This window comes from Trifolium pratense, linkage group LG6 (genome assembly GCF_020283565.1).
Source record: "Trifolium pratense cultivar HEN17-A07 linkage group LG6, ARS_RC_1.1, whole genome shotgun sequence".
Taxonomy (NCBI): Eukaryota; Viridiplantae; Streptophyta; class Magnoliopsida; order Fabales; family Fabaceae; genus Trifolium; species Trifolium pratense.
Genome location: NC_060064.1, coordinates 13,259,419 through 13,315,139, shown reverse-complemented (window position 1 = coordinate 13,315,139; position 55,721 = coordinate 13,259,419). Strand labels below are relative to the sequence as shown.

The 55,721-nt window shown below is 34.5% G+C and overlaps 3 protein-coding genes and 1 pseudogene across 4 annotated transcripts; 1 reads left to right on the top strand and 3 right to left on the bottom strand.

Annotated features, from left to right (window-relative positions):
* Window positions 1-17,341: 17,341 nt before the first annotated feature.
* LOC123891768 (alpha-L-arabinofuranosidase 2-like) lies at window positions 17,342-21,953 on the bottom strand. The gene is made up of 17 exons (XM_045941664.1): window positions 21,801-21,953; window positions 21,625-21,679; window positions 20,657-20,859; window positions 20,442-20,563; window positions 20,170-20,323; window positions 20,000-20,069; window positions 19,516-19,661; window positions 19,387-19,432; window positions 19,224-19,276; window positions 18,993-19,137; window positions 18,727-18,845; window positions 18,530-18,583; window positions 18,342-18,445; window positions 18,171-18,227; window positions 17,860-18,055; window positions 17,600-17,743; window positions 17,342-17,437 (listed from the first exon to the last, which is right to left on the bottom strand). Exons 1-17 carry the CDS (start codon window positions 21,951-21,953, stop codon window positions 17,342-17,344), a joined length of 1,917 nt encoding a protein of 638 aa, XP_045797620.1.
* Window positions 21,954-23,135: 1,182 nt separating this feature from the next.
* On the bottom strand, window positions 23,136-25,864 carry LOC123891767 (annotated as a pseudogene).
* A 953-nt stretch (window positions 25,865-26,817) lies between these two features.
* LOC123889023 (calmodulin-like) lies at window positions 26,818-28,542 on the top strand. Its single transcript, XM_045938198.1, has 2 exons — window positions 26,818-27,024; window positions 28,050-28,542. Exons 1-2 carry the CDS (start codon window positions 26,949-26,951, stop codon window positions 28,421-28,423), a joined length of 450 nt encoding a protein of 149 aa, XP_045794154.1. The 5' UTR covers window positions 26,818-26,948; the 3' UTR covers window positions 28,424-28,542.
* A 21,772-nt stretch (window positions 28,543-50,314) lies between these two features.
* On the bottom strand, window positions 50,315-53,051 carry LOC123889021 (ubiquitin-conjugating enzyme E2 22). Of its 2 annotated transcripts, none has more exons than XM_045938195.1 (7): window positions 52,920-53,051; window positions 52,055-52,136; window positions 51,753-51,897; window positions 51,588-51,665; window positions 51,284-51,396; window positions 51,054-51,157; window positions 50,315-50,877 (listed from the first exon to the last, which is right to left on the bottom strand). In XM_045938195.1, the coding sequence occupies exons 2-7, from the start codon at window positions 52,055-52,057 to the stop codon at window positions 50,520-50,522; spliced, it is 801 nt and encodes a 266-aa protein (XP_045794151.1). In that variant the 5' UTR covers window positions 52,058-52,136; window positions 52,920-53,051; the 3' UTR covers window positions 50,315-50,519. The 2 variants fall into 2 exon arrangements, with proteins under 2 accessions (XP_045794151.1, XP_045794152.1); XM_045938196.1 differs by having other exon boundaries at window positions 52,710-52,931.
* Window positions 53,052-55,721: the final 2,670 nt, after the last annotated feature.

Sequence of the window (55,721 nt, the reverse complement as noted above, 5' to 3'; positions counted from 1 at the left end):
ATTTTGAACATAACATGCTGTGTTTACAGCTTCTGCCCATAAAAACTTAGCTACATTAGTTTCATGCATCATGGTTCTGGCCATTTCTTGCAGAGTTCTATTCTTCCTTTCAACAACCCCATTTTGTTGAGGTGTTCTAGGAGAAGAGAATTCATGCAGAATACCATATTTTTCACAAAAGTTTTCAAAAGGTTCATTTTCAAATTCTCCACCATGATCACTTCTAACTTTTAAGATAGTGTAGCCTTTTTCATTTTGAATTTGTTTGCAGAAGATGCTGAACTCATCATAAGCTTCATCTTTTGTTCTTAGGAATTTTACCCAAGTCCATCTACTGTAATCATCAACAATCACTAATCCATACTTCTTCCCATTGATTGAAGCAGTGTTAACTGGTCCAAAAAGATCAATGTGAAGTAGTTCCAATGGTCTTGAGGTAGAGACAATGCTCTTAGGTTTAAAAGAAGATTTTGTAATCTTTCCTTTTTGACATGAACCACAAAGTGTGTTTGAGTGATATTTGATTTTAGGTAAACCTCTGACAAGGTCAAGCTTACTAAGCTTAGAGATTAACCTCCAGTTAGCATGGCCTAACCTCTTATGCCAGATCCATTTTTCTTCACTCAAGGTCAAAAGACACATCACTTTTTGTTCATTCAAATCAGAAAGATTAATTTTATAAACATTGTTCTTTCTCAGACCTTTGAATATCATGGAGTTATCAGATTGTTTAGACACAGTACATGATTCCTTATTAAAGACAACTACATAACCATTGTCGCAAAATTGACTTATGCTCAATAGGTTATGTTTGAGTCCATCTACTAACCAAACATCATTAATAGATAGGGAAGAATTACCTACTGTACCTGTACCTATTATCTTTCCTTTTTGATTGCCTCCAAAGCCAACAGATCCTCCTTCTTTCATAGTCAGTTTAGAAAATAGTTGTTTGTCACCAGTCATATGCCTTGAACATCCACTATCCAGATACCATGAGTGTTTCATGATATTTCTTTGAGTGGCAGGCTGTGTAACGACCCATTTTTCGTATTCGTATATTTTATTAAATGTATTTCATTTATTAATTGGCTTTTATTATTTTAGTGAGCGACGAATAATTATTTAGCCGAACGTAAGTTATTAGACGCGAGAACCTTTGTTTTGGGCTTGAAGGGGGCGTGAGAGGCCATATGGGCCTAAGCCAAATGGGCTTGGTCCATGACTTTAGAGAAGTAGTATAAGTAGCAAGTCCAACTTATGAATAGTTTCACAATTCATTTTTCTTGAGTTTGAGTGAGTAGAAGATAGAGCAAGAGCTAGGGTTTTGGCTAAGAGAAAGCTTGAGCAAGAGAAGGCTTGGATCATCATCTTTGCTTAAGGTAAGAGATTAGAATTCATGATTCTTGAGTGACAAGGAGGGGGGAGATTGTCTATGTCTCCGTTCCCGAACTCTCCCACTCAATTTCTTTTAGACTTTGATTAAGCTTTTGTATGTGAGTATGATGTTTTTCATCATCACTTTGTATGTGTTAATCACTAGCTTGATTCCATGATGAATATGTATGTGTTTGGATCATTTTTGGAAAGTTTGAGAAAGTTACTTAAAACTCAAGTAATTGCCATGATTTTGATTATTAGAGGTATTTGGATGTTTGGAAGGGATGATTAATGTTCCTTGATACCATATATGTTTGGAATGGCTGTTTATATGAATTTATAACATGTTTGGATGAATTTTTGAGTTGATTTAGTGTTAAACCGCCTTAGATAACTCAAGAACAGATTTTCTTTCTGGTGTAGTTCGCTTAGCGAACAGGAGTTCGCTACAGCGAATAAGTTCGCTACGAGTTCGCTACCTGTTCGCCATGTACCTGTAATCCTCTGATGTAGTTCGCTACAGCGAATTGAGATTCGCTTAGCGAATGAGTTCGCTACCTATTCGCTTTGGATTCGCTCAGCGAACAGTACTGAACCTGCAACTTTTGTTATGGGTTGTAAGTGTATTTTAGGCACTTGTAACATGGTTTAAGGGTATCCTTACATGATTGTTGATACATGTTGATACTGTTAATGCTTATTGTTAATCGTTATATGATTGATAACGTGTATGCAATAAGTTGTAGCTTAAAGTGAGCAATGTGATGTTTTGGCATTAATTTGCAATGTTAAGTGAATGTGTTAGGATTGTGTTCCCGCATTCATAATGAGTAGCTTCGAGCTAGAAATATCATATTGATGATATGTGTAAACATACATGCATTCATGTATATATATATGTTGAAATTGGAAACTTGGGTTCCAATAGATTTAAATGGATTTTTGAGTCCATAAGGAAGCCGAGGATCGGATTAGATGAATCCATAAGATCTAGAGCTGCTATCCAGCAGGATATAAAACTGTTTAACTTATCCATGAGGGATATGAAGGTTTGGTAAGTTCCGAACAATCCGGCAAGATGTAAAACTGTTTAACTTATCCATGAGGGGTAAAAGGCAATTGGTACCACATGCATTAGTTGTGTCTAGGGATGGCATGACATAGAATGATTGGCATTAGATACATTAGGGTAAATGCGCATATATTTGATAAATGGTATGTGACATTATCTGGTTGAACTGTGCTAAACTTTATTAATTGATAACTGTTTAATACAACGTTTTGACGTGAGTTAAAATATGTATGATGTAGTTCGAAAGTGCAAGACCTTTCTTATGCTCGTATGATATGCGATTATGTTTTCTAACTCTCTGCTTTGTGTTAATTGCTGGACCTTTGGGGGTTCAGATATTCAGGCTGAGGATCGTGCCGACGTTTAGACTGCTGTTCTAGCGTGGTGTTGGAGTACTTTTTGGTGAGGAGACTTAGAATAGATTACTCCTCTTAGTACTAGCTTTTGACTAGAGTTTGTAATTAGTGAATGCTCTGGTAATGTAACATCGAGTCGGGGTTTACGCTTGGATTTCATCGTATATCGGTGTTACCTTTTTGTTATGCTAGTTCTTGTATAAGTGACATCCTTAGGGATGAATATGGCTTATGTATATATATATGTATATATATATGCATGCTTGATATGATTGGAATCCGCTGTTGCTTCTCATGTTAAATTTCATGATGCTCTGTGTGTATGCTTGTGTTTTAATTACCGCGTGGCACTCTGCCTTTACACTTGTTGAAAAGTTTTTAAAATTACGTTTTTAAGGGTAGTATGGGTTAGGGTGTTACAATAGTGGTATCAGAGCAGGTCGGTTCGTGTGAACCAATTAGGACTTTTCTTTTCCCCGTATGAGCATGTGTAGGGAACACTGTTAGTACTTTCTAACGTCTAGTTGTGATTCGTTCAGGAATCATGGCTGCTGCGAGAACGAATGCTCAGATTGCGGAGGCTTTGGCCGCACTCACCAACATTGTGGTTAGAGATCATCAACCTGGAAGAGAGGTAGAGATGAGGTTGGAAAGGTTCATGAAGCAGAAACCGCCAACATTTACCGGAGGTTACAACCCGGATGGAGCTCACAAGTGGCTGGAGGAACTTGAAATAATTTTTGAAGCAATGGATTGTTCCGAGGAAGGAAAGACAACCCTTGGAACATATGTGTTGCGCGAGGAAGCGAATGTGTGGTGGAAGAATGCCAAGTTGAGGCTAGGACCCGGTGGTATGGCTATACCCTGGGCAATGTTTAAAAGGGAATTTTTGGTTAAGTATTTTCCTGTGGATGTGAAGAACAAGAAAGTTGTGGAATTCATGGAACTGAAACAGGGAAATATGACGGTAGCTGACTATGCCGTCAAGTTTGAGACCTTGTGTGCGTTTAGTCCGCATTACAACACTATGGAAGCGGAGAACGACAAGTGTGTGAAGTTTGAAAGTGGTCTACGTCCAGACATTAAGCATATGATTGGATTTTCACAGATAAGGGATTTTGCGACCCTTGTGAACAAGAGTAGGATCTGTGATGAAGATGGTATGGCTAAGGTGAACTACTACAAGGCTGTGAACGACCGAAAAGGGAAAGGGCAAGAGCGCGGAAAACCTTATGATAACCGCAGTAGGGGTAATACCAGTGGTGGTAAGAGGCCGGTGAATGGGAATTGTTACAAATGTGGAGAGAGGGGTCATATGTCGTATGATTGCCTGAAGAAATTGGACAAGTGTTTGAATTGTGGGAAGTTAGGCCACAAGACTGAAGTGTGTAGGACAAGAGTCTTTTGTTTCAACTGTGGTGAAGAGGGCCACAAGAGTATAATCTGCAAGAAGCCCAAGAAGGTGATGGGCAAGGTGTTTGCTTTAAGTGGAGAGGATGCTAGCCTTGAGGACAATCTCATTAGAGGTACGTGTTTCATCTATGACACTCCTTTAATTGCGATTATAGATACGGGAGCGACACATTCTTTTATTTCTTTGGATTGTGCGAAGCGTCTTAGTATTCCTTTAACGGATATGATGGGTAGGATGGAAATAGAAACTCCTGCTAATGGTTCAGTGATTACCCGACAAGTATGTCGTAACTGCCCCGTTACCATTTTTGGTAGGCACTTTGGTATGGATTTAGTGTGTATTCCACTTAGTGGTATGGATGTGATTTTTGGTATGAATTGGTTAATCTTTAATCGGATTCATATCAACTGTCGTGAGAAGGCCGTTGTTTTTCCGAAGCCGGAGGAGAACTTGCATTTGATGAGCGGGAAGGAAGTATCGGAAGCGTTGAAAGAACATGCCGAGATGTTCATGATGTTTGCATCATTGAAACCCGAAGGAGGAGTTAAGATAGAAGAGTTACCGATCGTTTGTGAATTCCCAGATGTGTTTCCGGATGATATATCTGACGTGCCTCCAAAGCGAGAGGTAGAGTTTTCTATCGACCTAGTACCTGGAACTAGTCCGATATCGATGGCGCCGTATCGAATGTCAGCGTCAGAGTTGAATGAGTTGAAGAAGCAACTTGAAGAGCTGCTTGAGAAGAGGTTTGTTCGACCGAGTGTTTCGCCATGGGGAGCGCCGGTGTTGCTTGTGAAGAAGAAAGATGGGAGCATGAGATTATGTATAGACTATCGTCAGTTGAACAAAGTGACGATCAAGAATAAATATCCACTTCCGAGGATAGATGATTTGATGGATCAACTAGTTGGAGCTTACGTGTTTAGTAAGATCGATTTGAGATCTGGATACCATCAGATTAGAGTGAAGACGGAAGACATACCTAAGACTGCATTTAGGACGAGGTATGGACACTACGAGTATTCAGTTATGCCGTTTGGTGTGACCAATGCACCTGGAGTTTTCATGGAGTATATGAACCGAATTTTCCATTCATTTTTGGATAGATTCGTGGTGGTGTTCATCGACGACATTTTGATTTACTCAAAATCCGAGGAAGAGCACGAAGAGCACTTGAGGATTGTTTTGCAAGTCTTGAAGGAGAAGAAGTTGTATGCCAAGTTGTCGAAGTGTGAATTTTGGATGAAAGAGGTGAGTTTCCTAGGGCATATAATTTCAAGTGGAGGAATCGCGGTAGATCCTGCGAAGGTTGACGCTGTGTCACAGTGGGGAACGCCGGAATCTGTTTCAGAGATTAGAAGTTTCCTTGGTTTGGCCGGTTATTATAGAAGATTCATCGAAGGTTTTTCGAAGTTGGCTTTACCGTTAACCAAGTTGACGAGGAAAGATCAAGCGTTTGTTTGGGATGGTAATTGTGAGGAGAGCTTCCAAGAGCTCAAGAGAAGATTGACTACTGCACCTGTGTTGATTTTACCTGATGCCAAAGAGTCGTTCGTCGTGTATTGCGATGCTTCGAAGTTAGGACTTGGCGGAGTGCTTATGCAAGGGGGTAATGTGGTAGCATATGTTTCAAGGCAACTGAAGGTTCACGAGAGGAACTATCCAACGCATGATTTGGAGTTAGCCGCCGTGGTGTTTGCTTTGAAAGTGTGGAGACACTACTTGTATGGATCGAGGTTTGAAGTGTTCAGTGATCACAAGAGTCTGAGATACTTATTCGACCAGAAGGAGTTGAATATGAGGCAACGAAGATGGCTCGAATTCTTAAAGGACTACGATTTTGAATTGAGTTATCACCCCGGAAAAGCCAATGTGGTGGCCGATGCATTAAGTAGGAAAACTTTGCATATGTCATCATTGATGGTGAAAGAGTTGGAGTTGATTGAAGAATTCCGAGACTTGAGTCTTGTGTGTGAGGTTACTTCTTCAAGTGTGAAGCTTGGAATGTTAAGATTGACGAATCCTTTTCTTGAAGATATTAAAGAACGTCAGAAATCGGATAAGAGATTGATGGAGAAGATGGTACTCATCAATGAAGGCAAGGAGACCAATATCAAGATTGACGAGAGTGGAGTCATGAGATTTCACGGAAGAGTTTGTGTACCGGATGTACCCGAATTGAAGAGAATGATCATGGAAGAAGGTCACAGAAGTGGTTTGAGTATTCATCCTGGAGTAACCAAGATGTATCAGGATTTGAGGAAGTTGTTTTGGTGGCCGGGAATGAAGAGACAAATTTCTGAATTTGTTTATTCATGCTTAACTTGTCAGAAATCGAAGATTGAACATCAGAAGCCGTTTGGTTTGTTGCAACCAATGTTTATACCCGAATGGAAGTGGGATAGCATTGCAATGGATTTTGTGGGAGGTTTACCGAAGACCAAGAAAAGTAACGAGGTGATTTGGGTAGTGGTAGATCGTTTGACGAAGTGTGCTCACTTCATTGCTATCAGGAAAGGTACTTTGGTGCCTAAGTTGGCCGAGATTTATGTGGAGCAGATTGTGAAGCTACATGGTATTCCAACAAGTATTATTTCGGATAGAGATCCGAGATTTACTTCTAGATTTTGGGAAAGCTTGCAAGAAGCTTTAGGAACGAAGTTGAGGTTGAGTTCAGCTTATCATCCTCAGACAGATGGTCAGTCGGAGAGAACGATACAATCCTTAGAGGATTTGTTGAGGGCTTGTGTTTTGGAGCAAAACGTGAATTGGGATTCTTGTTTGCCGTTGGTAGAGTTTACATACAACAACAGTTACCATTCTAGTATCGGAATGGCACCGTTTGAGGCTTTGTATGGGAGAAGGTGTAGGACACCTCTGTGTTGGTATGAAACTGGAGAAGGTGCAATTCTTGGACCAGAGATTGTACAAGAGACAACAGAGAAGATTCGGATGATTCGTGAGAAGATGAAAGCGTCTCAGGATCGACAGAAGAGTTATCATGATAAGAGGAGGAAGGACATTGAATTCCAAGAAGGGGATCATGTATTCCTACGAGTTAAATCGACTACTGGAGTAGGACGTGCGTTGAAGTCGAGGAAGTTGACGTCGAGGTTTATTGGGCCGTTTGAGATTTTGAAGCGAGTTGGGAAGGTTGCGTATAGGATTGCATTACCGCCATCATTGGCGAATTTGCACGATGTTTTCCATGTATCACAATTACGCAAGTATGTGTCTGATCCGACACACGTGATTGAATCGGACGATGTTCAAGTGAGGGATGACTTGACCATCGAGACTGTGCCTTTGAGAATCGAAGGAAGAGAAGTGAAGAGGTTGAGAAACAAAGAGATTGCATCCGTGAAAGTCGTGTGGGGAGGACCGGCTGGTGAGAATGCAACGTGGGAGTTGGAAAGCAAGATGAGAGATTCTTATCCCGATCTGTTTCTAGGTAATTTCGAGGGCGAAATTCTTTTAAGGGGGGTAGGATTGTAACGACCCATTTTTCGTATTCGTATATTTTATTAAATGTATTTCATTTATTAATTGGCTTTTATTATTTTAGTGAGCGACGAATAATTATTTAGCCGAACGTAAGTTATTAGACGCGAGAACCTTTGTTTTGGGCTTGAAGGGGGCGTGAGAGGCCATATGGGCCTAAGCCAAATGGGCTTGGTCCATGACTTTAGAGAAGTAGTATAAGTAGCAAGTCCAACTTATGAATAGTTTCACAATTCATTTTTCTTGAGTTTGAGTGAGTAGAAGATAGAGCAAGAGCTAGGGTTTTGGCTAAGAGAAAGCTTGAGCAAGAGAAGGCTTGGATCATCATCTTTGCTTAAGGTAAGAGATTAGAATTCATGATTCTTGAGTGACAAGGAGGGGGGAGATTGTCTATGTCTCCGTTCCCGAACTCTCCCACTCAATTTCTTTTAGACTTTGATTAAGCTTTTGTATGTGAGTATGATGTTTTTCATCATCACTTTGTATGTGTTAATCACTAGCTTGATTCCATGATGAATATGTATGTGTTTGGATCATTTTTGGAAAGTTTGAGAAAGTTACTTAAAACTCAAGTAATTGCCATGATTTTGATTATTAGAGGTATTTGGATGTTTGGAAGGGATGATTAATGTTCCTTGATACCATATATGTTTGGAATGGCTGTTTATATGAATTTATAACATGTTTGGATGAATTTTTGAGTTGATTTAGTGTTAAACCGCCTTAGATAACTCAAGAACAGATTTTCTTTCTGGTGTAGTTCGCTTAGCGAACAGGAGTTCGCTACAGCGAATAAGTTCGCTACGAGTTCGCTACCTGTTCGCCATGTACCTGTAATCCTCTGATGTAGTTCGCTACAGCGAATTGAGATTCGCTTAGCGAATGAGTTCGCTACCTATTCGCTTTGGATTCGCTCAGCGAACAGTACTGAACCTGCAACTTTTGTTATGGGTTGTAAGTGTATTTTAGGCACTTGTAACATGGTTTAAGGGTATCCTTACATGATTGTTGATACATGTTGATACTGTTAATGCTTATTGTTAATCGTTATATGATTGATAACGTGTATGCAATAAGTTGTAGCTTAAAGTGAGCAATGTGATGTTTTGGCATTAATTTGCAATGTTAAGTGAATGTGTTAGGATTGTGTTCCCGCATTCATAATGAGTAGCTTCGAGCTAGAAATATCATATTGATGATATGTGTAAACATACATGCATTCATGTATATATATATGTTGAAATTGGAAACTTGGGTTCCAATAGATTTAAATGGATTTTTGAGTCCATAAGGAAGCCGAGGATCGGATTAGATGAATCCATAAGATCTAGAGCTGCTATCCAGCAGGATATAAAACTGTTTAACTTATCCATGAGGGATATGAAGGTTTGGTAAGTTCCGAACAATCCGGCAAGATGTAAAACTGTTTAACTTATCCATGAGGGGTAAAAGGCAATTGGTACCACATGCATTAGTTGTGTCTAGGGATGGCATGACATAGAATGATTGGCATTAGATACATTAGGGTAAATGCGCATATATTTGATAAATGGTATGTGACATTATCTGGTTGAACTGTGCTAAACTTTATTAATTGATAACTGTTTAATACAACGTTTTGACGTGAGTTAAAATATGTATGATGTAGTTCGAAAGTGCAAGACCTTTCTTATGCTCGTATGATATGCGATTATGTTTTCTAACTCTCTGCTTTGTGTTAATTGCTGGACCTTTGGGGGTTCAGATATTCAGGCTGAGGATCGTGCCGACGTTTAGACTGCTGTTCTAGCGTGGTGTTGGAGTACTTTTTGGTGAGGAGACTTAGAATAGATTACTCCTCTTAGTACTAGCTTTTGACTAGAGTTTGTAATTAGTGAATGCTCTGGTAATGTAACATCGAGTCGGGGTTTACGCTTGGATTTCATCGTATATCGGTGTTACCTTTTTGTTATGCTAGTTCTTGTATAAGTGACATCCTTAGGGATGAATATGGCTTATGTATATATATATGTATATATATATGCATGCTTGATATGATTGGAATCCGCTGTTGCTTCTCATGTTAAATTTCATGATGCTCTGTGTGTATGCTTGTGTTTTAATTACCGCGTGGCACTCTGCCTTTACACTTGTTGAAAAGTTTTTAAAATTACGTTTTTAAGGGTAGTATGGGTTAGGGTGTTACAGGCTGTATGAGAAACAACTTTAATCATTGCGATAGAACTCTTCATCAAGGTTAATGATAAAGTCATCCCAATATTCTTCCTCTTCATTTATCAAGTTCTGATTGTTAACTTGAGAACTTGTCAGCCATTGGTCTAGGACATAAGCCCTTCTTCCTTTGCATAGGACTTGTTTCCATACTCTAGGTAGGACATATCCTTTCCTAGTTGGTAAATCTGAATGATACATAATTTCAGCTTTTGGTACCCATCTTCTGGGTCCACGCTTGTTAGTCCACAAATGCTTACTGTGTTGTTGAGTGTGAGAGAAAGATTTTGGTTTGGAATAATAACTCTTTTGAAAATATTTCTTAGTATGAGTTTTATTATTCCAGGACTTGGATTGTTTATGATTCCAGACTTTGTATTTATCACCAGTCCAATGATTTGACTGGTTATGTTTACTGACTCTAGAATCATAAATAACCTTAGTCCTATGTTGCCTCTGAGGTTTGAGGTTTGACTTTCTTTTAAAAACTTCTGAGCCTTTAGGTTGACTTTTCTCATGAACTAGAATTCCTCTGGTTCCAGAAGTTGAAGCCTCAGATTTTGAAACTTTCAGAACATCTGAACTAATGTTGTCAAGTTCTGAATAGCTTTTATCTTCTGAGCTTTTCTTCCCAGATCCTGAGGAACTTGGTTCCTCTGAGTTGTCATTTCCCAAATCTCTCAGATTATTATCCTCATCTTCCAGAGTACCAAATTTCTTTCCTTCTTCACTCTGAGGTACAACATAGTAAACCCAAGATTTTCCAACCTTTTTGGCAAAGGTCTTTAGCTTTGAATATGTTCTACCATATTCATAGCCAAGTCCTTCTCCTCTATGTCTCAAAACATTGTAAATTCTATTAGCAGCTTTACTCTTCCCAAGGTTGAGATGCACAAACTGTTGAAGAGCTATTTCCTGCTCATCAATAGGTTTGTGACAGACAGCACAACCCTTTTCAAAGTCATTTACTCTATTCAGAGTTTCTTGATATAGACCTTGAAAATGTTCTGCTTGTTCAGTCAGAGTGTTAAGCTTTTCTTGTAAAACTTTTTGTTTACTTAACACTCTGAGATGTTTCTCAATGACCTTGTTAAGTGCAGTTATAAGTTGAGATTTAGAGCAGTCAGAAAATACCTCATCAGTTACTTCAGAATCTGATTCTGATTCTGATTCATCCTCTGAGTCTGCATCTGAGTCAGTTGAAGCCATCAGGGCTAGATTTGCCTCTTCTTCTTCATCAACTTCTTCCTCAGATGATAGTTCTTCAAAAGTAGCCATCAGACTCTTTTTCAATTTGCTCTTGAATTGTTGCTTCTTTGAGCTGTATCTTTTGCTTTTGTCTTTAGCAGACATTTCTGGACAATCAGCAATAAAGTGTCCTGACTTCTTACAGTTGAAGCAGTTCTTCTGATCATCCTTTTTGCTGACAAAATTTCTGGAGCTGTTACCTCTGAAATTTCTTTTGTTAAATCTGTTCCATTGCTGAAACTTGGTGAATAAAGCAAACTCATCCTCATTCATCTCATCCTCTTGACCATCAGCAGAAGATTCTTCTTCAATATCAAGAAGCTGAGTCTTAAGAGCCTTAGAAGTAGTCCTAGTTGACTGTAAAGCCACTGACTTGGACTTCTTCTTAGTTTCTGAGTCAGCATCCAGAACCATCTCATGGCTTCTGAGATTGCTTATCAGAGCTTCAAGACTCAGAGTCTTGAGATTTTGAGCTTCCTCTATTGCAGTGACCTTGGGTCTCCAAGCAATAGGAAGACTTCTCAGAATCTTCTGAACATGGTCATAGGTGGAATAACTTCTCTTAAGAGCTTTAAGACCAGATACAAGGATTTGAAACCTTGTAAACATAGTCTCAATGTTTTCATCTTGTTGCATAGTGAAAAGTTCATATTGCCTTATCAAAAGACTAGCTTTAGCCTCTTGAACCTTTTCATTTCCATCATAGGTAGCACACATAGAATCAAAGATAGATTTAGCAGTAGACTTGTTCTCTATTCTGACATAATCCTCATGTCTAATAGCACCAACAACAATGTCCTTTACTCTATGATGCTTAGTGTAGGTTTTTAAGTTAGCTGGTGTGAGTAACTTTCTATGCTCAATGGACAACCTTCCATGTTCATTTAAGTTTTCAAAAGTTACTCCCAACTCAACCAAATCCCACAACTCATGATCAATAGCAGTAATATTGCTATACAATCTCTCTTTCCACCATTCAAATAATGAAGCATCACCATTGAATATAGGGGCTTTTCTGTTGCCACTATGTTCATGTGATTCATTACTTAAGTAGTCAAAACCAAAAGCATTTCTAGGACCACCACCAGCACCACTGGCCTCACCGGCTTCACCGGTTGTTCTAGTACTACTATCATCTCCTCCAGACATAGTGTTCTCACAAGATCTTTACTGTCTCACTGTTAAGTGAAAGTAACAGACCAGGTGCTCTGATGCCAATTGAAGGTGTGAAAACACAAGAAGGGGGGGGTTGAATTGTGTTTTAGCTAAGTTAAAACTTTTTCAAGTTCTTAACTCAACTACGTTAGCAGCGGATAAATAACACAAATAATAACAAGATAGAGAGAGAGAGATCACACAAGCAATTTTATACTGGTTCCTCTCACAAAACGAGAGTAGTCCAGTCCCCTTGCACTTCCAAGGGATTTCACTAGAATCACACAAGATTACACCTGCTCAAGCACACAAGCAAGAGACTTCTCAACAATGCTCAAGCACACAAGCTTAAGACTTCACACTTAAGCACACAAGCTTAAGACTTCACAAGTAATAGTAATGTATATGAAAATATACAAAAGCTCTTAGATGAACCTAAAGAGAGCAAATACAAATAGTACAGAGTATTTGGCTAAAGTGCAAAAACACTTGATAAGAGGTTCAGAGCTTGTATATCACAGAGTTCAGAGTTTGTTCAGCGCACGTTCAAATCTTGATAATTGTATATCTGTTGTAGCTGAATCTTCTAGTATATATACCACTTGAAAAGAGTCGTTGCAAAAGGACCGTTGGAGTTGATAATCTTTTGTCTTCAAGCAGTCTGTCTTGATGCAGTTTGGTTGTATCCAAAACTAAGAAAGAGTTTCAGGTACTTTGACTACTGCAGAGTAGACTTTCCTTATTCAGCTAACAAAACTGAAGACTCACGTTCTCAAGTTAGGACAGACAAAACGAGAGGTAGCTGAACTGATCAGGCTTGAAAGGTCCTTTTCTTCATTGGTAGAAGAGTTGACTGGTGAAGGGAATCTTCACAGCTTTCAAAGAGATCTTCAGAGGTTGATGAAGCTTTAGTCACTTATGAAGTTCTGAAGACTTCATCATCTGAAGGTTGTAACTTCTGAAGTCCAACATCTTCTGAGCACTTGTGAACTTCTGAATTCACATCCTCTGAACTTCACTCAGAGCTTATATGATGCTTATATCTGCGCACTTAAAATAAATTTTTAGTCCTTCCAATTTGTTAATTAATACTTTGTTATCATCAAAACCTTTATATATTTAGGGGCAAACATTTTTAAATCAATTTTGTTCCAACATCCCTCATTTCCTCCCACAGGATACCCACCCATGGATCCCCTTACTTTCCACAATATGGTTTCTTATAATTGGGATTTGCATGATGCAGGTTACAGGGCTATGCAGGCTGTGCATCAGTCCATCTATAATACTCAGGTTGTGCAGCCAGTCATGACTCCAGACCAGTTTGCCACTTATGTTCAGTGGCCTGGGGACAGGCCTTTTATTCCAGGAGGGGGTAGCACCTCAGGTACAAATGCTAATATGGGAGATACAGGTGCAGGTGTAGGAAGTGGAGCAAACACATTTGATGATCCTGGTGATTTTGACATTGATGATCAGACGACTTTAAGGCAGATGATGGATTCTTTGAACAGGGGTGGAAGCGATGACGAGATGGCTGAAGAGGACCAGACTTCAGTCTCAGATGAGTTTTGAGAGGAGATCAGATAACGACTGAAACTCGCCAAAAAAGAGTGATATTTTAAAATCTTTCAGTCGTTTATTTCTTATTTGTGATATATGTAGTATACTTTTTGAAACAAAACTCTTGATGCATGCACTCTAAAAGAATGTTTTGGTGAACCTATGATGCATGAACTTTGAAAAATGTTTTGGTTTAAGACAAGCATGTATGGTTTTGTGAACTTTAATATCTTTGTAAAATAGTTTGGAAGCATGTGTTTAAATTTCTAAGTAAAAATAGTTTTAATTTATGCATGTATGTTAGAAACAAGCTTTAAAATTTTAAGTGAATCAAGAGGATGGGTTGTAAAATCAAATGATCAAGCATGATAATTTTGATTTGTAGAACTTTATGTCAACTTTTGATTAATGTTTGAAATATGCTTAGGAACTTAACATGTTCTTGAAGTGTGTTGTTTGTCCTAAGATGATTCTCATTATTTTTGTTAAACATGATTGAAGCTTGTGTTATCCAATCTAGCCGGGTGAGAATGTGTGAACTTTCCATTGTTTACATAAATATTTGAGAGCCGACAATTGTGTATGCTCATTTGATTTTAACTTAATCTTGCTGTCATTGATGTGTTTGATGTTGTGGATATGATCAAGGCCCTGTTTCTTTTTGAGTGATAACTACTTGGCCAAATTTAACCTACCTTGTGAGATAGTGATCTTTTTGTGTCCCCTGTTGAGCCTTAAATTTTGAAAATTGTTTGTTAAACCCTGAAACCGAAAGAATGGAAAAACAACTACTCTACCCTTGTCTTAGGATAGGAGAGCAATTGTACTTCAACTAGGGTTATGATAAGGTTTAAGTTGGGGAAAAGTAGGTTACAAAAGTTACAAAAATAAAATGGTTTGAAGAGTAGTTGATTTGGTGATTTGCAAAAAAAAAAATAAAAAAAATAAAAAAAAATAAAAAAATAAAAAATAATAATCTCATTGTGAAGAAAGAAAAGGATCACCAATGAAATAGGGGAGAAAAGAAAAAGAAAGGGAGTAAATGAATGAAAATTTTTATAAGTTCTTTAAGTTTTATTTTTGCTCTCTTATCCTTGAGGCCTTTTGAAATCCAAAGAAAAACAATGATTTTTTTTTAAGCCCAGCCCCGTTACAAGCTTTATGAAGTCCTTAGTGATCCACGACTGATAGCATGTTTTGTGATATTGCTTGGATAAATGTTTGAATTAAACTGTTGCATGCACATTGCTTGGATGGAGTGAAACACTTACCCTTGAGTGATATATTTGTGAGAAATTTGTGATAACACTTGAATCTTAATTGTTTGATAAGAATGTTGAGAATTTTGCTTAGGCATAGCAATCACTTCATGATCATGCTTTGTTTCTTTGAATATTTTGAGGATTAGTCTTTAGTAGGCATTGTTTTACTTATGCTAGAAGAAGAAGATTTTCAAACTTTGATTGATTACAAACCCACTCTTGAGATTGCAAATTTTAAATTTGTCTATATTGTGATATTACCTTTTGTTTGAGGACAAACAAAGTCCTAAGTTGGGGAGAGTTGATAAGTGCCAAAAAGTAGTTAAAATTCTTATTCAATTAAGGCAATTATCGACTTATTTTAAAAGATATTTATAGTTAAAACCCCAAAACGTTGTACATTTTAAGTAAAGATGTTTTATGTCCTAATCCTAGCTTTTTAAGCTTTCATGATTAAAAGAGGAGCAAAATTTAATTCTTTTTCCAAAAGGCTGGTGGCTGAGCTACCAGGTGATGGCTGAGCGACCAATTCAAAAGAAATCTTGGGAAACAAGCAAAGAATTCCACACGTGTCAAATAACCTCTTCACCAAGCCAAGTTGGTGGCTGAGCGACCAGGTGGTGGCTGAGCGACCAAATTGAAGGAAATCTTGGGCATCAAGCTTCAACTTTTGTACGTGTCAAGAAAGCCCCTTCACCAAGGCAAGTTGATGGCTGAGCGACCAGGTGGTGGCTGAGCGACCACTTGATGCCTATAAATAGCAATTCACTCTCATTACAAAAGGAACGGAGGGAGAGAGTTAAAAAAAAAAACAGAGCAATTAAATTAGAATTAAGCTTAGGTCATAGGCAAGAGAAGGTGGATCCATCCAACTTGAGAGATCAAGGGATTGATGTGCACTCTTTGTTCCTCTTTCCACATTTGTAAGTTTACCACCATGACAATGAGTGGCTAAATCTTTTGTTGTTGGGATTAGGTGTAGCTCATTCATAAATATGTACAACTCTTAATCATGTTATATATGTTTTAATTTATCATCAACTTAGTGTTATCTTTGATTTGCATGTTTATCTTTAAGATTTGAATTGTTATAGACATATTTCACTTTGAATCAAATGGAAAAGATAATCACTTATTAAAAATCCTAAAACTCTAGACATAGATTTAGGTTTTTAATATTCACTTTTGTATTGAAACTTAATGCTGTTGTGTTATTCAAATGTTTCGAGACATCGGAGTTTAAATAATACAATTTAGCCGTTATATTAATTATTCAATCGAGACATCGAGGATTAATAAGTATAACGTGATTCTTGTCGTTATCTGGACACAGAAACGTCCGTGAGCAATACGTGATATGTTGATGATTAGTTAAAATATATATGAATGTTTTAGAAACGTACATATAAGTGAAAGAGTGAAGTCTAATCCCGACAACCTTTTCTCTCTGAATCTTTAATCACATTTTTATTTACATTTATATGCTTTTGCAAGTTTTTACAACAAAACAAACTTTAAATACTTCACTTAAAATTATGGTAATTGTTGAACGGTTTTTAATATCACACTAGTCCCTGTGGAGACGATAATTCTAAAACTTACTTTTGTACTTTCAACAATTAACAAACTTCTCAAATGTAAATTAATTAATAATTAATTATCGATCTTCAAAATATAATCAACTAATTTTACATTGCGTTTCCTTCATATTCAAATTCACAAATAGATAATGAATAGAGTATGCATATAAATGGTAATAAAGATCTGTTAGTGTTTGATGTTATTAGGAAGACTTCTCTATAAATAGGTTTAGTCTTCCCTATTTTAGATTCACTTAATTTTGTATAGGGTTTTTGTCTCCCTTCTTTTTAATGTATTGCCCTTAAAAAAATGTAATAAAAGGTACTTCGTTAAATAATGAATATCAACATTAATATGTCAAAAAAAAATGAATATCAACATTAAGATAAAGGAGAAATAATAGTATTTATTTAATAGCAATATATACATACATTTCTTGAACCGAGAAGTATATACATTTGACCATTACATAGAACTGACCCGGAACCAAATTAAACTGGTGGTGAAAGCAAAAAAAAAAAAAAAAATAAATTATTAAGGATGCATAGCGAAAAAAAAAATTCCACCATTCTTACAAGAAACATTCTACCATAGTATTTTAAATCAATAGATCAAATGATGTAACTGAATAAGGAGGAAGTCCAACATTAATGTCATTACTTGCATTTTGAAGTGAAGTTCGTTGGAGAACAATCTGTACATATACAAAATGAAACAAAATCATATGTTTATAGATTAAATAGATTTTTTGTTACAATTTTTTTTAATTCAATTTTGAAAAATTCCATTTTGAAAAAGTTGAATTAAATTTAAAAGTAAACTTTAAAAATATTTTGTGTTGAAAAACAAATTATACCTTATTCGGTTCTGAGAAGGAATTTTCATCCATTACATTGGCAGATGTAAGCAACACCATTGATGAACCAAACGGTTGAACACTTGAATTTAAGCAGTTTATAGAGATTTCAAAGTTCTCAGTAGCATTTCCAAAGTTTACTACCTGCAAAAGTAAATAATTTCAAAGAAAATTAATTAACTAAATACCCTAAGAACACATGTTAACATTTCTTTAAATTTAAGTCAACATTCATTATTCACAAAAAATTGTGTTATTACCTTTACATTAAGATAATTCTTTCCATGTTGAGAATCTTTATACTCAATTGCAGATGCAACAATTGAGCTAGAAGAACTTTGGAGAGTTGAATTAAGCAAGGTTGCTCCACTAGAGTTGGTAAAGAGTTGTTGGAGCCAATAACTTGGAGTTCCATAATTCTGATAAGAGTTAAAAACAATTGCATCTGGTATCCACCTATTTTGACAGAAAATAAATTAAATAAATTAAATAAATTATTTTTATTTTAAAATAAAAAAAAATATAAGTGATATATAGAATTTAATTTTTTGGTAAAGAATAAGAAATTTACTTCCTATCATTTGTGTTTAAAAACAAGGGTGCATAGGCGACCATGCTGACAATATCACTGTAGGAAAAAAAAAATTGAAAGATGGTTAAAACTTAGCTCAAAATAATATAGACTAGTTCATATAATTATATCCTAATCCTAGAAATTAAAAATTAAATTACATAACCCAACCTGTTTTTTTCAAGCCCCATAAGGAATGCAGCTTCGCCCAATGCAGCCAAAAGACTTCCAGCACCAGCATCTTCCCTCCAAACAGCATACTCACTAACAAATGCCTATATAGTACCAATTAATAGATTTTTTAGTCACTATGGTACTTTGACAATATATATAAATTCAAAAAATAATTAATATCAAACCTTTGGACCGGATCGTGGGGCGTTATCGAACTTGGTGTACTTGGAAAACATGTCCTTAGAATTTGCATAAATCTAATAGTTCAAAAGATAAATTAACAAGGATAGCATGTAATTAAGTTTCTTAAACCAAAATTTAAAAGTAATAGTTCAAAATTAATAAGTTTTAAAATTGGAAACAACATAAATAATATCATTACATGGAATTCATAGAGATCTGCTGGATGATTAAGTGGTTGATCGGAACCGTCACAATTTGAAATAATTTGAATATCAGGATAAGTGCGTTTTATTGCTTCGTAGAACTTCAAGTAATTTCCTAGTCAATAAAAAAAAAATACAAATAAAATAACATAAAGTGGGATTGCTCAATCAATCAAGTTATCAAATTTTTGTGAATTGTATTTACATACAAGTAAAAAAAATAAAATTCAATGTCTTCATAATTAATAAAAAGAATGTATACCTAAATAGTTATCTTTACCACAATCTTCATTTCCAACACTAACAAATCTTAAATCAAATGGCTCAGGATGTCCCATGGAAGCTCTAAGAGAACCCCATTGTGATGTGGGAGAACCTCTAGCAAACTCAATACCATCTAGGGCTTCCTATCAATAAAAAGATGTAAAATATATAATATATAATTTAAAAATAAAGTTCAAGAGTAAAAGAAACAATATGAAGAAAGTTATACTTGCACAAATGGTGAAATCGTAGTCGTATTAACTTGATCATGGTGGCTAATACCTATATAATTAAGAGACATTTGATAAATTAACAGATAGAAAATAAAATAAAATAAAACTTCAAAGGTGACTAGACTTTAAAATTAGTATTTTAGACAGAACAAAATATACCATTGTTAAACACCCAAACTGGAAATGCACCAAGATCCTCTGATAGCTGTTCAATAAACAAAAAGATTAATATTTTCATTTTGATAAGGAAAATATTTTATATATTTTAGAAAGGGAAAAAGAACTTACTTGGAGTCCCTCAAAAAAACCAAATCCATCATCAGTCCAATATCCCCACATGTCGTTAAAGTGGCCAGGTCTCTCTTCATATGCTCCAATTGTATCTTTCCACCTAAAAGCATTTCTTAGATAATCTCCTTCTACAAAACAACCACCTATAATGGAAAAATAGTGTAACGTAACTTGGTAAATTTTCAAAAAATAATATATACAGGAAGTGAAAGGAAAAAAATGAAACAAATGCAAAACTTTTTATTTGTGGTTGAAAAACAAATAATTACCACAATTATCTAAATGTTAAATAATCATTTACTCGTTAAAGATTTATCATCCAAATCAAACGAAACGGAGAAGATCCCAAAATGACGTTAATATTTTAATTTTTTTTAGCCGTAGTGTATGTTTTATCATCCAAATTAAATATAATTTTTTTGAGTACAAAGGAGCCTAAGTCCAATTTAAAATTAATTTTTTGAACTCCTATTTTTCATACCTGGGAACCTAAAAAATTTTGGCTTCAAATCTGCCACCATTTGAAAAAGGTCACTTCGAAAACCATGACCCTATGTTAAAAGATGATAATTAATTAATACTGAATTAGACCATTTAAAGAATATAAAATAAAATAATTGAATTGTCAATGATGATGGAAATGTAGAATACCTTATATGTATCCAAAGGCATAGCTGAGACTTGGTCTAACCATACTACTCCTCTATTGCTTGTTGTTATTTGTAGATTTGAATTATGATTTGTAGCATTAGCTTCAATAATTGTCTCCATTCTAGTCCAGTTTGCAATTTTAAGTCCAAAAGACCTGAAATTGCATAATTAATAACTTAATTAGTTTAGTTACATTAACTCAATTATTTTGATGATTAAATACTCCTATATACAATGTAGATTAAAAAAAAAATTAAATAATAAATTATCACCTTATGTTTGTTGAAGCCAATTTGACGGTATCATTAGACCCAACAAATGAAACTTGTAAATCAATTGGACCAAGTGATCTAACATAGAATACTATTTTATACTTCTTCCCTTGCTCAATGTTCTGTATGTAAAAACATTAGAAAAAAATTGTTAACTATAAATGACATTAAATTTCCATAAATTATACTAAACAAAATGTAAGATTAAAACTCACCATGCCCCAAAAACCGGGATTGGATATACCAACACCACCGGGTTGACATGATTGTCTATGACAAAGAATATCCATACGTAAAGCAACTTTATTACGTTCAAAACAAGAGGAACTGTCGGTTGATACAATAATGGATGAATCGTCTCCAATAATTGTCCATGGATAAATATTTGAAGGAACACTAGAACCACCTGCTTCGAAACCTGAAACATTTATTTATAATTAAAATAATTTATCTATACCAATAAATAAAGTGAAAACTTACTTTTGGTGTAACCTTTTTTTAAAATACCATAAATACCCTTAGCAGATTTTTTTTTACCCTCTTCTTAACTGCTATTATAACTTCTCTATACTTTCTTAACTTTTATAACTTTTTTGTTAAAAAAAAAAAAAAAGATCGTAGATTTATTTGAAAAATTTAGAATATAATTTTTTACAGACTCAAAACAAACAATACTTAAAAAAGAGGTCGTAAAGAATTACTAAAACAAAATTAAACTAATAAATTATATTTATATAGGAAATAAATAATGTCTATAATCCATCACAAAATTTAGTGATGAATTTTTTCAATAGTGATAATATATACGGCTATTATTCACAAGTACTGCTAATGTGATGAGGAAAACACGACGGTTATACACAACACAAGATTAGACAATGCATCATAGGAGACAATAGTTGCCAAAGACCAAAAGATCGGAACAATTATGGTGTAAATCGGGTATCTCCTACGCGCAACTGTAGAGACTAATCCATCGAACCTTGTGAGATCCAAATGGGTGGCAAACTCTCCCTAAAAGTTTTAAGACAAATATTGATTTACTTTTTTTTTTTAATGCAGCAAATTTTATTATTAAATTGAATTACTAGTAACGTAAATTCATAATGGAAATATGTGAAATCTATCTATAATTCGGTCACTAAATTTAGCGATGAATTTTTTAGATTATAATCATCTATACCTGTGTTATTCACAAGTTGTGCCCATAATCCTCCAGCTCCAGCATGATTAATCTCCTAAAAATATTGAATTAATATATAATAAGTTGACATTTCACTAATAGTAATACAATAACTAATTATTAGTAATTTTTACCATCATCATATCATATCAAAACAAATGAAAGATGTAATTTACCTCAAAAAATGCTCCAAAAAAAGTGTCTGGAATAGGCCTTCTAGAACTAGCATCAATCACTAGTTTTGATATACTAACATTAGCAGTAGCTTGACATTTAGAAATGACCAAACAAACAATCAAAGAGAAAAGAAAGGAATGTGAGAAAGCCATTGTAAATTTTTAGTATATTTTGAGTGATCATTTTCACTTATATTTATAAAGGAATTAACAAAGAGACAATGGAAGATGGTGATAAGGATGATGAGTTGTTAATAACCGTAATTATAGGTTAGATGTTTTATATTTTCGATTAGATTATTAAGAACATTCCTTAAGTTAATTTGTATTCTAATTAATTAATAACCCTTATTAGCTTATTTCTTATTATGAATTTATTTGGATAATCCCAAATGATGTATAGCAACTACATTTCTTATTATGATCATATTCATAAAGGAACAAAGAGATATATAGTTAGTGGTCGGTGATAAGTTGATGAATTGTTAACAACATAATCTATGATTTAGCTGTTTTCTAGCTATTTTCAAATCAAATTGTTAAGAACATTCCTTAATTTAATTCAGATTTTATATCATGACCCTTATAACGTTATTAATTACCTTATTTATTTATGAAAACCATTTTGATAATCGCAATTAATGTATAGCAATTAATGAACTAGTATCTCACTTAATGTGTTTCAAAAACAGTAATAATCAACTTTATTAATTATATGATCCACAATATTTATTAATTATTTAAATCAATTTAAAAGGCAAATTGTGATACTTGCCAACCATCATCATATGATTACACTCGCCGGCTAAATTGTTTTGGTACAAAGCAGGTTTTTTTTTGTCAATTTTTTTTTTAAGTTGAAAAAAAAATTATAAGTATTATAAAATTCCAAAACATATTAGCAATTTAAAACCCAAAACAGCACTAACAACCGTTACCATCACAACATAATACTATAATACTCGGTCCTTCTATTAACCGAAACAAAAAAAAAACACTTAAATGATTAATTAAATCCAAAAAGATATGTATATAATTTATAACACTTAAAAATAAAAAGATATGAATATAATTTTTGGCTATATTTGGATGCATAAAAATATGCTGATTTTTTTTTTTTTTTGCAGTAGGATATGCTGATTGTTAAAAAACGAAAAAATATCAATCGTTAGATGATTCAGTGGTGATTGATGCTGAATTTGGTATAGAGGACCACAGTTCGATCCCCTGCAACTGCGATCGGGAGGGGGATGGAACCACTTGATGCTAGAACTGACCCCGAACCAGATTAAACTGGTGGTGAAAGTCAAAAAAATAAAATAAAAAAATAGATTATTAAGGATGCATAGCGAAAAAAAATTCCACCATTCTTCCAAGAAACATCCTACCATAGTATTTTAAAATCAATAAATCAAATGATGTAACTGAATAAGGAGGAAGTCCAACATTAATGTCATTACTTGCATTTTGAAACGAAGTTCGTTGGAGAACAATCTGTACATATACAAAATGAAACAAAATCATATGTTTATAGATTAAATAGATTTTTTGTTACTATTTTTTTTAATTCAATTTTGAAAATTGTCATTTTGAAAAAGTTGAATTAAATTTAAAAGTGAACTTTAAAAATATTTTGTGTTGAAAAACAAATTATACCTTATTCGGTTTTGAGAAGGAATTTTCATCCATTACATTGGCAGATGTAAGGACCACCATTGATGAACCAAACGGTTGAACATTTGAATTTAAGCCCTTTATTGAGATTTGAAAGTTCTCATTAGCATTTCCAAAGTTTACTACCTGCAAAAGTAAATAATTTCAAAGAAAATTAATTAACTAAATATCCTAAGGACACATGTTAACATTTATCTAAATTTAAGTCAATGATGATAGTCAATTATATGTTGGTTTTAGTAGTAATTTAGAGTAGTTTTAATAGCAATTGAAGCTCAAAAGCAAGAAAATACCTGGAAAAGTGAAGTTACTTGGCCCAAAAACAAGAAAAGTGGAAAAAACAGCAAAAAATGGCAAAAACGTAATAAAACAGCGCAGCCATCGTACTCACGATGAATCCAGGCATGACGCGATGAGAAGGCGGTTAAATTGAAGAAAATCTGCAACAAATCTTTTCCATCGTACCACGATGACTTGTCATCGTGGCACGATGATGACTTGAAAAGCACGCAGAAAATCCTGAAAAAAATCTTCCATCATACCATGATATGATCCATCGTGGCCACGATGAGGCGAAAATACATGCCATCGTGGCCACGATGGATGCGATGGACACGTAGAAAAGCCCAAAACCCAGCAAAAAAATGTGTTATCACCTTTACATTAAGATAATTCTTTCCATGTTGAGAATTTTTATACTCAATTGCATATGCAACAATTGAGCTAGAAGAATTTTGGAGAGTTGAATTAAGCAAGGTTGCTCTACTAGAATTGGTAAAGAGTTGTTGGAGCCAATAATTTGGAGTTCCATAATTCTTATAAGAGTTAAAAACAATTGCATATTGCATCCACCTATTTTGACAGAAAATAAATTATTTTTATTTTAAAATAAAAAAAATACAAATATAAGTGATATATAGAATTTAATTTTTTGGTAAAGCATAAGAAATTTATATCCTAGAAATTAAAAATTAAATTACATAACCCAACCTGTTTTTTTCAAGCCCCATATAAGGAATGCAGCTTCGCTCAATGCAGCCAAAAGGCTTCCAGCACCAGCATCTTCCCTCCGAATAGCATACTTAGGCATGACAATAAAACCCATACCCGCGGGTACCTACCCAAACCATACCCGTTTTGACGGGGAAAATCCGAGCTGACTGGGTTTGGGTTTGGGTTTGGGTTTTCCCCGATTTCAAAAGATGGATTTTGGGCGGGTAATGGGTACATTGATATCCACCCCGAACCCGTTCCCGAACCCGCCCCACTTATACTAAAAATTAAATTTCACCTCTTTTAATTTAGAAACGCTTAAACAATCTCTTAAATTACGTTCATATATTTATTTTTTATTTTAATTTGAGTATTAAGCAAACCATTTTCTCAATATAAATTTATGTGGAAAGAGGCGTAATGGGGATATCCGAAACCCGATGGGGATACCCGATCCCCGTTGGGTATGAGTTTGGGGTTATTATTTTTATCCCCACTCAAATTTGAGATGGGTTTGGAGAAACCCGAACTTTATGAGTTTGGGTTTGGGGAGGGCAAAACCCGTCCCCGCCCCGCCCCATTGCCATGCCTAAGCATACTCACTAACAACTGCCTATATAGTACCAATTAATAAAACTTGAAAAAATTCATTTATTAATTAATCATTATTATAAATAATAAATCATTAGTTTTGTGCCCGTGAACTTAACTCAATAGGGATATCACATATATTATGCAGAGCCGAAGTTTGAACCCCGGACCCTCCGCTTAATTATTCACCTTTAAAGTGGATTTTTTAGTCACTAGACTACTTGACAAAAAAAAAATTAATTTTATAAATAAATGTATAATCTAACCTTTGGGCCGGTTCGTGGTGCATTATCGAACTTGGTATACTTGGAAAACATGTCCTTAGCATTTGTATAAATCTAATAATATTAATAAAAAAGTATTAATAAATAAGTGGCTTAAACCAAAATACAAAATAAATAATTTTATAATTGGGAAAAAAATAAATAAATAAACAATATTATTACATGAAAATCATAGAGATCAGCAGAATGATTTAATGGTTTTACAGAACCATCACAATTTGAGATAATTTGAATATTAGGATAGGTATGCTTTATAGCTTCATAGAACTTCAGATAATTTCCTAACCAAACAAAAATCATAAATTAAGAAACATTAAAATGTGATTCCTCAGTAAATCCACTTATAAATATTTTTTTGAATTGTGTATATATATGGATGAAAAAAAATCAATGTACACGTGATTAGTAACCTATATAGTTAGATTTATCACATTCTTCATTTCCAACACCAACAAATCTCAAATCAAATGGTTCAAGATGTCCCATAGAAGCTCTAATATATTTGAGATTTGAGAAAGCCATTGTCAATTTGGAAAAGAAATTATACAAGGTTCAAACAAAGCATAAAAGACTAGACCACCAGTTATAGTAGTTTAAAGCTAAAGTACTACTTGCTGCCTTCAACCACCTATAAGAAAAAATCTTGATGTCCAACATGTGATGTAATGAGTTTACTGAGCCTCTGAATAATCTGTGGTTTCTTTCAATCCACACAACCCACACACAAGCAAGTCATATGAGTTGCATAAAAGAACAACGCGCTCGAAGACCACATGCTAAAATAGTAAATTGAACGAAGTGATTAGGAAGCGTCTGAGCAGTCACCAATGAAGAGCCGATCCAAAGAACTGACAAGAGACCAAAGGAAACCAAAAGTGCCGCATGAAAGGAACAAGTATTGAGCTGATTCGACCGCTCCGCAACCAGAAACACAATAGTGAGCCTCCGGTGATACAATGCCTTGAGTGACCAGATTTGCTTTTGTGGGTAACCTGTCACGCAATAGTTACCACGTGAAAATGGACACCTTCAAGGAGACCTGAGAGTGCCAAATGAGAAAGAAAACTATAAATTTAAAATTAAAATTCATATCAAAACATAAAAAATGGACTAAAATATCATGTAATGAAAGATAAATGACTAAATTACTACCTGAAATTAAATTTATCTTCTTTTTTTTTTACAAGTAATTAAATTTATCTTAAATAGTCATAACCGGCCCTAATAAACATATCTTAATTATAATTAGTAGGAATTACCGTACTCCTTAGCCACTAACTACTTGAAAAAGAACAGGAAAAAAAGGGTCTTAATGGTAACTTGGTGAGTTAAATATTTGTGAGAAATCAATATTGAAGGTTGTTTAGAATAATTAGAATAAATAATAGTGTCAAATTAGGTGAAACAAGAAACAAGTCAATATATGTTATTTATGGTAAAGAAAAAATAGTGGAGTTTGTGTTGATGGCATAGATATATGAAGGGGAGGTTTTGTCGGAACAATATTGTTTCTTCAGTTAGTTTCTTGTTTCTATCTCTCTTTCTTCAGAAAGAAATAATTCATATTCAAAAGAAATAAAGAAAAAAAAGATTTACATATCACACAATGGCAGATCAACTCACAGATGATCAGATCTCTGAATTCAAGGAAGCATTCAGCTTGTTTGATAAAGATGGTGATGGTATGTTTTATTTAATCTATCATCTATATATAATAATGATCATTTTATTGTTTTATTTATTTTTCCTTACACATTATTATTATCATCATGTTAATTTGTTCCTCCCATAATCTATTTTCTTTATAATTATTGAGTTGTTATTGTTTTTTTTTTACAACTCTTTTATGCTTTATTTATACATAAATGTTTCTTCTTTGTTTCACATTGTAACACTATTTCTAATACAATAAAATGATTGCAATGAAAATTATTTCATGTCTTGCTAATGCAAAAATGATCATAAGTTTAGATTTTATTCAACTTTATTGGGAAAACATCTCAAAATTCTATAAGAAAGATGATAATATATAAATCATTTTAAACACGAAATTTGGCTTCTTTTTTTTTTCAGGTTAAAAGTATTTGAATCTTTTCTTTAATAATTGCATATTGTAAAAATACTTTGTTATATATCGTCTGATTCTATCCAAGATCCCCATAATCACAATTCTATTTTTCTCTAAATTTCGACGTAAATGAACTTCTAGATGTGGAATTTTACTAGAGATTCTTTCATGACCATGGTTTGTCATATGAGTCTGAATTTCATATTTCTGTATATGAAAAGAAGTAAAATATCTTCGTAGACCAGACGCTCACTAATGAGTGCAACATCTTCAGAATTGTAGCCTTCCCATGACATATATTATAAGTTGCTATTATGTTTTTTCCCAAGGCACCACCAACCGTAGCAGCACCATCTGCTAAAATTTGTCCCTTTTATCCGCATTTACCTTTTTGAACCTATTATTTTCTATGTAGGCAAGTATTTTTGTTGGAACATTGATATTAATGAAGTGAAATCCGGTTTACATCAAATTCATTATTATATCAAATTCAAAAGTGTATATGATGTCTGATATGTGTTGGTGTCCAGCAACAACAAATGTGGTTACGTTCAATTATTTTATTTTTCTCAAATTATTGTCAATGTGTCTGGTGTTTGTATTTGTGTCAAATATTATATGTTCTATATGACATTTTAGGTTCCATCACAACGAAAGAGCTCGGAACTGTGATGAGGTCATTAGGCCAAAATCCAACAGAGGCAGAGCTACAAGACATGATCAACGAAGTAGATGCTGACGGTAATGGCACAATCGATTTCCCTGAATTTCTAAACCTTATGGCAAGAAAAATGAAAGATACAGATTCAGAAGAAGAGCTGAAAGAAGCCTTCAGAGTATTCGACAAGGATCAGAATGGATTCATTTCGGCTGCTGAACTTCGCCATGTAATGACCAACCTTGGCGAGAAACTAACCGATGAAGAAGTCGACGAGATGATTCGAGAGGCTGATGTTGATGGTGATGGTCAAATTAATTATGATGAGTTTGTTAAGGTCATGATGGCTAAGTGATGAAACAAAACCATACAATAATTCTATAGACCATATATATAACCTTTAATCAATTCTCATTAAGTTATTCAATTTCATCATTGTAATGTAATATGAATGTATGCTAGATATGAGGTTGATATGCAGGGGATAATCTATAAATAAATACTTTATCTGTTGATTTTCTTTTTTTGAACAAGTATCTGTTGATTTTCTTATTAACAAGCATACACATCATCTTCTAGTATTATTAGTTAAGTTTTATTAATAATTGTGTTAAATACTTTCTACATCATAAATTATTGAGGAATGTTATACAAACACAAGTAGACCAGACAAAAATACGATATCATACAATCTCCACTCATAGCACATATACCAAGGCATGTAAACAATATTAAAAAAAATGCAAAAAGTGTAATTTTATTATATTTTTGTTAGAAAATTGTCTTTAAATAACATTTTCCTAAATTATTTTATCAAATATTCTTATTTTCTTTAATCAACTAGTTGGGTTTTGTAAAAAAGGAAAGAAAGTAGATGAATGCTAGTAATTTGTGTTTCAAGTTGTATCCCCTAAAAACAATGACAGGAAGAAGATTAACTCTTGGAGTAGTAAAAATTTGTGGAAGGCGGGTTGCGAAATTCTTATTAAATTGGTCCTCCAACCTATATCGACATACTTCATGAGTATTTTTACTACTCCCTCGTCTCTTTGTGATGAATTTGAAAACATTATGAATTCATTTTGGTGGGGTCATTCAGGAGCTCGTAATAAAGGTATACATTGGATGTCATGAGATAGACTCTATTCAAATTAATAAAAATTCTCTTTAGACCCCTCAATATGTTCTAACTTTTAAGGCCCCTAAACTTTTTTTGATTTTCCCGTCTTAGTGCGGAGTATTGATGTCTCTTCTTAGTGCGGAGTATTGTTGTCTCGTCTTGGTGCGATGTTCATTTGTTTCAGGTTGAAGGAATAAGGTTGATCCAGTGCAGATCCGTCAATGACTTTTGTGTCATCAACGCTACAGATCCGGAGACATGAATATTCCTGACATTTCAATATAGTCAAATATGTAGGCTTATGCAATATGTCGTTTTATGCTATCAACACGGATGCTGTGAATTTGTTCACAAATTCATCCTTTTTATTTTAGCGATTTTAAATTTGTATTGCATCGATGTACTCTTCTCAATTTGAATGAATGAAAATATTTTTTATTTAGTATAAAAAAAAAGTAACCATCAATTTGTATATTTTCGTTATGAATACTTTTGCCACCCTACCGGTTACTTGCGCGCCCTACTACGATTTTCCAATTTTACCCTCCGCGACTTAGGTTGCGGATGTTATAAAAATCAGAAATTTTGAAAAATAACTTTCGTTACTTAAGTAGCGGACGTTATAAAGATAGGGTGTTTTGAGGGGTGTTTTGAAAAATAACTTCCGATGAAGTCGGCCCAGTAAAACAGAAAAGCCCATGGGATAGATTTATAACGACGCGCCTTCTGTCATTACCGTTACACAGATTTGTGTCTTCAAGAACGAAACATGCGTTTGTTGGTACCCAACCCTAATCCCAAACCCAACCCTAATCCCAAACCCACTTCACCGATTGCTTCAAATTCTATCAGAATCAAAGATTGTCTCAAAGAGTGAAGAAATTGTTGAGTCTAATACTGCTGAATTGGGTACTTATGTTTGTCGGTAACCAACCACTGAGTAAGATCGATTTCTCGAATGTTGGTTGTCAAGAAATCATTGATGATTTGATCAAACGTCTTATGTGTCGACAATGATCAAAGAAAAAGCGACAATTTCTCAAAGAAACAAAAGGTACCGTTTTTTACATCCTATTATATCCAAGGTGGTGTCCAAATCATGTCCTAGTATTCAGTTTTGTAATTAGTGCTTTACAGTTTTTGCGGGCATGAAAAAGGTTCCATTTTTCACATTCTTGATGATTAAAAACTGTTCAATCTTCTGCAAGAAAAAAGAAAACACTTTAATTGAAGAAACATGCTATGTCCCAAAACTCTGTTTGACACCAATGTTTTGAAAGATGATTTTTTTCATAAGATCAATTTCTTGACAAAAAACGGCTCCACATGTTGAATATTCAATCTTCTGCATGAAAGAAATGTGATCGGTCCCAAGACCCTTTTTGGCACTAATATAGTGAAAGCAAGTTTTTTTTTTTAGTTTGCCACAGTATTTTGGATTGTTTTTTTCATTGCAACATACTGGTTTATTTATGATTGATACCTTGTTTGGAAACCCATCCTTTCATTCTTGATTATTATAGAACATCTAATCTTCTACTTGAAAAGAAAAACCAAGTTGGTTAGGTGACCCAAATGCAATCTTGCAAAATGTGCTAGCTTGCTAAAGGTTTTTGTATGATGTAAATTCTGGTCAAATGGTTAAATGTCTATTCGACTCTTACATCAAGTAATTATTCATTATTGGAATTTTGAAATGGTATTGATGACCCTTTCTCAGTGACTCTATATAAATCATGAGATGGTTAACATTTTACTCGATGACCCTCAAGTCCTATTGTTGGTTGTATAAATGAAGGTTATGGTTATATGTTGCCTTGATGACCCTTGACTCAATATGTGGATAAATGTTGCCTCAATTAAGTCCAGTTTCTATATAAATTATGTGATGGATATATGTTGCTTTAATAACCCTTAAGTCCATTTTTTATTGGACTAAATAAATTCTTAGATGGTTATATGTTGCCTTCATGACCTTGCCTCAACATGTGGATAAATGTTGTCTCGATTAAGTCCAATTTCTATTGGCCATATAAATTATGTGATGGATATATGTTGCTTCGATGACCCTTAAGTCCATTTTTTATTGGACTAAATAAATTCTTAGATGGTTATATGTTGCCTTGATGACCCTTGCCCCAATATGTGGATAAATGTTGCCTTGATTAAGTCCAATATCTATTGGCTATATAATTTATGTGATGGATATATGTCGCTTCGATGACCCTTAAGTCCATTTTTTATTGGACTATATAAATTCGTAGATGGTTATATGTTACCTTGATAACCCTTGCCTCAATATGTGGATAAATGTTGCCTTGATTAAGTCCAATTTCTATTGGCTATATGAATTATGTGATGGATATATGTTGCTTTGATGACCCTTAAATCCGTTGTTTATTGGACTAAATAAATCCTTAGATGGTTATATGTTGCCTTGATAACCCTTGCCTCAATATGTGGATAAATGTTGCCTTGATTAAGTCCAATTTCTATTGGCTATATGAATTATGTGATGGATATATGTTGCTTCGATGACCCTTAAGTCCGTTGTTTATTGGACTAAATAAATCCTTAGATGATATGTTGCCTTGATGACTATATTAATTGTAAGATGACCATGGAACTAGTTAACATGATGCTATTTTGCAATGTGAATTCTTCTGCTCTATCCAACTGCTTAAGCAAGTACATCATGGTAAAGTACAAAGTGAGCAGAAGATATAGTAAAAGCGATGCAGCCAAATTGACAATCCTTTTCAGAATAAGCTGTGGAATATTAAGATTTTGATATCTAGAAAGAGTTGATGCTAAAGAAAGTACACTGCAACTACTGAGTGGGGATTATGATGATAAATCAAGTAAGTGATTTCATCTCCTTTGATAGATATAATTCCAAAAATAGCCAGTAAGATGATGAGAATTTAGACTTCAAAATATTTGTTGAGATAGCTGCATAATGATTTATGAATTCATACTTTTAGGGCTACTAAACTGCAGCTGCACATTCATTGCCTAAGTCCTATAATTTGAAAATAGATTTGGCATTGATACTGTTGAAATATTTAATCATTATTAGAGTCGATACTATTTGATTTTATATTTATATTGTGTTCTATTTTAATTCCTTAAATCACTCTTTAATTTGTGGAGTGTCTTTATTAACTCTCTTGACTCTCCTACAAAAGGATCATTCTTTCATTGGAATAAATATACTCAAATTAGAGTTATCGACAACCACCTACCTCTTTTGGCGTAAACACATCACATAACTGGAATGGTTAAATATAAGCGTTGGTAATCCTAAACTTGAGCCATTGATGACTCTAGACCTAGATGGTGTTGCCGTATTGCAATATGAATTCTGTATTCACAAAGTAATAAAAGGATGGTACAGTGTAGCCTCGATTGACCCTCAAGTATAACATCTATTCAAAATGTAACTCTTGGGATATGACACGTGCATTTGATGAAATGAAGTTCATAATGCAAACTTGAGAGATGTTTCAGCTTATTCTTTCATCTGCAATTTGAATTCTTTATTTATAATATGATTCATCATCTAAAATTGAGATGGTATAATTTGAGCTTTGAGTTAATTATGATGAAAAATAAAAATCACAAGCAACTTTGCTTCTAAGGTTTGTGGCGGGATTGGATTTTTAGTCTTTAGTTTCATACTATTGGTGAGGTGATTGATCACAGTTCAATCTTCCAGGTTTTCCTTATTTATCATATGATCAAAAGGGAGGGGCGGTAAACACTATGGTTTATTAATGATTTGGCCTATTTGATGGGCACATGATAAATTTGCCTATAAATGAAGTAAAAAAGAAAAAAGAGCTTGCAAATATTATGGAGATGCAAAAAGCTCATACTTCAATTACTATGTGTCCTATTAGTTTATCAATTTGGTATTTTGGAGTGACAGTACAGGGTGTTGTTTGGCTTATTTTTTGGTTTTGCTTCTGGAAGTCTAATGTTGGTGTCACATTTTCTGGTTTGGCTTCATCATTTTTGAAGAAGCATCCTTTTCCAATATGTTGGTGTCACTGTCACATACTCTTGTGCAGCGTTGCCTAAGTGCCTGACCATGAGTTTTAGTTCTCTTCCTGATCTATTCGTCAACTCTTTATTCTGAAGTAGCACCAATCTTGTATCTGTGTTCTTAGTTTTTCATTGGGTGGAAACAAAAAACTTCTGTTCATTCTATTTTCAAGGTGAATTTAGCATTTAACCTTTAATTCCTAAATCAGATATAAGTGCACTCTTGAACTATAATGAGTATCATGCCTAGCTCTTTTATCTTATTTTTATGAGTTTTTGCTTACCAATTGGATAGGTCCAAAATTTTGCTGAGAAAAGTAAAATTCCCTGGAATGAGAGAATAATGTACTACTGTATTCTTGATGACAATGTGCAGCGAATACAACATGCTTACTGCATTAGTTTTGCAATTCTGGGATTATTTTTTTCTTTTTCATCATTTGAGGGGTGTTAATTATGAGCCTAATAACCCCAAATCCGACTCCAAGATGGATACTGTGTTCCTTGATTCTTGTAAGGAATGAGATGTCTTGATAATCCTTAAGGAAACTGAAATATGAACCCTTTATTCATATTGCAAAAGCTGGTTGCAAGAGTTAAGTGCAATTTCAAAATAAATTTATATTTATGGAAGATATTGTTTTTGTTCTTTGATGACCCTAAATACAATGTTGCAAATGCAAAGTGTGCCAGCTTTTGAAAACTTTTTGTAGAAACACAATTCTTACCACACCACAATTTGGTATTCATGGTGTAAATTCAGACCAAGATGGTTAATTGTCACCTCGATTACCCTTAAGTCACATTAAGCGAATTTTGAAATTCTATCTTTGAGTTATTGATGACGACGGAACTAGATTCTATTGCTATGTGAATTATTTGTTCATAATGCATTATTGAGATGGATGGTATGTTTGAGTCATTGAATATGCACAAAATCACTTATGTATTCATTCGCAATTGTAGTGTTGTTTGCGTAATGACGTTAGCTTATTTGGTGTCTTTTATTTCTGCTCTTTGTTTGAATTTTAAATATTATATGATTTTGTGTCGAAAAGGGGAAGTAGGAGAAGTACATAAAATCAATTTACTAGTGTACTGCTAAGGTAAAAGTAGTTCTATGTCCCTTTCCTTTTGTTCAAATTGTGAAAGCAAAGAGTTAAGATTCTCTATAAGGTAAACATAGTAATCATTTTCGGGACAAGCCATGGAATCATTTCATCTATATACAAAAGTGGATTCAATTTTGGTATGTACAACTCCAACTATTTGTGGATGAATTTAGTTGTGCAAAAATGCTTGTATTTTTTTGCACTGAATAAAATGATTTAGTTTCTTATTTCAGCACTACAAAATCCTTTCACAACATAGATTCTCATTAAACAACTCGTCGAGCAACTTCTACCATTAATTCTGAAAGTAGACACCGATAAGAAGTGTGCCAACATTCTGTTTTCTATTGTTCTAGTCACAAAGAACTGTCACTGCAGAAAGGAAAAGAGTTATTCACTGCTTTGAGGTTATTGTTTGGAGATCAATTTCTGAGGTACTACCGATGACTTCGGTGCTATTTTACAAGTTTATGCCAATTGAGTTCACCAGCCTAGTGACAGTTTGTGTTGAAATTTTGTAAATTGCTCATGATTCTCTACGAATCTTCGAATGAATATTTTGTTATATTGATTTTTTCTGTTTGATTACAATTGTGGCAAGTCTATATATAAACTTATCCTTAGCAGGGTTACATGTCAAAGCTGACAACATGTGTCAGTCAGTTGGTCGCGACAATTAGGGTGTTAGTTACAAGTATTCCATAAGCTTGAGTCAGCTATTCCATTAATAGCTTGGAACAAAGTAGAACTCATGTTTTACTGTCAATATATGGGTTTGAGTTTGAGGAAAATTCTTTTTTCATAACATATAACAAGAATGGTTAAAACTAGCCTTGATGACAGATGGTATGGTTGAGTCATCAATGACCCTGGACCTAGATGAAATTGCAATGTGAATTATTTATTCACAGAGTATAAATGGGATGGTAAAGTGTAGCCTCATGATCCTCAAGTACAGTATTTATGTGTCCCCTTGGTTTACCAATCTGGTTCTATGGATTGACAGTACATTCCTCGGTGCTGCTTGGCTGAATTGTTTGCTTCTATAATTATGATGTTTGTGTCACATAAATTTTGGTTTTATTTTGGAACTATAACTAAACCATATGTTTAGCAAATTGACTTGGAAGATTCGAGATGTATGAAAAAGAATAAGAAGCTTACTCTCGTTCTTTTCCATTAGCGAATTTAGATGCTCCTTTAAATATGATCCAATAGCATATGCATTTTGCTGAAATTTATCCTTCTCAATTACATTCAGAACAGCTAATCCCGCAAATGTGCTAAAATAGTAGGTATATTTCAGAATCTTTGTAATCTCAAGAGTTGTTACAACTGCACCAACAGGTGCACCATTTCCAATTTCCTGATATGACCATGGAAAATGTTAAAATTACCCAAGTTTTCTAAAGAACTAGTTCACAAACATCTGATCTTATGATCACTTGTTCAGCGAAGAGTCACGAACCACCGTAAGTTCAGAACTAGTTATGTGTACTTGAAGGCTCAAAGATGGAAAGTGAAGGCTCAAAGATCTGAATTCATTACACGGTACCTGAAATGGAAAACGAAAAGTAGAAATGGTTCGGTTGTAATCAAGTATACCATATACAGCTTCTACCATTTCATTCCTGCATTGTGATTTGTTGGCAAAAAAGCATTAGCTATAAGCAGGGAAAACTGAAATAGTGGATCTTTCATATATTCCTATGCTTCCAAATATAAATTGAGGTACTTAATTTAAATTTATAAAAATTGTGATGTGTTCTCATTTGCTAACTCTGTGTGACTTATATGTACTGATATGGCACATTGTCAGGCTTTACTATGGCTTTTATGTTTTAGAACAATGCATATATTGACAATTTGAATGTGGTATCATACCCTCAAGAACTTTGAACATGTTAAATTTAACACCTATGTGATGTGATGTATTTGACAGATTTGGTGCTAAATGTAGTTTATTTTGGCTGCTGCGAATCTATTCAGCCATAAACTATGTTGCTATGGCACAATTTGTACCAAAGTCTCTAGGTACATAGTTTCCACCCCCGTTTTCGGTGAATCTATGGCTCATTGGCTGTTTTTCTCGTAAATTAGTATCAATCTTGTTGCAGTCTTAGGGCTCATTGGCCATTTTTTTTCCCGTAAATTTTCTCATGTTGCATACCAATTGAATATGGAAGGTCCAAAAATTGCCTGAAAATTAATGAATTTCATCCCTTCAAGAGAGAATACCTTACTACTGTGTTCTTGATGATAATGTGCAGCCAATACCTTAAAGTGAAATTGATGGTATTATTTGTAATGTTAGGTGACTCAACAATGATGTTATTTATTTTATTTTTTTATGAAATGGTCACACTTCAGACTATGATCAATATCAATGTTGGTCTTTTCATGGTTGATGTTATTTTCCTTCAATATATATTTGGTACTTCATTGCATCAGAATGCGAGTAATTTAAAGAAAACCTGTGGAATATTTTTCTTGTAGTATGAGTTTGATATTCTTATAAGGGATTTATACTATTGAATTAGTGTTTTTGCCTACCAGAATTGATGTTTTTATTGTTATGGTTTGTCTTATTGCTAACGAGTACTTGAATCTTGATCGGAATGTCGGATGGAAACTTAATTCTATCAGGAAGCACAAACTACAATTCTATTTGCTGTGTTTTTGTTAATAGCAGTGGAGTTCATGCTGGACACTACTATACTTATACAAGTGCAGCACTTTCAATCAGTGGCAGGTACTAGTTTGAGGAATATTTTGAATCTTTTCAGTAATTTTTTGATATTCTATTCATCATGGTGTATATTTATTGCACACTTTTCTATGTCACATAAAGTGGCCACTATGAAATAGTAAAAATATGTGCTGCAGAGCTAGTGGTTGTAGAATAGTAGATATGGTTGATTTATCTAATGGAGGTTTCAAGCTTTCTTTAGTTACTACAAGTTAAAAGATTGTTGATGATTTTGCTTAGTGTCTCAGTTGGTGAGACAATTTAAATATGATCTCCATTTTAACAAGACCACAACTTAAGCATGTTTTGAAAATGAGCCAAAACTGCACTTTAGTACACAGTCGTCTAACTCGACTTCTGCAGTGAGTCTCTCATTACAGCTCTCTAGTGATGACGGTTCGCCAGAGCCATAGTGAGGTTTTTTGTGGTCGATGAAATCGGCCAAGTGGCAAGAACAATTTGCAAATTTCACCTCATACTCCCTGACTTATACATCTCCCTCCACAAACACTATTCCTAAAATACTCTTAAAATATACTCCCTCCGGTCCTATATATATGGAACACTTCGGAAGAAAAAAAAATTGTCCTTTTTATAAGAAACACTCTTTAAATTTATTCTTACCCTTATTAAATTGTATGAAATGCAACATATTTCAATGTTATGCGTTAATTACACAGACACATTCTCAAGGTTAGTTCTTATAAAAAGGACATAGTGTGGAAGAAGATTAACTCTTGGAGTAGTAAAAGTTTGTCGAAGGCGGGGCGCGGAATTCTTATTAAATTGGTCCTCCGGCTCCAACTTATACCAACATACTTCATGAGTATTTTTACTATTCCCTCATCTCTTTGTGATGAAATTGAAAAAATTATGAATTCATTTTGGTGGGGTCAATCAGGAGCTCATAATAAAGGTATACATCGGATGTCATGAGATACACTCTCTATTCAAATTAAGAAAAATTCTCTTTACACCCCTCAATATGTTCTAACTTCTAAGGCCCCTAAACATGCTTTAAAAAATTCTATTTAGTCGCCTCAATATGCTCTAAGTTTTTTTTTATAACCATCTGGTTCCTAGGAGAAAGAGCCCTAATAGTCTAGAGTTCGGCCGCGAGTGGTTGTAGAATAGGTGATATGGTTGATTTATCTAATGGAGGTTTCAAGCTTTCTTTAGTTACTACAAGTTAAAAGATTGTTGATGAAATTCTATTAATCTGTAACAGCTTCATCATTTGTGTTTATGGTTTCTAGATAGAGCTGCATAAAACTAACCATATAGGTTGATCAGACAATTGATGAAGCTCTTAACCACTACTAGAATTTCAAGGACAGCTTAAAACTAAGTAGCCAGCAAAAAAATTGATGCTAAAGGAAATTTGAAGCATATGATTTCTACCTTATGTGTACATGAGTGATTACATCATATGATTTTATCTTTTCATTATCGGAAATAGCTATTGGCATGAGAAATGCAGAACAAACAATGCCACTTGATAATTGGCATGAAACCTGTGTGTAAGAACATGTCATGTATCCATGTATATATGAAGCGCTTGTTGGGAGGCAACCCAATTTTCTATCTATACTATTTAAATTCTGCAATTTACAACTTTAGTACACTTAAGCATGTTTTGAAAATGAGCCAAAACTGGACCATTTTATCTGATGTGAAAATTCTGCATTTTTTTTATAGTTTTCATGAATTCGCTAAGCGCGATTTTCTTGGCTAAGCGAATTTGACAAAATTACTCTACTTTCTGTGAACATTCTCACATTCTTTCACCTTAAAACTTTCAACTACTCACACCCTCACTCAAAAAAATTCTTCATTTTTTCATATTTCAAATCACCACACCTCACAAATTTATCACTTCATTTCATTGGTATTCAATTTGCAACTTTAAGAAAGCTAATTTTTCCACATTCATTTTTTAATCAAGAAGAGGTATGGATATAGATCAGAGTCCTAATGTTTATCACTATGTTTCCTCTATGTTTATCGATATGGTTCTATGGAGTGACAGTACACAGTGATACTAGATGCTATTTCAATGTGAATCCTTTCTTCATAATGCAAATGCAAATTGGGATGCATGGTTGGTTAAATGCAACGCCGGTGACCGTTAAGCCCAATTGTTATTGGCTATATAAATTCCGAAACGGTTAAACGATGTCTTGACACCATTGTAATGTGTGAATAATACTTTATCAAATTATGTAACTGTGATGGTTAAATGACAAGTTCTGATGACCACTTAAGTCCAATTTGATATTCATTATGTGAATTCACACATAATTAATATTCAAAGATACCCCTTTGAAATGGTATCTTTGAGCCAATGTTGAACCTAGAATTAGATACTATTGCAACGTGAATTCTTTGTTCATAATGCATTTAAGGGATGGAGGGTATGTTTGAGTCATTGAATGAAGGGGCCTGCGTAATGGAAAAAGTAGTTCTTTCTATTCCCCTTCACTTTAAGTCGTGTTTTAGTGGCTGATTTTTCTGTTCTACACAACTGCTTAAGATTATAATGAATTATTATTACTATTATTTTTACATTGCATCCTTGCACCGTAATTATGAAAGTTACAAAATGCAAAATTTAGTTTGATCTAAGGTATAACGACAGGGGTAATTCCTCTTAAATTTTATAGCCTGTCGTCGTAATAATGATGGGCTTAGCTACTATTTTGGCTCTATTCTTCTATACTTTGTTTTGTTCTGGTCTAATTAATTCCACTGCGCAAACAATTGCTTTGATGTAGCTGGTGTGTGGTTTGTATTGCTACTAAGTGTACTTGAATCTTGATCATAATGTGTGAAAGCTCAATTCGTCGCGTTTACTGCAATTACTTTGCTGATGAAATAACTATTATGCTTAGGCAATCTGCAGTATTGCGAAGCCTTATGGTGTGCGCTGCTATTGCTAGTGCACAAGCTTATTATGTGAACTGTTCTGCTGAAGCATATTCTCCTCTACTGCTTGGTACAACAGAGAATATCAAAGAAATCTAGTATTTTTTTATTTTACATGAATCACTTTCTTTTTGGTTCACATTTCCAATTATCAAAGAATAACAAGTGAAAAACTTGATTCCCTTCACTGTATATATAAGTATGAATTATTTTTTTACTTTTTTTTTGTTAATGGTAAAAGCCTTATCTCATTTCATTCATAATAATATCTTAAATACATGTTGGGATATCGATAAAATTTTGGAAACTAGCCAAAGATGTAGCCACCCGAGCAAGGCTATGTGCAACTTCATTTGATTGTCTCATAATGAACTTAGCATTAGAGTTCACAAGATTTGTGGATAGCAAAACTCTAGTCACTTAATATGGCACCAAAATTGGAGTTGAGAATTCTTTTGCTATAAAGGCCATCTACTACCCTTTTGCAGTCTATTTCCACATCTGTGTCATAAAATTGCAGCTCATCAATCCGTTTGAGTGAACTCAACAAACCCACGGCTTCTCCAATTTCCACATCAAGGATAGGCTCTATCCATTCAGTTCTACCCTTCACAAAACGTCCTTGGTCATCCCGGATGCACATACCAATCCCTACCTTATTGTGAAGATAAGAAAAAGTAGCATCAACATTACATTTGAATCTTCCAGTACTTGGTTTGATTCATACCGTTTGCTGAGATATCTGCTGCGGCACATCAACTGACGCATAAACTTGTTAAGCATTGCGCCAGCTTGTAATGAAATGATTTGCTCTTTCACAGACAGTTTGGATTGAGTCAGATATATTGTTCCACACTTGATCATTTCTACATTTCCATATGCTCCACACCATGACACTAAAAAGCTCATATGAGAACAGGTTTTTGTCAAGCCTTTGCAGAATTGAGAACAGGTTTTCTGTGATGTTGTTATTAACATTCAGACATGCACTCATATGCTTCCACAGGCCTACTTGCTGCCAGCAGTAGGTGCTCATCGGACACAGGAACAGCACATTATTACTGTCCTCATTCCCGTCATTGCACATCAAAAAGTTTACCGAACATTGCACTCCACGGCTGTTAAGTCTCATACACGTTGGTAATACATTCCGACCTATCCTCCAAAGTATGAATTATTTTTGTTGTTTCCCTCTTTATTTTGTTTTATTGAGATAGCAAAATTGCAATTTTCTTTTCTTTAACTTGTTTTGTTGCTACAATTTTCTTTTTTTAGATTTGCTATCTTGTGTTATCCTTGTTTCTTCCTTTACTTCGACCTTATTATCTCATTTTTCTGCATTTTTTCCGAAAATTTGTCCATAAATGAAGAAATGATATTTAACCAACTAGAATACAATATCTTTGAGGAATGACGACCTTCGCTGTATCCACTATCTACATCTAGACTGACACCGCTAAAACTATCACCGGCGACAACTTATCTCCGTAAAGTTGAGTTACAGTTCTTTAGTGTGAATAGAAATTATAAAGAAAAATTGAAGTCATGTGAAGTTTTTAATCGTAAAACCATCAGAACCGTTCAATTTAATCATATGGATAGCATTTAATCCTCTCATCTCTCATTATGAGAATTCCTCTCACTTGAAACATCCCCTATATATACACACATATTTGTCTTTCATTCTGCATAACACAAAGCTGCTCAACATTTATGTAAGACTACATCATCCATAAAAGGATCATCTGATAACTAATAGGTAGAATATAGATGATATCCTAATATTTTTTCAATTAGCACTAATATTGTTACAACCAAAAACAAGAAGAGAGTCATTAACTAGTTTATGCTGCTGGAACATATTATGTCGCCCCTAGCGAGCCGTTAAAAACAGTTATGTCGCCCTGGCCTTTTTACATGTGGGGAGTGGATATTCTAGGACTCTTCCCCGTGTCTAAGGGACAGGCCAAGTTTTTACCAGTCGTCGTGGATTACTTCACCAAATGGATAGAAGCCGAGCCAGTGGCCACTATTTCATCTGACAGGGTCAAAAAAAATTATTGGAAGAACCTTATCTGCAGATTCGGTTTACCCAAATATATTGTATCAGATAATGGTACCCAGTTTATTGAAAGGGAGCCCCATAGATCATTCCCATCGGCAACTCGGTGAACGAGCTGGGACCATATATTGAAAGGGAGCCCCAGAGGTTATTCCCATTGGCAACTCGGTAGACGAGCTCTGACCATATATTGAAAGGGAGCCCTAGAGGTCATTGCTATTGGCAATTCGGTGAACGAGCTCTGACCATATATTGAAAGGGAGCCCTAGAGGTCATTCCAATTGGCAACTCGGTAAACGAGCTATGACCATAAATTTAAAGGGAGCCCTAGAGGTCATTCCCATTAGCACTAAAAGAGGCGCCACGATATCTTCATTGGTGACTAAAGGAGGCGCCACAATATTATCTTCGTTGGCGACTGAAAGATGCGCCACAACATTATCTTCAATGGCGACTAAAAGAAGCGCCACGATATTATCTTCATTAGCAACTAAAAGAGGCGCCACAGCACCATCTTCGTTGGCGACTCAGGAAAAATCTCGTCACAAATTTGATTACCGATTCATTGGCGACTCAGGAGAGTCTCGTCACAAATTTCAAAATAACAGTACATTAAAACGCTGCCAGGGAAAGATAGAGTTTCAAAAAAGGGGAATACATCCCATTACAAAATAAAACAGGGTAACTAAACGAATTAGGATCCACGATTCTCAGTGCTCTTGGGAGGTAGGCGAGGAACAAGCTTCCCATCTTCAACCTTCTTCATAGGGTCCACTTGAGCCAAAACTTCTGGATCAAGGTCCGGGAAAAGAGCTTGCACCTGGGCAAGAGAGGATCGAAACCCTTCAACATACTTGTCTGCCATGGTCTGCTTCAAGGCGTCAACAGTCTCCTCCAGTTCTTCATTTTGCTCTTGGAACACCCACAAATCGTCTCCGGTCTTGAAACACGCCACGATGAACGCGTTAAAGTCAGCAACTTTTTGTCCTTCTCCAAACGTTGTACCTCCTCAAGATGTTTTTCCGCAAGAGTCTTTACCTCATTGGCATAATCCTCTTTCAGTTTAGCAACACTCGCCTCTTATTCCTTCTTAGCAGCATTCAAATCACCAGAAAACTTTTCTTTCTCTGAAGAAAAGCGAGATTCCGCCTCCTTGGCTGCCTGGCCAACACGCTCCAACTCAGCCTTAGCGTCTGCATTCTCTTTGGACTGGCCGGCTGAAAGCTGGTAGCCAAGTACCAAACTCTTCACGCCATGATTAAGAGCCAACTTTTACAACTCAGAGGTCGCCATAGCATCAAACCTAGTAAACAAACAAAGTAAGTGAAAGTGAAACAAGAAAACATAAACAAGAGATGTTAAAGCAGAAGAAAACAGGCTATTATTACCTGGTGGAGTCGCCATCCATGAGGATGTTACGCTCGACAAAAACAAGAGGGTCAAACGAGCCGTCCCATGCCGAAGTTCTGTTTACAGCAGCAGCAGGTGGCGGGACGCTTTCTTCAGTCGTCGCCTGTGAGTCACCTTCTTTAACAACCTCAGAGGTGACACCCTGGGAAACGGCACCTGTTGCGTTATCCGCAGGATCTTGATCCATAGTTTGATCCATGGCACGTACAAGCTTATGGTAAAATAGCATTTGCATGTTGATGGAGTGAATACCCTGTCGAATTGAGTGAATTAGTGAGTGGGAGATAAGGTTGAACTTGGAACATCGTATGGAACGGTCATTGGACCGAATCTGATTGAAGTCTTAGGAGGAGTCAGAGTGTTGATTGAGCATGATCACCGAAGTTAAGGGGCCAAACAATTAATTTAGATCTAGTAATAAAACCTAGGGTCAATAGTGAATTATTCCTTGAAATCAGTTCGATACTGGCCAAATAACGATTAAACATGAAATTAACTGAATAACTATTAATTTTGATTGCATAAATAAGAACAAGTAGTATTCAGACTCGCAGTAATCTACAACTGAAGGGTGTGAATTGCATAACTACATGTGCACTCTGCAACAATAATGTAGAGGTCAGCTACCATTTGTTTTTCAGTTGTCCTAAACTGTATGAATATATGGAGCATGTGCAATTTTAATCCTATAATAGTTTCAGCGATGCAGAATATTCATGATGGAGATGAACTGGTTTTTAATTTGTTGCAGCAGCTCAATGCATTTGATTCTTCTCTTTTGGCATGTGTTATTTGTTATTTTTTTTCTTATAATTTAGAAAACCGAAAACAAATCCTTATAAATTGGAACAGAGTAATAAGAAAGATAAACTCTAACTGCTGAATGCTGAGGGCCTGCAATTCCAAGTTAGCTTGATCTTCAATCAGCTGTGCGACTTTCAGCGATCTGAAACCTGCCTCCACGAAATGACTCAAACGTTCCATGAAGATAGCAACCATTTCTGCCGGTCGTGGTTCCGACGAGGATAATGATGAGATGGAGGAAGATGTGAAATTGACTAGAGGAGAAGACTCAAACAAGAGTCTTCAGCGAAGAATACGAAAACAGTGGTTCTTGAGGATAATGATGAAACGGTTTCTTTCTTTTTGGAACGTTTTGAGGTATTTCCGTTGGTGTTGTTGTCGACAGCATGCTTTGTTCCAGATCTAGGAGTGGATTGAGGTATCAGTTTAGCTTGGTATTGCATGCACTCGAAATCCAGTGTATTTTTTTGCGTTTTTTGAAACCGTTTTTCATTTATAAATAATTTTGGATATTACTAATGTTTAACATGACAAATCAAATCGTAGGTGCATTTCTTTAGAATTTCAACACGGTAACCTTTTATTTATTTTTTGGAATTTGAGGGTGATTGCATTGCTTGTATGGTTGTATTAACAGGTGCTTGTGGTGAGGCTCCATAAATTTGTTGGAATGTTCTATTATTGTGGTATCCTTCCACTGTTACTTAATTTTATGCAGGAACATCATCTCCTTTAAAGTTTGTCTAATTGTAATTGTTGATTTTGTAGTATAAGTACTTTAGTATTCGGAGATGCAGGATGGATCACTCATTGCTGGTATCTTGGTGTTGGTTTCCTGCATTGTTGGGGTCAGAACTTGGAGAAAAATCTGCGGCGTATACAAGCTGTGGTACACTTCTTTTAACAGACATATATATCATCATCATCATCAAATTCTAGTACTGATTGTCGAAGCCGTTTGTTGTGCACTGTTGTTGCTTAAAGCATAAGCTTATCGTGTGAACTGTGTGAACTCTCCAGTTCAGTTCTAGTAATGATTATTGAATCCTCATGGTGTACACTTATTATGTGAACTGTTCTGCAGAAGCATATTCTCCTCTACTGCTTGGTACAGCAGAATGTCCTCTTATTGTTGTCTTGGCTAACTTAAATTCAGAATCTTGTTCCAAATTTTTTTTTTTTTGTTTTTTGAATCAGCAAATTTATTAAGCTTCCTTCAATACAAGAAGTATTTGAAGGAGCAAGAATCTTGTTCCAAATAAACCGATGTGGGACTTCTTAACAATAATGATGAATAGAATTACAATAATGAGAATGTTAGATACAAATCGCTATAACAAAGCCTATTTATATGCCAACTAACTAGACTAACCAAGGTTATCAAAACCGGACCGGCCGGTCGGACCGTGAACCGGTTATGAAAACGGTTCGGTTTTGAGCAAAAAACGGATAGGAAACCGACCGGCAAAAAACCGCGTGAACCGAGGTCAAACCGGGACGAACCGGTGAACCGGCCAGGCGGTTCAAGCGGTTTTGTAGATTTTTTATTTTTTTTAAAAAAAATATGGCAAAACGACATCGTTTTAACTTTTTTTTTTAAAAAAAAAAAATATGCAACAAAACAACGACGTCTTAGGAATATGAAAGATTTTTGTTTTTCATCTATTTTTCATTTGGTTTGAATTAGAAATTTTATTTTATTTTGACTTGTGATATTTTATCTTTTTAATGTGTGAAATTATGAAATATTGAGCAATTATTCATATATTTTTATTTATATATTAATTAAAATATATATTTAATTAAAAACGGTTCGACCCCGATTGAACCCGGTCCGACCAATTGAATCTTGAACCGATGAGCTCGCCGGTTCGATGACCGGTCCGGTTCTGACAACCCTGAGACTAACTAACTAGTAACCAGAACAACCGACTACTTTTTTTGAAGAAGCTAAATTAGCCCACCCAAATTGGCGCCAAAGAGAATCGAACCTCAGACCTCAAGAGGAGCACACTCCCAGATCCCAAGCCAATACCAATGCACCAACCCAAGTGGGTTCAGAACAACCGACTACTATATCTCAATACTTTATTTTACATCAATTACTTTTTTTTTGTCTTATTTGATAAATATCATTATTTCGAGAAACGATATTTAACCAACTAGAACACGATATCTTCAACGACTTTCTTTGTATCTACTATCTACATCGACGACTGACACTGCAAAAACTATCACCGGTGGCGACTCATGTCACAAGAACCATTGCCTGAACAGGGTGGCATTTAGCATGCACAAGTTTAAAATTTGTGCACCTAAATCAAGAGCTGGATTTCTCAGTCCCATTAAACCTTATCATGCTCCTCCCACAGTAGATTGAAATTCCTTCCATCTCCTTCCCCCTCACGGCCTCACCCCATTGCTCCTTCCTCTGTCCATGGAAGAAACTTCAGATCAATTTTCATCACTATGTATGATCCCCATCACCCAATCATGTAAAACCCAATATAATTTGAATAACAGAAATTGAATTGTCTTCAAAATTAAGAATCAAATCAAATAAAAAATAAAACATTTATCATAACAATGAATCTATTGAGATCGACTCAATTAACTGTGATTTTAGACAGAGGAATGGTAGATTGGAAGACTCCACCGTCAATTTTTCGGCCATCGAAATCAGATCTAAAATCTAGTCGACATTTTCGTTTTCGAGATCCATATTTGGATTCAGATTCTCTAAGATCTGAATATTTTTAACATTCAACATGTTTCAATTCTGCTGCAAATTTTATATTCATTATAGTATTTAAGTTAACAATGGTTGTCGTCAATTTGTTCATTTCTCTAGAAAAATGCATCAACAGTAATTGCCCCTTTGTTCTTTACCATATGGCATGGAAGGGATGTGTTGTTGCTTTGGTTCTTTAGAGTGATTTATCCGGCGGTGGATGAATTTTTGCACCGAGTTTGCTGCAGTGATGGTGAGGAGGGAGATGGTCATAGAGAATGGGGTTAGATTTTATTTGGGTGTGAGAAACAATCTAGTGTTGATAGACTACAGTAAAATGGTGTTCCTTATTTGATCTGATGGCCAAAACTTAATTTATAAAGTTGTGCATACAAATTGTTAAATTTGTGCACCCTAAATGCCACCCCTGAACAGCTATAGCCGTCAAGTTGAGTTACGGTTCTTTAGTGTGAATAGAAAGATAGAGGAAAGAGAAAGATGCACGTGGATGAGAAAAAGTTGAAGTCATGTGAGGTTTTTAATCGTAAAACCATCAGAATTGTTCATTTTAATCATATGGATAGCATTTAATCCTCCCATCTCTCATTATAAGAATTCCTCTCACTTGAAACATTCTGCATAACACAAAGCTGCTCAATATATATAAGTAAGACTACATCATACATAAAAGGATCATATGATGACAAATTGGTAGAGTATAGCAGATATCCTAATGTTTTTTGACTTTTTTCAATTAGCACTAATATTGTTACAACCAAAAAGAAGTGAGTCATTAACTAGTTAAGTGTAGTAGACTAGCTAGTAGTAATTGTCATTGATACTAGCTAGTTGAAGTAGTAACCAAACTCAATCTGACAGATGGTTAGTTTATGCTGCTGGAGCATAATCATAGCCACCATCGTCATCGTCGTCTCCTTCATTGCAAACTGCAAGAGGATAGTCATAACAAACAGCACCTTCATCATTTTCATTCTTCTTGCTCCATGAAACAACAACTCTGGAAACAAATGACATTTTTTTTAAGAGCAAAATATTGTTTCTAGCAGAGAAGAATATTTAAGATATAGTAATTAATGTATGATTGTTGAGATGTTTGAGTAGCTTAGGAAGAGACTCAATGCTCTTTATATAAAGACAAGGGAAAGTATAAGACATGTTTTAGCACAAGTAAAGCAACAAGAGAAGTGTGGAATTATGGTTGGTGTGTGAGTTTAAGATGTGGAATGCTATGTTTTCTGGCCACATAGGTAATCCAATTCAGACAACTCAGCAGACACGTTGGATGTGGCCAGCTTCAAATCCAGAATATTGGTGTTGTTGCCTTGTTGGAGGACAACAGTATATAAACATAAGGAATCCTTGAGTGCAAGGTTGGGCCATTTTAACTGTAACATTATTACTTTTGGAATCTTCTTTTTCATTTTTAGCTTAATTAGTGAGATTTTCTTTCTTTCTTTATTTTGGTCCTTTTATTATTACTATTACTCTTCTTTTTCATGCCAGTGGACATTATAGTCATGGTGAGAAATCCACTGCTTGCTAGTATAGGCTTGATTGACAACCACAATAAGCTAACTTATAAATTATAACTTAGCATTTCAGCTAGTATGATTAAAAAGATTTGTTTGATAACCGTCATTTTCTCACAAGTTTATTACTTATCTTATCAACTTATAATGTTTTTTGATAAGCTACTTGAAGTAGCTTATAACTTATCATTTTCTATATCAAAATTTTCACTATTATCTTAATTGAAACAAATTTAAAGCATTTTGTGTCATTTTATTTTATAGTATTTTTTTTATGTTACTTCATGTGGCTTGTTCTTACTAACTTATACTAATACTTTATATTATTTTATATTTATAAACTAATTCAACCGTTAATTTTATCAAATACTTTAAATTTGTTATCGTTTATTTTTCATCAACTAATTTTAGTGAATTATATTGCGAGAAGTTGTAGTCAGCGTTCTCACCAACTAGTGAGCCGTCACAGAGTCTCCAGCTAACTGATTCCAATTAAGCCTTTGTGACTTCGTTAGTCTACCAATAGCAGTCCTGTCTTCGCCCATGAACGCAACAGGACACAGTCATCTAACTCGACTTCCGCAGTGAGTCTCATTACAGCTCTCTAATGATGATGGTTCGCCAGAGCCATAGTGAGGTTTTTTGTGGTTCGATGAAATCGGCCAAGTGGCAAGAACAATTTGCAAATTTCACCTCATACTCCCTGACTTATACATCTCCCTCCACAAACACTATGAACTTCCTAAAATACTCTTAAAATATAATAAATAAAAAATCAAATTTATTTTTTGAAGTACTGGAATTATAACTGATTTTTTAAAATTGTTAAGAGACAAAATTGAGTTAAAATTGATTTTTTAAAACATTTATTTGAAGAGGTTGACCCCTTAAATAGATCAAAATTTCGGAATCATAAAAGGGATTGGCAATTTGAATTGGATTAGAACGGTTTTAAGAAATCAAGTTTATCCAATTCTTGTGATTCGTCCATCATTCATCAAATTCATTTGATTAAGAATCAAATACGGCCAACAATGACTTGGTTCAATTGTTAAAAAACTTGACTCTTAAGGAAGTGGCCGTGGATTGTATATTTTATATGCAAGTAAATTGGATTGTATACTGATTTGTGTAGTCAAAAGCGACACTTAAAAAGACGAAGGGAGAATGTATAGCAAAATGTGGCATGTGTGGGGGGAATGGATAAATGTTTTCATGTATGATGTAATCCACATGTATACATATGATGTATTCCCATGTATGCCAACAAACCAACAACTTTAATTATGGTGAATGAAATATAACCTTCAAGTTTAGATTTTGAGGAACTGCCTAACCACCGTATGAGCTTGAGGTGTAGTGTAGTCTATACACTCACTCTAACTGATTGATGTAGTATCATCTAACCACTACTAGTACTGAGGAAAATACAAATACCCCCAAGTTATTGGTATCATGAAGAAAAATACTCCTAAGTAATCCCCTTAAGTGATTGATGTATCATCTAACCTTTACAAGGACAGAGAAATATACAACCCAAGTAATTGAAGTGTCATTCTAAGCATGATAACATGTCCTATGAGGAAAAGTACAAGGTGGACTTATCAAGTTTCCAATGAATGTGATGGAATAATAGTTTGAGGGGTTTGAGTAAAATTAGTGGCTAAGTAATCAAATAGTAAATGACACTAAGATCATGGATTATAGAGATCAAATTGAGAAATAAAAAACAATAATAAAAATAAAGGGTGAGTCTTCTTTCACAAAAAGATCAATAGTACACAAAGTTCAATTTCACCCATTTCTTCCCATTGAAAATTACAACACATCATAAACCAAATTTTGAACTCATTTCCCTGCCACCTCCCTCTCTTTTTCTTTCTATCAAATTGCAAAAACTAAGACACAAATAACAAAAAAGTTTGATTTTGAACAACTTCATCACAATCTTTTCAAACTTTTCTTTCTAGCATCTAACTTCTTCTTGTCTGCCTGAGCTTTAGCAGTTCGAATATCCTTCTTTTGTGGTGCAGGAGCAGCAGAAGCTACTGCAGAAGCAGTAGAACAATTAACAGATGACTCGGTCAGAACACCCATTGCCTGATCCTGACTAGCTCCTCTTGCTGCAGTGGTTGAGGGCATCAACAATGGTGGTAGAGCAGCATTTGATGGCACAGTTTTGCTGTCAGCATTAAGCACCGAGGTGTTTGTCTGATCAACATTCAGAGCAGTAGTTGATTCGGTTATAGCTCCACTTTTGAATTTGGGCTTCGGTTTTGCATGTATTCCGGTGTAAAGCCTGCATATCACCCAGTTAAAGCTCCTCAATTACAAGCACACAATTGGAACATCTTACGAATCAGATAAGTAAAAGACATGCATTAAACTAGTTTAACTAAAGAAATTTTTTCAAAACCACGGATCAAACTATACAAGAAATAAATCGACAGGAGCAGCACCATTGGCTTAACTCACCTGGCATGTCTAGCATACTGCTCATAATCTTCAAGCAGTAGTTTACCAGCCTGCTCATTTAGAGCCGATTCTGGAAACGGTTCAATCAATAGACACCTAACAACCTGTGGATTATGTGAATCAATGTTGATTTAAATACAAAGTCCAGTCAACAAGAACTTGCAATAAAATCCTACAACATTAATGTTCAATGTTGATTCAATAAATCAAGAATGTCTAGAAAGACTTACGGTAAGGACATGTCGTAGCCCAAGGCTAGGATTCCAATCCTTTTTAAGTGTGTTGACACAAATCTCTCCATTGCTTGAAATATTTGGATGGAAAATCTTGGTCATGAAATATCCTAAACATTAAATTAAATTGCATCACAGTTAGTTAACAGCATGCAAAACAGTAGAGAAATTCAGGACCCGCAAGGCAAACATTGTTTTCGGGATGAATAAATAATAAATTCCATCACATGAAGCAGTTCAACAAAAACAACAATTCAAAATTTCAATGGAAAATTACTAATATTGTTCTATTTTAACACACCTTTAGGAGGAGAATGAGGAAAATCACGGGACAGTATCAATTTCATGCGGAAAACTCCATTCTCATAAGGAGTCCCAGCTGCAAAAACACATAACACGACAAAATTTCAGCTTGAGCTCTATACATAATGTCGAACGTTACATTAAAAAAAATGAAGTTACTTGCCTGGCCCATCAATGTCAGCATGTATCGTTGAGAAATCATCATCATCCACGACAACTTTAATGCCCTCAGGAGGCGTTTCATCAAGATTTTTCAACTCCTTTGCAAGTTGCTTTATTACGTTAGGCGGAAGATTTTCATTAGTGGCCTAAAACAAAAGCACCATAACTACAATGTCAGAACATTCCGTTACTCAACCAAAACAGAATCGAACAACTACACGACAATTCTATTTCACATTAAATTGGCAAATGACACGTCACCGGTTATAAAATATCACGAATATTAAGCAAATAAATGCTTACCATCAGCAGCACAAAGGAACCCTTTCTGTTTAGTTCTGTCACCGAGGAGTGAGTAGCCTAATTCAGAGAGTCCACAAATTTGCTGCACAAAACAAATCATGCAATTAAGTCAAAATGTCTCCACAAGAAATTTGTACAGCTCATATCATTTTATCAAATTTTCATTACAAAATCACAAAATCCAAACAAGAAACTATACTCGAGTCTTAAGTACAAGGAACATAAGATAGATCAAGAATCTCAAACAGAAAAACATACAAAACACAAATCATCAATGACATCTAAAGTAAAGTCAATTTTCAGACACTTGAACCAAAAACAAAAAGTTCAAAAATTTGAATACCTAATCTCCTTTAGAACTATAACCCTATGAAACAAATCACCAAAAAAAAGACATATAAGAAAATCAACTCACATAGAGCTTGACCTGAATTTATCTCATTTCTAACAAAACCCTTAATTTACACACAACAATATACAATAAAGAATCAATTTTTAACCCCAAAATTGCAAAGAGACATTAAAAAAAAAACATCTTTTTTTATACTCGATCACAAGGGAAAAACCCTAATGGGTAAAATGGAAACCCCACAATCTCAATATTCTTAATCTAACAGGAAAGAAAGAAATCAATTACACCCCAGAAGAAAATTACCTATGAAATTGGTAAAGCATAATTCACAAAACACGGCACTAAAAAGAAAAATCATGGGTATAATCGGAAAAATGAAATTGAACACCAATTTTGAAATTATAAATGAAAAAAGAGTCAAATTGGTCTAATTCAACAGAGTTTCACAGAAAATGAAGAAAAATTAGAAAATTGAAATGATGATTGAACTAGAAAACTTAGATGAAGATTCACCTTTTCACACACAAAGAGAAGAAGTTTCGTGAATGCAAGAAGAGAGAGAGAATGAGGAGTGAGAGAGATAGAGAGAGAAAGAGCGAGAGCGCGATCTCTCAATGAATGAATGATTGATTGGTGGAAAATTTGAGGGCACATAAATAAATAAACTAAACATTTTTTTTGAAGGAAAATAAATTAAATAATTATTATTTGTAAGGTAGGAAAAATAATTAAAACAATAAATATTTATAATTAACTAAAAATTAAATGGATGTAATAAGAAAAAGTGTTTTTTTAAGTCCGTATTCGTGGTATTTATCGCGCGCAATTGTGGGAAAGTGTTTTTTTAAGTACGTATTCGTGGTATTTATGGCGCGCAATTGTGAAGACCGAAGACAAATATATTAATTGTTTGGCTCTTGTCTTGTGGGATTCAATTGATGACAAACAACTTTAATTTTGTTGCATGTTTAAGTTCGAAACTAAATTTACGATATATTGATTCTTAAATAGTTGTTCATTTTACGCGAATTATTTTTGGACAGTAGTATAATATTAAGAAAAGTATTTATGGGTTTGGGTGGTAGATTAATTAATTGATTAATTAATGGGGTTAATGAGAAATTAGGTGTATAGATTAGGATTTTGAAATGACGTGTTGGTGGCCCAGATCTTTTTAGGATTTATAGACGTTGGATTCTTAATGTCTCCTTTCAATGGAGAAAATGGCACGCGCTATGCTCCAGCGTGCACATGGATGCGATTCATTAACGGTACAGTGATAATTTCATTTGAAAAACAGTAGTGCTAAATTTTTAATTAATGGATTTGTAGTAAAATCGTAATATAGATAATCGTAAAAAATAAAAATAGCAAAGAGATAAGTAAAAGATTGTGTAACTTTAAATAATATATTTTTTGAAAAAAAATAGAAAGGATTCTTTTAAAAGAAAAACGTAAGATAATTATACTTGAATGGAAGGTAAACGGATAACAAGCTGCGTCGTTAACTTTTTTTGAATGACAAATTCAATCATCTTAAAATACTATATCGAGAGACCTAGGAGACACCAAATTGTTATGCATGACTCTTTGAACTCTTTTCAAAAAATTCATAGCATCTGGTGCTAGGAAACCAAACGTGTCAAAAGCAAATAGTATAAACGCATGTTGATTGTTAGAACACGCTCTCTTATGTTTGGCTACTTTGCTTGAAGCAGCTTTGAGGATCGTCTGTCCTACAATAAAATCTTCAGCCGTCAATCGCACAAGTGGGGATACTCCAGTCAAGTCCACACATGTATGTTTTCCTCCTACCCATCCGTACACCAAAATATCAGCTGGCATCAGTGTAGATCTCCCCTCTAGTGGATCAGTTAAGAAGTTCACAGGTACATCTTTCTTCACAGATACTCATGCGCGCTTAAAAACATAAAAAAAAAAAAAAAAAACAATGTCATGTCTGTATTTGAAGCTTGGAAGCTCTCGACAACGAACTGTATACTCCACAAATCTATCTAGACACGCCTTGCGACAAATAAGGCATACCTCATCAGCAGGAAATAGAAGAATCATCAGGCGGTATTTGAGGATAGTGTGATATTCAACTGAGGACATATGTTGACTTAATCCCTTGATTAAGATAGCTAGAAGAAAATTCTGAGCATGGGCTACCTGCAAACATCCAAAAGTTATTTTCTGTCTGGTAGTCAATTGAAAGTTAACTTTCATGTCATTAAAAATTTTACTAAACAATGCACTTGCCAAAATATGTTGGACTTTAGGGGGAACGGTGTCCTTGCCAGAGGCGTCTCGCACACATGTGCGAGGTATGCGACGGTACCGGGCCTCAAAATTTTGAGGGCCCCAACTCAAAATTTTGAGTTCCTATAATATTACTTATATATTATTTCTACCTATAAAATATCAGATGTATATTAATAGATTAATTTTTAGGCCCTAAAATAATAGTTATATATTGTTAATGTTCATAAAATATCATATGAGTATCAATATATTAGTTATCTATACTCGTAAATATAGTTCTAGTACATTTTATTCTTTGCATAAAATTTAATCTTAGATTAGGATGTTCATTTTTTACGTTATATACAAAAATAATTATTTTGTATTTCTTGTTTCATTTAATTTAATGCAATTGATTTAATATTGATAATTTATTTGTTTACAAGAATGATTTTTTTTTTTTACGTTAAAAAAAAGAATGATTTTTTTTATTTATATTATATGCAATTTAAATCGACAATTTTTTTAAAAAAAATTATATTTTTAAAATGACTACTTTTATATTTTGCACAGAGCCTCCCTCTTAAAACTCGGAGACACCGGTGGTCCTTGTTAGTGAAACTGCATGGGAGAAAGAGGAAATTGAAAAAGAAAATAAAAATATACAAAAAGTTTAAAATTTGATGGGAAAAAAAGGATATACAATGATTGCTTATAGTAATTTTTACACACACATCCAATCAGATTTCATATTTTAGTCATGTCATATTAAATTTATAAATTATTTAAATGAAAGAAAACGATTAGTCTCACACCCTATTCGTCACCCATTATTTAAATTCCATAAAAATAGTTTTGATATTAAATTTCAAAACTTTTTGCAGTTGAATGGTATCATTTTTTACTTGTGAGTTTGTTTGATTTTCCTTCAATGAACAAAAAGATGAATCTGGGACATAATAATACTCCTTCCCCCTGTTTCTGGTTCAAGCACATCATCAAATCAACGGCAGTATGGCACAACAAAACCATGCTTTCATGTCATTGTTTGTATATAATCTGATGAAAGAC

Excerpts from the sequence above, each read along its gene's own strand:
- LOC123889021 (XM_045938195.1), bottom strand. Across the intron at positions 51,397-51,587 it reads TCCTCATTCTCCTCCTAAAG|GATATTTCATGACCAAGATT; the intron begins GTGTGTTAAAAT and ends TTTAATGTTTAG. Across the intron at positions 51,158-51,283 it reads GGCTACGACATGTCCTTACC|GTTGTTAGGTGTCTATTGAT; the intron begins GTAAGTCTTTCT and ends CATAATCCACAG.
- LOC123889023 (XM_045938198.1), top strand. The coding sequence starts at position 26,949 with ATGGCAGATCAACTCACAGATGATCAGATCTCTGAATTCAAGGAAGCA. Across the intron at positions 27,025-28,049 it reads GTTTGATAAAGATGGTGATG|GTTCCATCACAACGAAAGAG; the intron begins GTATGTTTTATT and ends ATGACATTTTAG.
- LOC123891768 (XM_045941664.1), bottom strand. The coding sequence starts at position 21,953 with ATGGCTTTCTCACATTCCTTTCTTTTCTCTTTGATTGTTTGTTTGGTC. Across the intron at positions 19,662-19,999 it reads AAAATTTTTTAGGTTCCCAG|GTGGTTGTTTTGTAGAAGGA; the intron begins GTATGAAAAATA and ends TTTCCATTATAG. Across the intron at positions 17,744-17,859 it reads AGAATTATCTTAATGTAAAG|GTAGTAAACTTTGGAAATGC; the intron begins GTAATAACACAA and ends TTACTTTTGCAG.